Source organism: Meles meles, chromosome 20, assembly GCF_922984935.1.
Source record: "Meles meles chromosome 20, mMelMel3.1 paternal haplotype, whole genome shotgun sequence".
Classification (NCBI taxonomy): domain Eukaryota; kingdom Metazoa; phylum Chordata; class Mammalia; order Carnivora; family Mustelidae; genus Meles; species Meles meles.
The window spans coordinates 12,551,558-12,623,210 of record NC_060085.1 but is presented as its reverse complement, the minus strand read 5'-3'; the positions used below and the strand labels follow the sequence as shown (position 1 = coordinate 12,623,210).

The 71,653-nt window shown below is 43.3% G+C and overlaps 6 protein-coding genes and 2 pseudogenes across 6 annotated transcripts; 4 read left to right on the top strand and 4 right to left on the bottom strand.

Moving 5' to 3' along the window:
* Positions 1-2,046: 2,046 nt before the first annotated feature.
* On the top strand, positions 2,047-8,070 carry LOC123932199 (annotated as a pseudogene).
* Positions 8,071-21,761: 13,691 nt separating this feature from the next.
* LOC123932957 (olfactory receptor 10H4-like) lies at positions 21,762-22,706 on the top strand. Its single transcript, XM_045991746.1, has one exon. The coding sequence runs from the start codon at positions 21,777-21,779 to the stop codon at positions 22,704-22,706; it is 930 nt and encodes a 309-aa protein (XP_045847702.1). The 5' UTR covers positions 21,762-21,776.
* Positions 22,707-38,284: 15,578 nt separating this feature from the next.
* LOC123932963 (olfactory receptor 10H4-like) lies at positions 38,285-39,223 on the top strand. The gene has a single exon (XM_045991751.1). It carries the CDS (start codon positions 38,294-38,296, stop codon positions 39,221-39,223), a length of 930 nt encoding a protein of 309 aa, XP_045847707.1. The 5' UTR covers positions 38,285-38,293.
* A 2,952-nt stretch (positions 39,224-42,175) lies between these two features.
* LOC123932956 (olfactory receptor 10H4-like) lies at positions 42,176-43,129 on the bottom strand. Its single transcript, XM_045991744.1, has one exon. The coding sequence runs from the start codon at positions 43,103-43,105 to the stop codon at positions 42,176-42,178; it is 930 nt and encodes a 309-aa protein (XP_045847700.1). The 5' UTR covers positions 43,106-43,129.
* A 5,429-nt stretch (positions 43,130-48,558) lies between these two features.
* On the bottom strand, positions 48,559-49,590 carry LOC123932198 (annotated as a pseudogene).
* Positions 49,591-56,550: 6,960 nt separating this feature from the next.
* LOC123932962 (olfactory receptor 10H3-like) lies at positions 56,551-57,489 on the top strand. Its single transcript, XM_045991750.1, has one exon. It carries the CDS (start codon positions 56,560-56,562, stop codon positions 57,487-57,489), a length of 930 nt encoding a protein of 309 aa, XP_045847706.1. The 5' UTR covers positions 56,551-56,559.
* Positions 57,490-60,268: 2,779 nt separating this feature from the next.
* On the bottom strand, positions 60,269-61,207 carry LOC123932959 (olfactory receptor 10H4-like). Its single transcript, XM_045991748.1, has one exon. It carries the CDS (start codon positions 61,196-61,198, stop codon positions 60,269-60,271), a length of 930 nt encoding a protein of 309 aa, XP_045847704.1. The 5' UTR covers positions 61,199-61,207.
* Positions 61,208-70,254: 9,047 nt separating this feature from the next.
* Positions 70,255-71,193, bottom strand: LOC123932960 (olfactory receptor 10H4-like). Its single transcript, XM_045991749.1, has one exon. It carries the CDS (start codon positions 71,182-71,184, stop codon positions 70,255-70,257), a length of 930 nt encoding a protein of 309 aa, XP_045847705.1. The 5' UTR covers positions 71,185-71,193.
* Positions 71,194-71,653: the final 460 nt, after the last annotated feature.

Here is a 71,653-nt window from a genome sequence, read left to right as displayed (position 1 = left end):
TAAAGAAACAGCTCTCTCCTTAATTTCTCTTTCTTCAGTCTTGTTGTTGGTGTACAGAAATGCAACTGATTTCTGTGCATTGATTTTATATCCTGACACTTTACTGAATTCCTGTACAAGTTCTAGCAGTTTTGGAGTGGAGTCTTTTGGGTTTTCCACATATAGTATCATATCATCTGCGAAGAGTGATAGTTTGACTTCTTCTTTACCAATTTGGATGCCTTTAATTTCTTTTTGTTGTCTGATTGCTGAGGCTAGGACTTCTAATACTATGTTGAATAGCAGTGGTGATAATGGACATCCCTGCCGTGTTCCTGACCTTAATGGAAAAGCTTTCAGTTTTTCTCCATTGAGAATGATATTTGCAGTGGGTTTTTCATAGATGGCTTTGATAATATTGAGGTATGTGCCCTCTATCCCTACACTTTGAAGAGTTTTGATCAGGAAGGGATGCTGTACTTTGTCAAATGCTTTTTCAGCATCTATTGATACAAAAAAAAAAATAATAATTACTTAATGGGGCTCCTGGGTGGCTCAGTTGGTTAAGTATCTGCCTTCTGCTCAGGTCATTATCCCAGGGTCCTGGGATTGAGCCCCATGTCTGGCTCTCTGCTGCTCCCCCAACTTGTGCTCTCTCTTTACCCACCCCCATCAAATAAATAAATAAAATCTTTAAAAAAAAAAAAAAAAAAAAAAAAAAAAGAAACAGCTCTCTCGCATTTTGGTCTGGCGATTTCTTTACACTCAAGAAAAGTGGAGCCTCTAATGGGCTTTTGTTTGGGGGCATTATCACTTCCCTTGTTCAGCAGATTAGAAAGAAACACAGATTTTCTGACAATATTCAGTTATGGATACGTTCTAAAGAAGAATCAACCTGTTCAATGTCAATGTAATTAACAATTATTTAGGAAAGTAACTACTTTTACAAAATTAACATTTAGAGACAAGAGGGGTATCTCCTCCTCCTCCTCCTCCTCCTCCTCCTTATTCTTCTTTTTGCATTTTAGCAAATTTGTCCCATGCTGGCTGGGTGGGAGACAAGATGATGCTTGATCTACTTCTTCATTCAGGCTATGGCAATATGTGGTTGTAGTTGAAGCATATGATGAAAATACATCCTCACCTTCAATGGAAAACTGAGAACCTGATGGTCCCCCCAAAAGGGACTCTGGGACCCCAGGGTCCTCATATCACACTTGGGAAGCCTCTGTTGTAAAATATCTAGGAATCAATCAAGCACATGAATGCCTCCATATTCAGAAATTTTTACCATTGATAAAATGCAGGTGGTTTGAATACAAAGAGAAAGATCTACACTCTCAGATGAGGTCAGTGAGTATGGAAATGGTAACACTTCTTCCTCAAATCAGAGCACCAGAGCAACTGCATTTACACTTTCAGTGAAGCAGCTGTGCATCTCATAACAGTTTCCTCCAATCCCTTCTGAAAACTAAGGTCAGTGCAAAACCATACTGATCTTCTGAACGTGGAGTCAATAGGAAAGAAATGCTCTGGCAGGTGTGAAGACTCATCACGGACATTATACACATCATAGTCATTTTTAAGTGTGAACCAGGAACAGACACAGACACTGACCAAATTGATTGGATACCTCAAAAAATATCCCCACATGAGACACAGCTTAACATGTGCTAAAGGCGGGAGCAGAAATCAAAGGGAAAAGGTGGATTGTTTAGGAGTGTGGTGGGAAAACTGGTCCTTTTATGAAACAAACTCAATCTAAATTTCTGCCCAAGACCATATGCAAAGGTGGATTCCAGCATTCAAGACATAAATATGAAAAAAAAAAAAAAAAAAAAAGAAAAAAAAAAAAAAAAAAAAAAAAAAAAAAAAAAAAAAAAAAAAACAAAAAAAAGACATAAATATGAAATATGACCATGGAAGTTAAGAGGAGAAGGTATAGGAGAAGAATTTTGTTGATCTGGGGTTGGAGAAGGACTTCTTAAACAAACTTCAGAAACACAAACATTAAGTGTTTTTGAAAGAATGAAAACATCAAGAAGAAGAGTATTCGTTCAACAAATGATGTTCTGGATCCAGCTAAGAGTAGATGGAAAGGTGAGGAAAGATCACTGTCATTGTCCACAACTGACCAGGAAATACGATGTAGAATAAACAAAAAACCAGTTCCATCTACAAGAAATAGAAATCTCAACGCAGAAATGAGCAAAGGTGTGAGCAGAGAGCTCACATCGGGTATAGCACAAGCAAATGAAAACATGCGAAAAAGAAAGAGAGAGAGAGAGGAAGGTACAGAAAGGAAGAGAAATGCAGTGGAAATTCAGGGTCTACGTATTTAAGGTCCCAAATTAGAAAGTGCCCAGTGCTGATCAGGTATGGGGAGAAGGCAATATTAGTGCACTGCCTGTGAGAACTAGAGGGCTAAAATTAAGAGTTCCTGGGCTCTATGCTCCAGCGCATGTACTCCTGAATATCTATCTCCATTGCTGACAGGTATTTATAAGGGAACATGTCAGGGAATGTTTTGTAACATTGCTTGTAGTGCAGAATGTGAGAAGTGCTTGTCCATAATTGGAAAGAGGGCGGGTCATATGGGTTGGGTGCAACTACTGGAGCTCCAGGCAGCAGTTGGATGCACACTCAGCAGACTAAAGTACCCTTAGAGACTCTTAATCATAGGGAAAAACTGAAGATTGTTGGAGGGGAAGGGGGTGAAGGGATGGGGTAACTGGGTGGTGGACATTAAGGAGGGCAGGTGATGTAATGAGCACTGGGTATTATGTAAGACTGATGAATCACAGGCTTGTACCTATGAAACCATAGTGCATTACGGGTCAATTAATTCATTTTAAATAAAAATGCTTAAAAATAATATTGAGTGAATGACACAAAAATTAGATGAATTCTCCAGTATAATTCCATTTGGGCACATGAAATACGGAGCCCCTGAAACTCTTCTGAATGATGCATATCACTATACATTTGTCAAACCCACACAATGTGCAACACAGACAGTGAACTCTAATGTAACCCGTGGACTGAGTTAATAATAATGTATCCATATTGGTTCACCAACTGGAACAAATGTACTACACTAACACAAGAGGTAGAAGAGGAAATGGTATGCAGGAGAGAGGAGGTCTGCCTTTTTCTGTAAACTAAAAACTTCTCTATAATCTAAAAGTGACCAATTTTCTATGAAACTAAAAAAAGGAAAAAGATAATTTACAACATAGTTATGCACAGAGAATACCTATCTACAAGAGCATGCAGAAATCAAAAAGCATGACTTCAGTGTCTTAGAATGGTTGGTTGTCGAAACTGGAGGGAAACAGGGTGGCAGAAAGAGAATATGAATAAAAATAGAAAAGGACATTAAGGAAACCAAGATTATCAAAAGCAGTGAACCAGAAATATCATTGACTCATACCTCTGCACCTGTTGTCTGCCATAAAATAAAACAAAAATATATTTTTATGAATAATTTGAGCCTCATCTGCTGCCTAGAGCTCCCGAAATCCTGGGCTCTGGGACAGGACCCAGCCATAATTGCACCCCGTGGTCTCCCTGGGGTCTTGTTCCCAAGGATCCACCATAATAGGGGTCAGAATGGAGCCTAGAGGACACAGAAGCAGAAGGATGGGGAGGAACCTTTCTGGAGTGAGGAAGGCTGTGCTGATGACCAGGAAATTGTCTGGTGGCCACGCAGGTGTCCCTCTCAGAAACCCAGACACGGGTGTCTTCTCCCCTCTGTGCCTCATTCCCCTCCACTCAGCATCCTCACCGTCTACAAAATGCTGCCCCTGTGCTCTGCTCCTCTCCGTCTGTGTGGCTCCACTCCTCTCCCCTGCACTGCTCACTGCCCCGGGCTCCTTCTCTGCTTCTACTCCTTTTGGGATCCCAGAGAACATTGCCTGAAACACACACCCAGTGTAGTCATCAGAGCCAGTCTTCAAGTCCCAGCTTTTGCTGTGTGTTTCTGAGAAAGAAAGTTCCATCTCTGAGCCTCCTCTCCCCCAAATGAAAGGGGGGAGTAAGCAGAGAACCATCTGGAGAAGGTCCATGGGCTTTCACAGAAAGGGCCCCATGTTTACCTAAAGTGGGTAGTTATCACTGAATTTGACATCTTTTTTTGTCCTCTAAGCTGCTTTGCTGTCCTCAGTCTATACCACATGGAACCAGTTGGCCCCATTCTAAATTCATGGTCTCTGCCCTTATGACGACCCTTAGTCCCTCTGGTAACCTGACAACCCAGTTCTGTTGGGGGTTGGCTGGTCCAATCTCCACCTTTTCACGTAGCCCCTATCTTACCATTATAGTCTGCCTTCCCACATCCTGCTGGGTGGATTGGCAGCCATTCTCTGGGCTGGGTTCCCTAGTCTCCTCTGACAGGTGCAGGAGAGAATTCTGTCTACTCTGTTCTCACAAAGGATGGCTCACACACAGGTGTGGAGTCCATGTCACACACCACAGGAGTACATCCAGCTCAACCTTCTGCCTCCCCCACAAGGCTACCCTCCAGGATAGCAAAACTCCTGTCAGCCAAGTCAGGACACAACAGCACAGACAAGACACACACCTGGAGCAGGGTTTCTGATCCTCAATACTCCTCGCATTTGGGGCCATATCATTCTCTGGGATGGTGGCTGTCTTCTGCATTTTATTATGCTCAACATCCCTGGCCTCATCCCCCCAGTGGCAGTAACCTCTCCTGCCTTCCTGAGTCATGACAACTGTCTCCAGACATGGGCACATGTCCCCTGTGGGGTAGAATCACCCTAGATTGAGAACTACTGACCTAGAAGCTGCAAAGGGCACTAGGTTGGGTGAAGAACACTAGACCCAATATGGGCAACCTGAGAAGACCCCCAGGAGGTGCCCAAAGCTACGAGCCCGTCTTCTGACCTTTGTCCCAGACCCTGTCTAAATTTCAAGTCTGGGTCTCCCTCCCCACAGCTGCCTGAGTATTGCCACCTACCCTGTCCCTCCTGGTCGCCCTCAGCCTGGGTTGCCTCTTCCAGGAAGCAGCCAGCAGGGGAGGGGAGAAGAAGCTCTCCAGCCTGAGGCTGTCAGCAGCACACAAAGGCAGGTGTGGGGCCAGACCTCAGGACTCCTGGAACTGAGGCTATGTGCTTTATCCCTGTTACAACTTCCCAGGAGGCTGCTCTCCAGGGCCTCCCCAGGACACCAACATGCAAGGTCAGCCCTCAGAGTCTTGAGAGGCCAGGAGGATCATCAGAGAGCTTCTGGGGACCTGCAACCTCTACTCCTTCCTCCAACACTCCAACACAATCAAGACTCCTTATTGTCTAACTCTGCCCAGAGACCCAGCCCCAGCCCCTGCTCAGGCCTAGGAACTCCCAGTCTTGGGGGAGACAGGACAGGATTAGATGCCCTCAATGAGTTGGGATCAGGGCAAGGTCAGAGGGAAGGCGGGAGCTAGAGCAGCCCAGAGTGGGAATCCAGGGCTCTCCAGTGGGATCAAGGTAGCTGGAAGGCTTCCCTGAATAAGGGTAATTTAGAGCTAGGTCTTGGAGAATGCTTTCTTTTGATCAATAAAGTGTTCAGTGTCTTCTGGCCAAACTGGATAGCCCCGCTTCTCCCCTTGGTTGACTTAAGCTCTCTCTTGTTTTCATGGTGATACAGCCAGAAAAGTCAAATTAGTATGTGAATTCTTGGGCTATAATAACTCACTTGGTCTTGTCCAGTTCCTGAGACAGAGCCCCTATGCCCTTGTCTCAGGAGTGATAGTGGTTTCTGTATGCTACTGAGATGAGTGGTGGCTGAGCCCTCAGCCTGAATAGTTTTAGGAAGGGGGCTGCTCCCCAGAACAACCAAGGGGGTAATTAGAGAATTGGAACCTCCAGCGAGGGGACAGGGGTAAAGATTGATGCTCAATTAGGGATAAATGACTCAATCAATAATGTCTGTGTAATCAAACCCCCATAAAAATTCCCTAAAAATGGGATTCAGAAACCTTCCCAGCTGGTGAATACACAGCGGTGCTAGAGGGTAGCGTGTGCAGAGAGGGCGTGGAAGTTCCTCGCTCCTTCCTCCATATGTTTCAGGATACATCTCTTTCATTTGGCTGTTCCTGAGTTGTTTGTTCATAATAAACTGGGAAGAGTAAGTGTTTCATTTTCCTGATTTCTGTGAGTTATTCTAGCAAAGTATTCAAACTGAAAGGGGGAAATGTAGAAACCCTCATCTTTGTAGCCACATCAGGCAGAAGCACCGGTGCCCTGGGCACCCAGTACTTGTGACTGGCATCTCCAGGTAATTGGTGTTAGAACTGAACAGAATTATAGGACACTAACGTGTGTCTGGGTAGTTGGAGAATTGGTCACTGGTGTGGAAAGAACTCACACATTTGGTGTCTTGAGTGTTAGAAGTAGAAACAGTTCACTTCCTGTCTCCCTCTGTCCAATCAACAGCACTGTCCACTCTACATCTGAAATCAACCTCAGTTTGCCACTCCACCCCATCCAGGATGCCCTCATGCACCTCTCCCCATCTCTTCCTGAGTCTGCCCACCCTGCCTGCCCTCAGCATCCTGCTTCCCTCACACCAGCCAGAGAGGGTCTCTACAAACAGGAATCTGACCATGCCACTTGTGCTTAAAATGTACCTATTGGTATCATCAGTTTGCAAAACTGTTTGGCAGTATCTATTCTAGCTGAACCTAGGCATTCCCTATGAGTCGGCATTTACACACCTAACTGTAGACCCAACACAACACATAAGTGTTAATCCACCAAAGGACATGTACTAGATGTCATAAGAATACCTTCATAGGAAGCCCCAACTGGAAACATGCATGAGAATTTCACGTAGTGGAATACAGCTCTTTCCTCTTGCATATTGCATGCAACACTGGGTGTTATATGTAAACAATGAATCATGGAACACTGCATCTAATGATGTACTGTATGGTGACTAATAAAACATAATAAAAAAAAAACAAACTCCTCAATTGGACACCATTGCCTTTCATGCCCATGCCCTTCCCACCTGCATGCCTTCAATTCCAGAAATACACTAGCAACCTTCAGCTCTCCCCGGTGAACTGAACACACAATTGCCCCAAATGCACTATGCCTTTGTCACCCTGAGCCTTTGTATTTGCTGTCCCCTCTGTCTGGAAACCCCTCTTCCACCTCCTGGCTCAGCTGAATCCTACCTACTCACGCTGCAGGACTCCCACCATTTTCAAAGTCCCTAAATCCCAGTCTGGATGTGTGACTTAGCTTCTGCAGATCCCTAAGCTGTCCCCAACACCCCTCCAACCACTCTGTGCTGTCATCTTGGGTTATATGGCAGCTTCCCTCGGTAGACCATGAAAAGGACAGAGCAGAGCCCTAGCCCTTGGTCATTGCTGGATTCAACCAACTAGAATATTTCCATATAAAATAAGCCTTGGATAACACTTCTTGACTATATGAATGAATAAATGAGAGTAAAGAGCTCATGAGGACATATAGCACTCCTTTCTGTCCATGATCATGGGCAATGACTGCTATGTGTCCATCTGCCACCCACTGAGATACAATGTGCTCATGAGTCCACATGGCTGTGCTACCTCATGTCCAGGTGCTGGGCTGGTGCCTCAGTCATGGGGATGATGATGACTCTGATAGTTTTTCACCTCACCTTCTATGAGTCTTAAGTAATCCATGATTTTGTCTACCATGTTCTTTCCATCCTGAAGTTGGCCTGTGGGAAGGAGACATCCTCTGTCATCTTGAGTGTGATCCTGGTGTGTGTCATAGCGCTGATAGGCTATTTATTCCTCATCATCCTCTCCTATGTCTTCATTGTGGCTGTCATATCAAGGATCCCTTCAGCTGAGGGCAGGCACACGATCTTCTCCACATGTGTGTCCCACCTCACTGTGGTCATTGTGCACTATGTTTTGTCTCCATGATCTACCTCAAGTCCAAGGACCCCCGTTCTATGGACAGTAACACCCTGATGGCCACCGCCTATACAGTCTTCACTCCTTTTCTCAGCCTGGTCATTTTCAGCTTCAGGAATAAGGAGCTCAAGAACACCATAAAGAAAAGCTTGCGAGAAAATTCAGTCCCCTAAGCTCCTGATGGCCAGTTTGGTGGTAAGGAAATATGACAGGAGGGCTGGGAATAATAACATCTGTCTCCATAGGACCGTTGTAGGGTTTTGAGGATATGAAGATACACACATCCAGAGTTGATAGATGCATGCTCAGTATTTGTTTACCCCCCTTGCATGGGATCTAGGGATCAGGATCTCCTGTTCTTAACCCTGTGTGATGAAGTCTATCCCATTACCTCCATCAGAGAATGTGTTATCTGCCTAAGGGCCAGGAGGACGGCATCATGTAGGTGCGTCTGGGCACTGATGCACAGGGTTCTTGAATGGACAAGCATCGGATAAGCATCATAAGGATAAACAAAAACAAGCATTATAAAAATACCGAAAGTGTTGACCCTTTTCTTTTTCTAAAAAGGATTTTATTTAATGAGCGACTATGGGCTCCAAGAAACAAACTGAGGGTTTTAGAAGGGAGGGGGATGGGAGGATGGGGGATCCTGGTGGTGGGTCATAAGGAGGAAAGATATTGCATGGAGCACTGAGTGTTATACGTAAACAATGAATCTTGGAACACTATGTCAAAAACTAATGATGTATTGTATGGTGACTAACATAACACAGTAAAAATAAATAAGGACAGAGGGGCAAAAGGAGAAGCAGGCTCCATGCTAAATAAGGAGCCCAGCGTGGGGAGTCAATCCCAGGCCCCCGGGATCATGACCTGAGCCAAAGGCAGACACTTAACTGACTGAGTCACCCAGGCATCCTTCATTAATCCTTTTCTTACAAGCATTGTATCCAGTGTTTTATAGTATTGTGTTTTGTTTAGTTTTGTTTTGTTTTTCCATAGCCTGTTTTATTTTATTTTTTAACGTTTCTTTTATTTAAATTTAAATAGTTAACATATAAGGTATTATTGATTTCAGAGGTACAACCCTGTGATTCATCCGTTTTACACAACACACAGCACTCACCACAACACATACCCTTCCCAATTTCCGTCACCCAGTTACCACATCCCTCCACCCCATCCATTCTAGCAACCCTCAGTTTGTTTCCTATGATTAAAAACCTCTTATGGTTTGTCTCCTTCTCTGATTGTGTCTTGTTTTATTCTTTCCTCTCTTCCCCTATGATCTCTCCTCTGTTTTGTTTCTTAAATTCCACATATCAGTGAGATCATATGATAATTGTCTTTCCCTGATTGACTTGTTTCACTTAGCATAATACCCTCTAGTTCCATTCACATCATTGCAAATGGCAAGATTTCATTTTTTATTTTAATTAATTATTTTTATTAACATATAATGTATTATTTGCCCAGGGGTACAGGTATGTGAATCATCAGGCTTACACATTTCACAGCACTCACCATAGCACATACCCTCCCCAATGTCCATAACCCAACCACCCTCTCCCTACCTCCCACAATTTTGTTTTGTGATGACTGCATAGTATTTCTCTGTGTGTGTGTGTGTGTGTGTGTGTGTGTGTCACATCTTCTGGTCCATTCATTTGTTGATGGACATCTGGGCTCTTTCCATAGTTTGGCTGTTGTGGACATGACATTGTTGCTATAAAGATTGGGGTGCACATGACCCTTTGGATCACTATGTTGGTGTCTTTGCGCTAAATACCCAGTAGTGCAATTGCTGGGTCCTAGGGTAGCTCTATTTTCAACTTTTTTGAGGAAACTTCATACTGTTTTCTAGAGTGGCTCCACCAGCTTGCATTCCCACCAACAGTATAAGAGGGTTCCCTTTCTCTGCATCCCCACCAACATCTGTTGTTTCCTGATTTGTTAATTTTAGCTATTCTGACAGGTGTGAGGTGGTATCACATTGTGGTTTTGATTTGTATTTCCCTGATGCTGAGTGATGTTGAGCATTTTTTCATGTGTCTGTTGGCCATTTGTATGCCTTCTTTGAAGAAGTATCTTCTCATGTCTTCTGCCCATTTCCCGACTGGATTATTTGTTCTTGGGATATTGTTAATTCAGGTTCTTTTCTGACTCCATACAAATTTTAGGATTATTTGATCCAGCTCTGTGAAAAATGTTAATAGTATTTTTCCCTTTTTATTTATTTTTTCAGCGTAACAGTATTCATTCTTTTTGCACAACACCCAGTGCTCCATGCAAAACGTGCCCTCCCCATCACCCACCACCTGTTCCCCCAACCTCCCACCCCTGACCCTTCAAAACCCTCAGGTTGTTTTTCAGAGTCCATAGTAAATGTTAATAGTATTTTGATAGGGATCACAATGAATGTGTAGCTTGCTCTAGGTAGCATAGACATTTTAGCAATATTTTTTCTTCCAATCCATGAACATAGAATGTTTTTCCATTGTGTGTGTGTGTGTTCCTCAATATCTTCTATGAGTGTTCTATAGTTTTCAAAGTACGGATCCTTTATCTCTTTGGTTAGGTTTATTTCTTGGTATCTTGTGGGTTTTGGTGCAATTGTTTTTTTTTTTTTTTAAAGATTTTATTTATTTATTTGACAGAGAGAAATCACAAGAGAGGCAGGCAGAGAGAGAGGAAGGGAAGCAGGCTCTCCACCGAGCGGAGAGCCCGATGTGGGACTCGATCCCAGGACCCTGAGATCATGACCTGAGCCGAAGGCAGCGGCTTAACCCACTGAGCCACCCAGGCGCCCGTTTTGGTGCAATTGTAAATGGGATTGACTCCTTACTTTCTCTCTCTTCTGTCTCATTGTTAGTGTATAGGAATGCAACTGATTTCTGTGCATTGATTTTATGGTCTGCCACTATGCTGATTTACTGTATGAGTTCTAGTAATTTTAGGGTGGAGTCTTTTAGGTTTTCCACATAGAGCATTATGTCATCTGTAAAGAGTGAGAATCTGTCTTCTTCTCTGCCAATTCATATGCCTTTTATTTCTTTTTGTTGTCTGACTGCTGAAACTAGGACTTCTAGTACTATGTTGAATTGCAGTGATGATAGTGGACATCCCTGCAGTGTTCCTAACCTTAGGGAACAAGTTCTTAGTTTTTCCACATTGAATGATATTCACTGTGGGATTTTCATAGATGGCTTTTATGATATTGAGGTATGTTCTCCTCTATTCCTACACTGTGAAGAGTTTTAATCAAGAAAGGATGCTGTACTTTGTCAAATGTTTTTCTGCAGCAATTGAGAGGACCATATTGTTCTCGTCCTTTCTTTCGTCCTTCTTGTGCTCTTTCTTTTATTTATGTAGTGTATCACACTGATTGATTTGCAGATATTGAATCAACCTTGCCGCCCAGGAATAAATCCCACTTGGTCGTGGTGAATAATCCTTTTAACATTAATAATCCTTTTAAATCCTTAGTATTTTGGTAAGAATTTTTGCATCCATGTGCATCAGGGATATTAGTTTGTAATTCTCCTTTTTCGTGGTGTCTCTGTCTGGTTTTGAGATGAAGGTAATGCTGGCCTCATAGAAAGAGCTTGGAAGTTTTCCTTCCATTTCAACTTTTGAAACAGTTTCAGAAAAGTAGGTATTATTTCTTCAAATTTTTGGTAGAATTCCCCCTGGGAAACCATCTGGCCCTGAGTTCATGTTTCTTCAGAGATTTTTGATGACTGCTTCAATTTCCTTCATGGTAATGGAGATATATATATAACCTTACTGGTTATGGGTTTTCTATTTCTTCCTGGTTCAGTTTTGGTAGATTATAATGTCTCCAGGAATGCATCCACTTCTTCCATATTGCTTAATCTGTTGGTATATACTTGTTCATAATATAATCTTATAATTGTTTGTATTTCTATGGTGTTGGTTATGATTTCATGATTTTAAAAATTTGGATCCTTTCTGTTTCCTTTTTGATAAGTCTGACCAGGGGTTTGCCAGTCTTTTTTTTTTTTTTTTTTTTTTTTTTTACTTGACAGAGATCACAAGTAGGCAGAGAGGCAGGCAGAGACAGAGAGGAGGAAGCAGGCTCCCTGCTGAGCAGAGAGCCCGATGTGGGGCTCGATCCCAGGACCCTGAGATCATGACCTGAGCCAAAGGCAGAGGCTTAACCTACAGAGACACCCAGGCACCCCGGGGTTTACCAGTCTTATTAATTTGTTCAAATTAGTTTATTTGTTTTTTAATTTAATTTTATTTTTTTCAGTGTTCCAAGATTCGTTGTTTGTGCACCACATCCAATACTCCATGCAATACGTGCCCTCCTTAATACATGCCAAAAGGCTCATCCATCCCCCACCCCCACTCTCTTCCAAAACCCTCAGCTTGTTTCTGAGAATCCATAGTTTCTTATGCTTCATCTCCCCCTCTGATTTCCCCCAGTTCACTTTTCCTTTCCTTCTCCTGATGTCCTCCATGTTATTCCTTATGCTCCACAAGTAAGTGAAACCATATGATAATTGACTCTCTCTGCTTGACTTATTTCACTCAGCATAAGGTCTTCCAGTCCTGTCCATGTTGATACACCTCTGATGGAGGTGTAATATTTCATTGTATATATAGTCCACATCTTCTTTATCCATTCATCTGTTGAAGGGCATCTCAGCTCTTTCCACAGTTTGGCAGTTGTGGCCATTGCTGCTATGAACATTAGAGTACAGATGGCCCTTCTTTTCACTACATCTGTATCTTTGGGGTAAATACCCAATAGTGCAATTGCAGGTTCAAAGGATGGCTCCATTTTTAATTTCTTAAGGAATCTCCACAACTATTTTCCAAAGTGGCCACACCAACTTGCATTCCCAACAACAGTGTAAGAGGGTTCCTCTTTCTCCACATCCTCTCCAACACTAGTTGTTTACTGTCTTGTTAATATTGGCCATTCTACCTGGTGTAAGGTGGTATCTCAATGTGGTTTTGATTTGAATTTCCATGATGGCTAATGATGATGAACATATTTTCATGTGTCTGTTAGCCATTTGTATGTCTTCATTGGAGAAGTGTCTGTTCATGTCTTCTGCCCATTTTTTGACATGATTATCTGTGTTTTGGGTGTTGACTTTGAGGAGTTCTTTTTTTTTTTTCCATTTTATTTATTTTTTCAGCGTAACAGTATTCATTGTTTTTGCACAACACCCAGTGCTCCATGCAAAACGTGCCCTCCCCATTACCCACCACCTGTTCCCCCAACCTCCCACCCCTGACCCTTCAAAACCCTCAGGTTGTTTTTCAGAGTCCATAGTCTCTTATGGTTCGCCTCCCCTCCCCAATGTCCATAGCCCGCTCCCCCTCTCCCAATCCCACCTCCCCCCAGCAACCCCCAGTTTGTTTTGTGAGATTAAGAGTCATTTATGGTTTGTCTCCCTCCCAATCCCATCTTGTTTCATTTATTCTTCTCCTATCCCCCTAACCCCCCATGTTGCTTCTCCATGTCCTCATATCAGGGAGATCATATGATAGTTGTCTTTCTCCGATTGACTTATTTCACTAAGCATGATACGCTCTAGTTCCATCCACGTCGTCGCAAATGGCAAGATTTCATTTCTTTTGATGGGATATCACCTCACACCAGTCAGAATGGCTAAAATTAACAAGTCAGGAAATGACAGATGCTGGAGAGGATGTGGAGAAAGGGGAACCCTCCTCCACTGTTGGTGGGAATGCAAGCTGGTCCAACCACTCTGGAAAACAGCATGGAGGTTCCTCAAAATGTTGAAAATAGAACTACCCTATGACCCAGCAATTGCACTACTGGGTATTTACCCTAAAGATACAAACATAGTGATCCGAAGGGGCACGTGTACCCGAATGTTTATAGCAGCAATGTCTACAATAGCCAGACTATGGAAAGAACCTAGATGTCCATCAACAGATGAATGGATAAAGAAGACTTTGAGGAGTTCTTTATGGATCTTGAATACCTGCCCTTTGTCCATAGTGTCATTTGCGAATATTTTTTTCCCATTTAAGGGGGTTGCCTCTTTGTTTTGTTGACTGCTTCCTTTGCTGTGCAGAAGCTTTTTATTTTGATGAAGTCCCGAAAGTTCATTTTCGCTTTTGTTTCCTTTGCCTTTGGAGACGTGTTTTGAAAGAAGTTGCTGTGGCCGATGTTGAAGAGGTTACTGCCTAGGTTCACTAGGATTTTGATAGCCTCCTGCCTCACACTGAGGTCTTTTATCCATTTTGAGTTTATGGTGCTGGGAAAATTGGACAGCGATGTATAGAAGAATGAAACTCGACCATTCTTTTACAACTTCTAGTTTTGTTGATCTGTTCTACTGTTCTTTTGGTTTCTATTTCATCGTTTTCTGCTCTAATCTTTATTATTTCCCCCGTGCTGCCTGGTTTAGGTTTTATTTGTTGTTTGTTCTCCACCTCCTTTGAGTGTAAGTTTAGCTTGTGTATTTAAGACCTTTCTTGTTCCTTGAAAATCCGTGTATTGCTATATACTTCCCCCTTAGGACTGTCTTTGCTGCATCCCAAAAATTTTGAACAGTTGTGTTTTCATTTTCATTTGTTTCCATGAATTTTTAAATTCTTCTTTAATTTCCCAGTTGATCCATTCAGTCTTTTTTTTAAAATTTCATTTCTTTTCAGTGTAACAGAATTCATTGTTTAATGACTACACCCAGTGCTCCATGCAATATGTACCCTCCACAATACCCACCACCAGACTCCCCCAACCTCCCACCTCTTGCACCTTCAAAACCCTCAGCTTGTTTTTCAGAGTCCACATTCATTCTTTTTTAAAAAAGAGTGTATTTATTTTATTTGAGAGAGAGAGAGCACGAGAAGGGTGAGGGTGAGAGGGAGGAGCAGACTCCCTGCCAAGCAGGTAGCCTGATGCAGGACTTGATTCCAGGACTCTAGGATCATGAACTGAGCCAAAGGCAGTTGCTTAACCAACTGAGCCACCCAGGTGCCCCCTTTCATTCTTTTTCTTTTCTTTTCTTTTTTCTTTCTTTTCAGTGTAACAATATTGACTATTTTTGCACCACACCCAGTGTTCCATGCAATACATGCCCTCCCTAGTACCCAGCACCTGGCTCCCGCAACCTCCCACCTCCCGCCCCTTCAAAACCCTCAGGTTGTTTTTCAGAGTCCATAGTCTCTCATGGTTCACCTCCCTTTCCGATTTCCCTCAACTCCCTTCTCCTCTCCATCTCCCCATGCCCTCCATGTTATTTGTTATGCTCCACAAATAAGTGAGATCATATGATACTTGACTCTCTCTGCTTGACTATTTCACTCCCTTTCGTTCTTTAGTAGGATGCTCTTTAGCCTCCATGTATTTAAGTTCTTTACAAATTTCCTCTTGTGATTGAGTTCCAGTTTCAAAGCACTGTGGTCCAAAAAAATATGCAGGGAATTATCCCAGTCTTTTGGTACTGGTTGAGACCTGGTTTGTGACCCAGGATGTGATCTATTCTGGAGAATGTTTCTTTTTTTTTTAAATTGTGTTATGTTAGTCACCATAAAATACATCATTTGTTTTTGATGTAGTGTTCCGAGATTCACTGTTTATGTACCACACCCAGTGCTGCATACAATACATGCCCTCCTTAATACCCACCACCAGGCTCGCCCATCCCCCTACCCTCCTCCCTTCTAAAACCTTCCGTTTGTTTCATGTACACTAGAGAAGAATGTGTATTCCGTTTCTTTAGGATAGAATGTTCTGAATATAACTATGAAGTCCATCTAGTCCAGTGTGTTATTCAAAGCATTTACTTCCTTGTTGATCTTTTGCTTAGATGATCTGTCCACTGCAGTGAGGGGGTTTTAAAGTCCCCCACTATTATTATACGATTATCAATATATTTCATTGATTTTATTATTAATTGGCTTATATAATTGACTGCTCCCATGTTGGGGTATAAATATTTATTTTAAACAATATTTTATTAATTATTTGTCAGAGATAGAGAGAAAGAAAATAAGCAGCATGAGCAGCAGGCAGACGGAGAAACAGGCTCCCAGCTGAGCAGGGAATGTGATTCAGGACTCGATTTCAGGACCCCAGGATCATGACCTGAGCCGAATGCAGATGCTTAACTGACTGACCCCCCACCCAGGCATCCCGGGGATATAAATATTTATAATTGGTAGATCTTCTTATTGGATAGACTCTTTAATTATGATAGAGTGTCCTTCTTCATCTCTTATTATAGTCTTTGGTTTAAAATCTGATTTGTCTGATATTAGGATTGCCATCCAGTTTCTTTTGATGTCCATTAGCATGATAAATCATTTTCCACTCCTTCACGTTCACCCTGGAGGTGTCTTTGGGTCTAAAATGAGTCTCCTGTAGACAGCATATTGATGGGTCTTGCTTTTATATCCGTCTGATACCCTGTGTCTTTTGATTTGGGTCCTTTAGCCAATTTACATTCTGAATATATAGTACTATCTTTTAAATTATAACAAATGCACTAAGGAAAATAAACTATTTGTCTCCTGGAAGATGGATTACTATTTATAATTGCTCCCTTCTTTGGAAAGGATAGACCCTAAGGGAGTTTTTCTATCTTAAGAGTTTAGTATGTGAAGAAGGGAGGGGAGAGAAAGAGTGAGAGATAAAAAGAGAGAGAAAGAGCTAGTGGGATGGGAGTCCTTTAAATTGATCTGAACAGAAAGTTGCAAAAAATTGGATATGGTACAAAATCTTGGAAAGGAATGAAGAAGGAGGAAGTTTGTAACAGGTCAATGTTCATCTGCGAGGGGGAGGGAAGAGAGAATGATAGAGGAAGGGACCAGAAGTAGAAGGATGGAGACAGAGAGAAATGAGGGCTAGAAGGGGGAGAGCGTTCACGTTTGGGTTAGAACATAAAGGATGGTAATGTTATTAAAGGATGGTGACATGTTATGGAAATTCTTTTCCCTTTCCCCACATTACTTTAAAAAAAACACACATCAATTTCTCATTCCTGTGTTTCACTTGAATCTAGCTGGGGGATGTGTTGTAGTCATGATGATATCTCAAGATGGTGCCAAATGAGATCAAAGGCGTGTGTACCCCTTTTAAGTGGATGAGAAATGTTGGTGGAGGTCACACAACACACGAGTGAGGGGGTCCCATGGAAATTTAAGTCTGTCTGACTCCCATGCTGGGGTTTAGGAAAGCCTATGTCTGAAGATCAAGGAAAGGGGCCTTCTGTGAATCTAAACTATTACTCAAAGGTGAGGCCAGATATTAGAGTTGGAGGCAGAAGGTGTGTTGTAACATTAAACCCACAGCCACCAGTCATCTTGGGAGCATACAGAGACTCTCATCAGTGGGTCAGTGAACAAAGACACACAAGAGACCAAATATTAGTTTGAGTGTGTCACAGATGTTAATGTAGCCTCTTTGACTTGGGACACCTGGAAAACAAGGATAGGGAAGAACTTGACCCCAAGATGAAGTGGGGCTATCCAGTTTGGCCAGAAGATACTAAACATTTCTACTGACCAAGAGAAGTGACTTTCCAAGACCCAGCTCTAAATTACCCTTATTCTCAGAAGTCTTCCAGCTGCCTCAACCCCATGGCAAAGCCCTGGATTCCCACTCTGGGCTACTCCAGCTCCTGCCTTCCCTCTGACCCTGCCCTGACCCCAAATGGTTGAGGGCATCTAATCCCAAAACTTGGAGCTCCTAGTCCTCAGCAGGGGTTGGGGCTGACTGGACAGAGAGAGACAGCAGCGAGCCTTGGTTATGTCAGGCTGTTGGAGGAATAAGTAGAGGACACAAGCCCCTGGAGGCCTTCTGATGATCCTCCTGACCACTCCATACCCTGAGGGAAGCCTTACAGGTTGGTGTCCCAGGCAGGCCCTGGGGAGCAGCCTCCTGGGAAGCTGCAGCAGGGGTAAAGCACACAGAATCAGTTCCAGGAACCCCGAGGTCTGGCACCACACCTGCCCCTGTGTGCTGCTGACAGAAGGCAGGAGAGATTCTTCTATCCTGCCCTGCTGGATGCTTCCTGGAAGAGGCAGCCCAGGCTGAGGGGAATCAGGAAGGACAGGGTAGGTGACAATACTCATACAGTGGTGGGAAGCAAGGCCCAGACTCTGGATGGGGACAGGGTCTGGGAGAAGGGTCTTATATCACATAAGACAGACTCGTAGCCTTGGGTAGCTGCTAGGAGTCCTCTTGGGCTGCCCATTCTGGATCCTGTGTTCCTTACCCCACATAGTGACTTCCACAGCTTCTAGCTCCGCAGTCCTGTTTGGGGCAGATTCTGCGCACGTGCATGCACACACACACATGCATACACACAGGAAATGTTTGTACATGTCTGGAGGCCCCTTTAGTTGTCAGGGTTCATGGGGAAGGAAGGGATGCTACTGGCATTTGGTGAGTGGAGGCCAGGGTTTTTGTTAAACCTTGTACAATCTGGTATTCTTGTGGTCCCTTTGTTCCAGTTGGTGAACAAGTATGGTTACATTATTAACTCAGCCCGCAGATCATTAGCATTCACGGTCTGTGTTACACAATTCTTGTGTTTTGGCAAATGTATAGTGACTTGTCCACACCATTACAACATCATCCAGAATAGTTTCAGGTGCTCTAATTTTCATGTGCCTGATGGAATTATGCTTGAATGTTCATCTGCTTTAGCTTCATTTACTCAAGATCATTTCACAGGATCCTTTACACTGCTGTGTGTGCATTGAACTTCTCCCTGGGGCTCCCGTTGTTGCATATAGCCCAACTGACCTTCCCTCTTCCACTTTATGGTTCCCAAGCAGCCTGGTCCATTTCCCAACTTCAAGCAATGCTACTGAAACCTCTTCTGACGTGGCTCCTTCAGAACAGGTGTGAGCAATTGAGATAGATTCTCAGGGATACATGTGCTGGTACACAGAACAGGTGAAGTCTGTGCTTCTCAATTCTCAGTTCTCACCAGCAAGCCATGAAGACTGCTTTCTCCCCATAAATTTAAAAGAATCAAAATCACTTGACCTTGGGTACTTTCTAATCTGGGCAAATGAACAGATAAACAGTGAAGGCCCATGATCATTGTCCTCTGTCTTTTCTTTTCTTAAAACCATCCTTTCCCGTGTCTGTGAAACTCCTTCTGTGAGTTCTCTGTTCATATCCTTGACTCATTTCTGCATTGAGTTCTCTCCTTCTGAATGTCACTGGTTTCTTATTTATTCTAGATAGCACTTCCTGGTCAATTTTCAATAATGCAAAGATTCTTTTCCCAATTTCCACCTGCCTGTTCGTGGATCCTGGATATCTTTTGTTGAACAAATTCCTTGGGGAAGCTTTCATGTCTGTTTCTTTTTCTAAGCAGTTAACATTTATTCCTGAGAATGGCATCAACACTTTACAGAAGATATGCTTATAAAATTCAAATACTCCCTTACATAGAAAACATGGATCTCAACTTTTCTTGTCTTTCGAAAATCACTTTAACATTCGTGCTTTTGAGGTTTGTTTAATAACTCCTTCTTCACTCTTAGATCACAAAGTTATTCTCCTGCACCTTCTCTTGCTGACTTCGTATTTCCTTCGATGGGCGAAATCCATCTGGATTCTTTTTTTTTTTTTTTCCCATTTTATTTATTTTTTCAGCATCCATCTGGATTCTACCTTTGCCTGCAGTGTTGGGCCGGAATTCACATGTGCACCTCTTCATAAAACCACAGGTTTTCCCACCACAAACCAGCAAGCAACCCATTTTTCCCATTTGATTTTGTGCTCCCACCTTAAACACCTGTTGGGTTTTGAATCGAGCAGGGATATTTCTGAGGTATCCAACCAGTGTGATCTGTGTACCATACCTGTGATATAGATCTGTTCCAGGCTGACAGTTTTGCAAATGATTACAAGTCTAATGTGAGTCCAATACCAGGAGAGATATCTCTCTATCTCTCTCGTGTATTCCATTTTCATTTACTTTATATTTAAAAAAAAATTGTATATTTATTTACTTATTTGAGAGAGAGAGAGAGAGAGCACCCCCCAATGATCATGGAGCAGGGAGATGGACTGGGGCTTGATCCCAGCACCCCGGCATCATGACTGAGCTGAAATCAAGAGTCTGATGCTCAACCAACTGAGTCATCCAGGCGTCCCACATACACTCCATTTTTAGAATACCTGTATAGCTTTTCAGTGACTTTATTTTTCAGAAGGAGGTTTAAGATAGTACTTAAATTTAACTTTAAATTGTAAATGCAGTTGCACTGAGTATAATTTGGGAAAGAACTGACATAACTGTTATATTAACTGATCTCATCCAAGAGCGCACATTGGCTTCTACGTCTTCCCTGTATCCAGATCGTCTTCTTCATATCTATCAGTGGTTAAAAAGTCTTCCCTTGGAGATATCGCTTCTGTTTACTTAATGCCTAGTTGTTTTCTTTTTTCTTTTTTATGTTATGTTAGTCACCATACAGTACAGTACATCATTAGTTTTTGATGTAGTGTTTCAAGATTCATTGTTTATGTATATCACCCAGCGCTCCATGCAATATATGCTCTCTTTAATACCCATCACAGGGCCAACCCACCCCCCTCACCCGCCTCCTCTCTAAAACCCTCAGTTTGTTTCTCAGAGTCCACAATCTCTCATGGTTCATCTCCCTCTCCAGTTCCCCCCCTCATTTTTTCCCTTCCTTCTCCTAACGTCTTCCATGATATTCCTTATGTTCCACAGGTAAAAGAAACCATATGATAATTGGCTTTCTCTGCTTGACGTATTTCACTCAGCATAATCTGCTCCAGTCCCATCCATGGTGATGCAAAAGTTGGGTATTCACCCTTTCTGATGGCTGAGTTCCTCTGTATATATAGACCACCTCTTCTTTATCCATTTGTCTGTTGAAGAGGATCTCAGCTCTTTCCACAGTTTAGCTATTGTGGATATTGCTATGAACACTGGGGTACATATGGCCCTTCATCTGTAGCTTTGGGGTAAATACCCAGTAGTGAAATCTTAAGAGAAAAAAAAAGAAATGCTGAAACCAAAATGTTTGAGAGCTGTCTCATTATAGTTTCTGTCGCTAATGGTAATGTTATCTTCCTTTTTTCTTATAGTCTATGTTTTGCATGATTATTATGGGAGTAATTCTATGGGAAATGCTATGAATTTGGAAAGTTTATCTAATCCTCTACAGCATGTGTTCTTTCTTTGCTCTAATATATTCTGTCCTCTTTCTTTTATATTTCTAGGTAGATGATCACATCTCCTCCCTTCCAATCTTGATATTCCTTCTTTTTGTATCTTTCCTCAAAGTACCATTCCAGACTTTCAGTGCCCAGCTAATGACCAGCAGAAACAGTGAGTAACCTTGGCTTTTTTCTGATTCTAAAATAATGCATTAGTAGTTTCCCGCTTCATGTACTATTTGCTAGTTTTGCAGTATATATCCTGGTTACTTAAAAAAGACTCCGTTGGTTTCAGGAAATAACTTTTCAGGAGAAATAACTTTTAAAAAATCTTTACGATATGTGTAAATGTTAATCATTATGCTGTATATCTAAAATAATACAATTATATGTCAATTACATATCAATTTTTAAAATCATAAATAGGCACCTAAATTTAGTAAGCCAGTATTGCTGCCCATTGATATAATTATATGACATTTCCTTTTCGTATATTCATGTGACTAATCACATGGTAGGTTTTCCTTTTTTTTTTCTTTTTATGTTCAGTTAGCCAACATATTATCACTAGATTTTGATGTAGTGTTCAACAATTCCTTAGGGTTTTCTGATGCTGACTCCTCCTTGTCCTTCATGGGATAAGCCATACAACTTCATATCTTTTTGGTCTCACCAGATGCAGCATCTGTGGCTGGTCAGAACTATAGCATGGTGTATGAATTCATCCTCGTGGGCTTCTCCACCTTCCCACCGCATCTCCTGCCTGCCTTCTTCCTGCTGTACCTGCTGATGTACCTGTTCACCTTGCTGGGGAACCTGATCATCATGGCCACTGTCTGGAGTGAGCACAGCCTGCACACACCCATGTACCTCTTTCTGTGTGCCCTGTCCACCTCAGAGATTCTGTTCACTGTTACTCTCACCCCTCGCATGCTGATTGACATGCTCTCCACCCGCCACACCATCACCTTTGTGGCCTGTGCCAGCCAGATGTTCTTCTCCTTTACATTCGGCTTCACCCACTCCTTCCTGCTCATGATCATGGGGTATGACCGCTACGTGGCCATCTGCCACCCCCTGCGCTACAATGTGCTCATGAGTACCCGCACCTGTGCCCGTCTGGTGTCCTGGACCTGGGCTGGTGGCTCAGTCATGGGGATGATGGTGACCCTGATAGTTTTTCACCTCACCTTCTGTGGGTCTAATGTGATACACCATTTTGCCTGCCATGTGCTTTCCCTCCTAAAGCTGGCCTGTGGGAAGGAGACATCTTCTGTCACCTTGGGTGTGATCCTGGTGTGTGTCACAGCTCTGATGGGATGTTTATTCCTCATCGTTCTCTCCTATATCTTCATTGTGGCCGCCATATTGAGGATCCCCTCAGCTGAAGGAAGGCACAAGACCTTCTCCACATGTGTGTCCCACCTCACTGTGGTCATTGTGCACTACGGTTTTGCCTCTACTATCTACCTCAAGCCCAAGGGCTCCCATTCTTTGGACAGTAACACTCTGATGGCCACCACATATATAGTCTTCACTCCCTTTCTCAGCCCAATCATATTCAGCCTCAGGAATAAGGAGCTCAAGAATGCCATAAAAAAAAGTTTCCAGAGAAAATTCAGTTCCCTAAATTCCTGATGGCTAGAGGAAATATGGTGGTAATGAAATAGGACAGAAGGGCTGGGAATAATAAGGACTCTTTCCATTGAACTTTTGTAAGTATTCAGTATATGAAAATACTGAATAGCTATTGCTGGATGCATCAATAGGTGTTGGATGCATGCTATGTGTTTGTTTCTCTCCAACTTTACATAAGCTCTAGCAATCATCATCTCTTGTTCTTGACCCCATGTGATAAACTCCAACCCACTAAGAATGTGTTATCTACCTATGGGCTGGTGGGGGCATCACGTGGGTGTGTCTGGGCACTGATGCCAACAATGCTTCTTGAATGAAGAAGCAAAGGAGGACCTTCCCTCCCCCACCATAAAGATAAACAAAAAGAAGCATAATAATAAAGACCACCAGCATTGGGGCTTTTCTTATCAGGTACTGTGTCCAGTGTTGTATAATTATTATCTTTTAATTATAACAAATGCACGAAAGACCATAAACTGTTTGTCTTCAAGGAAATAGTTGACTGTTCATAGTTCCTCACTGTCTATGAAGAGGATCGATCCTAAGGAGGTTTCAATGTGGATAAGAGTTGAGTGGCTGATGTCAAAGGCAAAGTAGAGAGAGAGAGACAGAGAGACAGGGAGAGGTGAGGGGGAGAAGGTTCAGTGCTTAGGTAAAAGCATACACAAGGTTAAAAAGGTGTTGCATTCTGATATCTCATGGAAACCCTTGTCCCTATTTGCTCACATTACTTTCAGTAAAACATTAATTTCTCCTTCCTGTGTTTTACTTGAATCTCTATGGTTGGATATGTTGGAGGGCACAGTGCTGGGTCAAAATGGCACAGAGAGAGGTCCTACCCTGAGTGCAGATGAGAAATGTAGGTGGAGGTTATACCAAAACCTGAATGAAGGAGTCACATGAAAGTTTATCAGACTCCCATGTTGGGGTTTGGGAAACCATATATCTCAGCATCCAGCAAGGGGGCCTTCTGTTTGTTTAAATTCTTATTCAAAGCTCTGTCCAGATATATGAGTTGCCAGCAGCAGATGTTTTAGAAAAATAAAGCTAAGAATGGCTAGCAGAGATGAGTGTCTGCTGCTTGCCAAATGTTGTAGGAAGGATATCTGTGCACTCACTCCTTCAGTCTCAAAATAAATCATTATTTCTGGACATTTAGACATGACCCACATTTGTGTCATTATTTCCTCATTTATTTCTTTTTTAAAGTAACATATCATGTATTAATTGCTTCAGGAGTACAAGTCTGTGACTCATCAGGCTTACACATTTTACAGCACTCACCATATCACATCCCCTCCCCAATGTCCATAATCCAACCACCCTATCCCTATCTCCCCACCCCCAGCAATCCTCAGTTTGTTTTGTGAGATTAAGAGTCTCTTATGGTTTGGAGACCTGTCTTTTTTTTTTTTTAAACAGAATTTTTTTTTAAATATTTTATTTATTTGACAGAGAGAAATCACAACTAGGCAGAGAGGCAGGCAGAGAGAGAGGAGGAAGCAGGCTCTCCGCGGAGCAGAGAGCCCGATGCGGGGCTCAATCCCAGGACCCTGGGATCATGACCTGAGCTGAAGGCAGAGGCTTTAACCCACTGAGCCACCCAGGCACCCCTGGAGACCTGTCTTGAAAGGAGTTGCTGTGGCCGATGTCAAAGAGGTTTCTGCCTATGTTCTCCTCTAGGATTTTGGTAGATTCCTGCCTCGTGTTGAGATCTTTTATCCATTTTGAGTCTATCTTTGTGTAAAACAAAAAAATTAAAAAAACAATAATGTTAAACTTTTCCAAAGCCAAAAAAGACAGAGAGAGAGACAGAGACAGAGACAGAGACTCTTATGGTTTGTATGACCCACATTCATTATTATTCACATATTCGAAATGCACAAAATACATTGCATGGAGCACTGGGTGTTGTACATAAACAATGAACTTGGAACACTGCATCAAAAACTAATAATGTGGGGCGTCTGGGAGGCTCAGTGGATTAAGCCGCTGCCTTCGGCTCGGGTCATGATCTCAGGGTCCTGGGATGGAGTCCCGCATCGGGCTCTCTGCTCAGCAGCGAGTCTGCTTCCCTCTCTCTCTCTGCCTGCCTCTCTGTCTACTTGTGATCTCTGTCTGTCAAATAAATAAATAAAATCTTTAAAAAAAACTAATAATGTATTTTATGGTGACTAACATAACACAAAAAAAATTTAAGAGGAGGGCCGACTGGGTGGCTTGGGTTAAGCCTCTTCCTTCGGATCAGGTCATGATCTCAGGGTCCTGGGATCAAAGCAGGCTCCCCCTCTTGCTCTGCCTGCCTGTCTACTTGTGATCTCGTTGTCTGTCAAATAAATAAATAAAATCTTTAAACAAAATAAAAATAAATTTAAAAAGAAATGCAGAAAATGCAAATCTGAGAGATGATTTCTCCCTAGCCACACTGCCCTGAAGTGGTGAGGCAGGAATCCATTACAATCTGCATGTGTGTGCCATTGGTGATCAGGAATGCATCTCTCTCAGGTGCCTGCAGAAAGAAGGCCATGACTGTGAGGGCAAAGCTGTCTTTAGAAGGAATAGATACCTTTCAGGGAAGAGGGCAGGTGCAGCCCTAGACACACATCCCCTTCACATAGCCAGAGAGAAAACATAGTGCACAATAACCAAAATACAATACCAAGCATCCATCACCTATGGATGTGTGTATTTTCATATCCTTGAAACCCTACAACAGTCATATAGAGACAGATGTTATTATTCCCAGCCCTCTGGGTGATCCAAGCCAAAGAATCCACATTAACATCTGCCTCTCTGTGATTTAATCAAACTAATATTTGGTCTCTTGTGTGTCTTTGTTTACTGACCATCTGATAAGAGTCTCTCCTTACTATCAAACTGGCCATCAAGAGCTTAGGGGAATGAATTTACTCTGGAAGTTTTTCTTTATGGCATTCTTTATGATGATGAGGAGGATGATGATGATGACGACGACGATGACAATGATGATGCTTTGCTAGTCACCATACAGTATATCCTTAGGTTTTGATGTAGTGTTCCATGATTCATTGTTTGCATATAACATTCAGTACTCCATGCAATCCGTGTCCTCCTTAATACCCATTACTGGGCTCAACTATCCCGCCACACGCCTCTACTCTAAAACCCTCAGTTTGATTTCCAGAGTCCATAGTCTCTCATGATTCATCTGCCCCTCTAATTCCCCCCACTTTGTTCTTCCCTTCCTTCTCCTAATGTCCTCAGCTATTCCTTATTTTCCATAAATAAATGAAACCATATAATTGTCTTTCTCTGCTTGACTTATTTCACTTAGCATAATCTCTCCAGTTACAATTTTATGGCATTCTTGAGCATCTTATGAGGCTGAAAATGATCAGCTGAGAAAGGGGGTGAAGACTGTAAGTGATAGCCTTCAACATGTTATGGTCCATAGAAGGTGGGTCCTTGGGCTTGAGGTAGATAATGGAGGCAAAACCATAGTGCACAATGACCAGAGTGAGGTGGGACACACATGAGGAGAAGGTCTTGTGCTGCCCTCAGCTGAGGGGATCCTCAATATGGCAGCAACAATGAAGACATAGAAGAGGATGATTAAGAATAAACAGCACGAAGATGGCGGAGAAGTAGCAGCCTGAGACTACATCAGGTAGCAGGAGATCAGCTCGATAGTTTATCTAAACATTGCAAACACCTACAAATCCAACGGGAGAGCGAAGAGAAGAAGAACAGCAACTCTAGAAACAGAAAATCAACCACTTTCTGAAAGGTAGGACTGGCGGAGAAGTGAATCTAAAACGACGGGAAGATAGACCGCGGGGGGAGGGGCCGGCTCCCGGCAAGCGGCGGAGGAACGGAGCACAAAATCAGGACTTTTAAAAGTCTGTTCCACTGAGGGACATTGCTCCAGGGGCTAAACCGGGGTGAAGCCCACGCGGGGCCAGCGTGGCCCCAGGCCCCGCAGGGTCACAGAAGGATCGGGGGTGTCAGAGTGTCGGAGAGCTCGCAGCTATTAGAACGGAGAAGCCGGCTGCCAAGACAGAGCCGAGGACTGAACTCTCAGCTCGGGGTTACCTTGAACTGGTCGCGGGCTGGGTGAGCTCCGAGCGCGGCTAGAGGCTGGGGATACGGGAGTGATTGGGTGCTGTCCTCTGGGGGCGCACTGAGGAGTGGGGCCCCAGGCTCTCGGCTCCTCCGGGCCGGAGACTGGGAGGCCGCCATTTTCATTCCCGTCCTCCGGAACTCTACGGAAAGCGTTCAGGGAACAGAAGCTCCCAAAAGCGAACCCGAGCCGATTACTTAGTCCGGCCGCCGGTAAGGGCGGTGCAATCCCGCCTCGGGCAAAGACACTTGAGAGTCACTACAACAGGCCCCTCCCCCAGAAGATCAACAAAATATCCAGCCAGAACGAATTTCATCTATCAAGGAGAAAGCAGATTCAATTCCTAAGACAGCAGAGCAATTCCAGAGGAGGAGAAAGCAAAGCACGGAACTCATGGCTTTCTCCCCATGATTCGTTAGTCTTGCGGCTACTTCAATTTTTTTTTCTTTTTTCAATTTTTTTTTCTTTTTTCAATTTTTTTTTCTTTTTTCAATTTTTTTTTCTTTTTTCTTTTTTCTTCTTCTGCTAAATTTTTTAAAACTTTTACCCTTTTCTTTTTTAACATTTTTTGACTAGGTCATCTAAATATATATATTTTTTCTTTCTTTTTTGTATTTTTTTATTTGTTTTATTTTTTAAATTTTTTTCTTTCTTTTTTTTTTTTTTCTTTTTTCTTTTCTTTTTTTTTCAGAAGCTGTTTTATCCCCTTTCTCCCCCCCACAATTTGGGGTCTCTTCTCATTTGGTTACAGCGCATTTTTCCGGGGTCTTTGCCACCCTTTTAGTAGTTTATTTGCTCCTTCATATCCTCTTATCTGGACAAAATGACAAGGCGGAAAAAATCACCACAAACAAAAGAACAAGAGACAGTACCGAAGGCTAGGGACCTAATCAACACAGACATGGGTAATATGTCAGATCAAGAGTTCAGAATGACGATTCTGAACATTCTAGCCGGGCTCGAAAAAGGCATGGAAGATATTAGAGAAACCCTCTCTGGAGATATTAAAGCCCTTTCTGGAGAAATTAAAGAACTAAAATCTAACCAAGTTGAAATCAAAAAAGCTATTAATGAGGTGCAATCAAAAATGGAGGCTCTCACTGCTAGGATCAATGAGGCAGAAGAAAGAATTAGTGATATAGAAGACCAAATGACAGAGAATAAGGAAGCCGAGCAAAAGAGGGACAAACAGCTACTGGACCATGAGGGGAGAATTCGAGAGATAAGTGACACCATAAGACGAAACAACATTAGAATAATTGGGATTCCAGAAGAAGAAGAAACAGAGAGGGGAGCAGAAGGTCTATTGGAGAGAATCATTGGAGAGAATTTCCCTAATATGGCAAAGGGAACAAGCATCAAAATCCAGGAGATGCAGAGAACCCCCCTCAAAGTCAACAAGAATAGGTCCACACCCCGTCACCTAATAGTAAAATTTACAAGTCTTAGTGACAAAGAGAAAATCCTGAAAGCAGCCCGAGAAAAGAAGTCTGTAACATACAATGGTAAAAATATTAGATTGGCAGCAGACTTATCCACAGAGACCTGGCAGGCCAGAAAGAGCTGGCATGATATATTCAGAGCACTCAACGAGAAAAACATGCAGCCAAGAATACTCTATCCAGCTAGGCTATCATTGAAAATAGAAGGAGAGATCAAAAGCTTCCAGGACAAACAAAAACTGAAAGAAATTGCAAACACCAAACCAGCTCTACAGGAAATATTGAAAGGGGTCCTCTAAGCAAAGAGAGAGCCTAAAAGTAGTAGATCAGAAAGGTACAGAGACAATATACAGTAACAGTCACCTTACAGGCTAATAATGGCACTAAATTCATATCTCTCAATAGTTACCCTGAATGTTAATGGGCTAAATGCCCCAATCAAAAGACACAGGGTATCAGAATGGATAAAAAAACAAAACCCATCAGTATGTTGCCTACAAGAAACTCATTTTAGACGCGAAGACACCTCCAGATTTAAAGTGAGGGGGTGGAAAACAATTTACCATGCTAATGGGCATCAGAAGAAAGCTGGAGTGGCAATCCTTATATCAGATCAATTAGATTTTAAGCCAAAGACTATAATAAGAGATGAGGAAGGACACTATATCCTACTCAAAGGGTCTGTCCAACAAGAAGATCTAACAATTTTCAATATCTATGCCCCTAACGTGGGAGCAGCCAACTATATCAACCAATTAATAACAAAATCAAAGAAACACATCAATAATAATACAATAATAGTAGGGGACTTGAACACTCCCCTCACTGAAATGGACAGATCATCCAAGCAAAAGATCAACAAGGAAATAAAGGCCTTAAATGACACACTGGACCAGATGGACATCACAGATATATTCAGAACATTTCATCCCAAAGCAACAGAATACACATTCTTCTCTAGTGCACATGGAACCTTCTCCAGAATAGATCACATCCTGGGTCACAAATCAGGTCTCAACCGGTATCAAAAGATTAGGATCATTCCCTGCATATTTTCAGACCACAATGCTCTGAAGCTAGAACTCAATCACAAGAGGAAAGCTGGAAAGAACCCAAATACATGGAGACTAAACAGCATCCTTCTAAGGAATGAATGGGTTAACCAGGAAATTAAAGAAGAATTGAAAAAATTCATGGAAACAAATGATAATGAAAACACAACAGTTCAAAATCTGTGGGACACAGCAAAGGCAGTCCTGAGAGGAAAATATATAGCGGTACAAGCCTTTCTCAAGAAACAAGAAAGGTCTCAAGTACACAACCTAACCCTACACGTAAAGGAGCTGGAGAAAGAACAAGAAAGAAACCCTAAACCCAGCAGGAGAAGAGAAATCATAAAGATCAGAGCAGAAATCAATGAAATAGAAACCAAAAAAACAATAGAAAAAATCAATGAAACTAGGAGCTGGTTCTTTGAAAGAATCAATAAGATTGATAAACCCCTGGCCAGACTCATCAAAAAGAAAAGAGAAAGGACCCAAATCAATAAAATCATGAATGAAAGAGGAGAGATCACAACTAACACCAAAGAAATACAGACAATTATAAGAACATACTATGAGCAACTTTACGCCAACAAATTGGACAATCTGGAAGAAATGGATGCATTCCTAGAGACATATAAACTACCACAACTGAACCAGGAAGAAATAGAAAACCTGAACAGGCCCATAACCAGTAAGGAGATTGAAACAGTCATCAAAAATCTCCAAACAAACAAAAGCCCAGGGCCAGACGGCTTCCCAGGGGAATTCTACCAAACATTTAAAGAAGAACTCATTCCTATTCTCCTGAAACTGTTCCAAAAAATAGAAATGGAAGGAAAACTTCCAAACTCATTTTATGAGGCCAGCATCACCTTCATCCCAAAACCAGACAAGGACCCCACCAAAAAAGAGAACTACAGACCAATATCCTTGATGAACACAGACGCAAAAATTCTCGCCAAAATACTAGCCAATAGGATTCAACAGTACATTAAAAGGATTATTCACCATGATCAAGTGGGATTTATTCCAGGGCTGCAGGGTTGGTTCAACATCCGCAAATCAATCAATGTGATAGAACACATTAATAAAAGAAAGAACAAGAACCATATGATACTCTCAATAGATGCTGAAAAAGCATTTGACAAAGTACAGCATCCCTTCCTGATCAAAACTCTTCAAAGTGTAGGGATAGAGGGCACATACCTCAATATTATCAAAGCCATCTATGAAAAACCCACCGCAAATATCATTCTCAATGGAGAAAAACTGAAAGCTTTTCCGTTAAGGTCAGGAACACGGCAGGGATGTCCATTATCACCACTGCTATTCAACATAGTACTAGAAGTCCTAGCCTCAGCAATCAGACAACAAAAAGAAATTAAAGGCATCCAAATTGGTAAAGAAGAAGTCAAACTATCACTCTTCGCAGATGATATGATACTATATGTGGAAAACCCAAAAGACTCCACTCCAAAACTGCTAGAACTTGTTCAGGAATTCAGTAAAGTGTCAGGATATAAAATCAATGCACAGAAATCAGTTGCATTTCTGTACACCAACAACAAGACTGAAGAAAGAGAAATTAAGGAGTCAATCCCATTTACAATTGTACCCAAAACTATAAGATACCTAGGAATAAACCTAACCAAAGAGACTAAGAATCTATACACAGAAAATTATAAAGTACTCATGAAAGAAATTGAGGAAGACACAAAAAAATGGAAAAATGTTCCATGCTCCTGGATTGGAAGAATAAATATTGTGAAAATGTCTATGCTACCTAAAGCAATCTACACATTTAATGCAATCCCTATCAAAATACCATCCATTTTTTTCAAAGAAATGGAACAAATAATCCTAAAATTTATATGGAACCAGAAAAGACCTCGAATAGCCAAAGGAATATTGAAGAACAAAGCCAAAGTTGGTGGCATTACAATTCCGGACTTCAAGCTCTATTACAAAGCTGTCATCATCAAGACAGCATGGTACTGGCACAAAAACAGACACATAGATCAGTGGAACAGAATAGAGAGCCCAGAAATCGACCCTCAACTCTATGGTCAACTAATCTTCGACAAAGCAGGAAAGAATGTCCAATGGAAAAAAGACAGCCTCTTCAATAAATGGTGCTGGGAAAATTGGACAGCCACATGCAGAAAAATGAAATTGGACCACTTCCTTACACCACACACAAAAATAGACTCCAAATGGTTGAAGGACCTCAATGTGAGAAAGGAATCCATCCAAATCCTTGAGGAGAATGCAGGCAGCAACCTCTTCGACCTCAGCCGTAGCAACATCTTCCTAGGAACAACGGCAAAGGCAAGGGAAGCAAGGGCAAAAATGAACTGTTGGGATTTCATCAAGATCAAAAGCTTTTGCACAGCAAAGGAAACAGTTAACAAAACCAAAAGACAACTGACAGAATGGGAGAAGATATTTGCAAACGACATATCAGATAAAGGGCTAGTATCCAAAATCTATAAGGAACTTAGCAAACTCAACACCCAAAGAACAAACAATCCAATCAAGAAATGGGCAGAGGACATGAACAGACATTTCTGCAAAGAAGACATCCAGATGGCCAACAGACACATGAAAAAGTGCTCCACGTCACTTGCCATCAGGGAAATACAAATCAAAACCACAATGAGATATCACCTCACACCAGTCAGAATGGCTAAAATGAACAAGTCAGGAAATGACAGATGCTGGAGAGGATGTGGAGAAAGGGGAACCCTCCTCCACTGTTGGTGGGAATGCAAGCTGGTGCAACCACTCTGGAAAACAGCATGGAGGTTCCTCAAAATGTTGAAAATAGAACTACCCTATGACCCAGCAATTGCACTACTGGGTATTTACCCTAAAGATACAAACATAGTGATCCGAAGGGGCACGTGTACCCGAATGTTTATAGCAGCAATGTCTACAATAGCCAGACTATGGAAAGAACCTAGATGTCCATCAACAGATGAATGGATCAAGAAGATGTGGTATATATACACAATGGAATACTATGCAGCCATCAAAAGAAATGAAATCTTGCCATTTGCGACGATGTGGATGGAACTAGAGCGTATCATGCTTAGTGAAATAAGTCAATCGGAGAAAGACAACTATCATATGATCTCCCTGATATGAGGACATGGAGAAGCAACATGGGGGGGTAGGAGATAGGAGAAGAATAAATGAAACAAGATGGGATTGGGAGGGAGACAAACCATAAATGACTCTTAATCTCACAAAACAAACTGGGGGTTGCTGCGGGGAGGTGGGATTGGGGGAGGGGGAGCGGGCTATGGACATTGGGGAGGGGAAGCGAACCATAAGAGACTATGGACTCTGAAAAACAACCTGAGGGTTTTGAAGGGTCAGGGGTGGGAGGTTGGGGCAACCTGAGGGTTTTGAAGGGTCAGGGGTGGGAGGTTGGGGGAACAGGTGGTGGGTAATGGAGAGGGCACGTTTTGCATGGAGCACTGGGTGTTGTGCAAAAAGAATGAATACTGTTACGCTGAAAAAATAAATAAAATGAGAAAAAAAAAAAAGAATAAACAGCACATCAGAGCTATGACACATACTAGGACCACAACCAAGGTAACTGAGGAAGTCTTATTCCCACAGCCAACGTTAGGAGGGAAAGCATGTTATAGAAAAAATCATGGATTACTTTAGACCCACAGAAGGTGAGGTGGAAAACTATCAGGTCACCATCATCCCTATGACCAAGAGACCAGCCCAGGACCAGGACATGACATGGCACAGCCATGTGGACTCATGAACACATTGTACTTCAGGGAGTGGCAGATGGCCACATAGCAGTTATTGCCCATGTTCATGAACAGAAAAGAATGCTATATGTTCTCACAGCTCTTTGCCCTCATTTATTCATTCATATAGTCAAGAAATATTATTGAACCCTTATTCTATATGGAAATATTCTAGGTGCTCAAATCCAGCAATGAGCAAGGACTAGGGCTCTGCTCTGTCCTTTTCATGGTCCACCGAGGGAATCTGTCATATAACCAAAGAAGACAGGACAGAGTAGTCAGAGGAGTGTTCGGGACAGCCTAGGGATCTGCAGAAGCTAAGTGTGGGTCTCAGACCCAACTTGGGATTTAGAGGCTTTGAAATTGGTGATGTCTACAGGGAGACCTGCAGGGTGAGTTGGTATGATTCAGCTGACCAGGCAGGTGGAAGAGGGGTTTCCAGACAGAGGGGACAGTGAGTACAAAGTCTCAGGGTGAAAAAGGCATAGTGCATTTGGGACAGTGGTATGTTCAGTGTACCAGGGAGAGCTGGAGGTCGGTACTGTGTTTCTGGAATTGAAAGCAGGCAGGTGGGAAGGGCATGGGCATGCAAGAAAATGGTGTCCAATTGAGGAGTTTGTTTTAAGGGGAATGGGGACCAATAAATTTTTTTAATGCTTTAAACATTGGACTTTCTTTTTTTTTTGTAGTTACAAAATTTGCTAAATTTATAAAGGGAAGGGCTGTATTCCATTATATGAACATTCTCCTGGATATATCCAGATGGGGCTTCCTATGAGGGTGTTCTTATGACATCTAGTACATGTCATTTGGCAGATTAATACTTATATGCCATTAATGCCATATACTTACATGGGTCTATAGTTAGGTGTGTAAATACTGACTCATAGGGAATACCTATGTTCAGCTTGAACAGATGCTGCGAAACAGTTTGCCAAAGTGGTCAGATTCCTGTTTGTAGGGACCTCCTCTGGCTGGTGTGAGGGAAGCAGCCTGCCGAGAGCAGGCTAGTGTGGGCAGATGCAGGAAAAGATGGTGAGAGGTACATGGGTGTATCTTGGATGGGGTGGGGTGGCAAATTGAGGTTGATTTCAGATGCAGAAGGGACAATGTTTCTGATAGGACAAAGGGAGAGAAAGTGAACTATTTCTGCCTCTAGTACTCTAGACACCGAATGTGTAAATACTTTCCACACCAATGACCAATTCTCCAACTACCCAGACACCACTTTGGTGTCTGATAATTGCGTTCAGTTCTGACACTAACAACATGGAGATGCCAGTCACAAATATTTACTGCCCAGGGCACCTGCACTTCTTTCTGATGAGGCTACAAAGGTAGGGGTTTCCACACTCCTCAGTTTCAATACTTTGCTAGAATAACTCACAGAAATCAGGAAAATGCAACACTTACTCTTCCCAGTTTATTATGAATAAACAACTCAAGAACAGAAAAATAAAAGAGATGTATACTACAAGGTATGGAGGAGAGAGCGAGGAACTTCCGTGCCCTCTCTGCACATTCCACCCTCTCGCACTGCCATGTATTCACGAGCTGGGAAGGTTTCTGAATCCCAGGGTTTAGCGAGTTTTATGGGGGTTTGATGACACAGACATGATTGATTAAATCATTCACAATCAGTATTGAATATCAATCTGTATCCCCTCCCCTCCCTGGAGATTCCAATTCTCTAATCACCCCCTTGGTTGTTCTGGTGAGCAGCCCCCTTCCTAAAACTATCCAGGTGCCCTCAGCTACCACTCATCTCAGTAGCATACAGAAGCCACTAATTACCCTTATTCTGGAAAGCCTTGACTCTGGGGCAGAGCCCTGGATTCCCACTCTGGGCTGCTCCAGCTCCTGCCTTCCCTCTGTCCCTGTCCCGACCCCAAGTGGTTGAAGGCATCTAATCTTGTCCTGTCTCCCTCAACAATGGGAGCTCCTAGTTCTCAGCAGGGACTGGGTCTCTCTGGGCAGAGAGAGACAGAAGGGAGCCTTGATTGTCTTGGAGTGTTGGAGGAAGGAATAGTGGCTTCTAGTCCCTGGAGGTCCCCTGATGATCCTCCTAGCCTCTCAAGAACCTGGGGGCAGACCTTGGAGGTTGGTATCCTGGGGAAGTCCTGGGGAGCAGCCAGCTGGGAAGCTACAGCAGGGGTAAAGCACACAGCATCATTTCCAGGAGCCCTGAGGTCTGGCCCCACACCTGCCCCTGTGTGCTGCTGATAGCCTCAGGCAGAAGAGTTTCTTCTGCCCTCCCCTGCTGGCTGCTTCCTGGAAGAGGCAGCCCAGGCTGAGAAAGACCAGGAGGGACAGGAGGTAGGTGGCAATACTCATATAGTTGTGGGAAGCAAGGCCCAGACTGGTGATGGGAACAGGGTCTGGGAGAAGGGTCATAAGACAGGCTCTTAGACTTGGGCAACTGCTGGGGGTCTTCCTAGGTTGCCCATTCTTGGTCTTAAATTCTTTCTCAGCCTAGTGCCCATTGCAGCTTCTAAGTCTGCGTTCTAGTTTGGGGCTCCTACTCCCCCTCCTCAAATGTTTGTACATGCATGGACGACCTTTTGGTTGCCCCTGCTCCTGAGGAGGTAAGGGATGCTACTGGCATCTGGTGAGTGGAGGCCAGCGTTGCTGCTAAAGATTGTACAATCTGGTATTCTTGTGGTGCAATTGTTCCAGTTGGTGAACCAATATGGATAAATTATTATTAACTCAACCCACAGATTACATTAGGGTTCATTGCCTATATTTCACATTTTTGGGTTTGGGCAAAAGTACAGTGACTTGTACACACCATTATGGCATCACCCAGAATATTGCAGATGCTTTAATTTTCATGTACCCAAATGGAATTATGCTAGAGTGTTCATGTGCTCATGCTTCATTCACTCAAGATCGTTTTACAGGTTCATTTATGCTGCTGTGTGTGCATCAAACTCTGTCTGGAGCTCCAGTGGTTGCATCCAGCCCATGTGACCAGCCCTCTTTCCACTTACGGACAAGCACTTTCCACATTCCTCACTACAAGCAATGCTACCAAACATTCCCTGACATATTCCCTTATAAATACCTGTCAGCAATGGAGATGGATACTCAGGAGTACGTGTGCTAGCGCATAGAGCCCAGGAACTCTTAATTTTAACCCTCTAGTTCTCACAGGCAGTGCACTAATATTGCTTTCTCCCCATACCTGATCAGCAGTGGGCACTTTCTAATTTGGGACCTTAAATACGTAGACACTGAATTTCCACTGCATTTCTCTTCCTTTCTCTCCCTTCCTCTCCCTCTCTCTCTCTCTCTCTCTAGCATGTTTTCATTTGCTTGTGCTATACCCAATGTGAGCTCTCTGCTCACACCTTTGCTCATTTCTGCGTTGAGATTTCTACTTCTTGTAGATGGAACTGGTTTTTTGTTTATTCTACATCATATTCCCTGGTCAGTTGTGGACAATGACAGTGATCTTTCCTCACCTTTCCATCTACTCTTAGCTGGATCCAGAACATCATTTGTTGAACGAATACTCTTCTTCTTGATGTTTTCATTCTTTCAAAAACACCTAATGTTTGTGTTTCTGAAGTTTATTTAAGAAGTCCTTCTCCAACCCCAGATCAACAAAATTCTTCTCCTATACCTTCTCCTCTTAACTTCCCATGGTCATATTTCGTATTTATGTCTTGAATCCTGGAATCCACCTTTGCAAATGGTCTTGGGCAGAAACTCAGACTGAGTTTGCTTCATAAAAGGACCAGCTTTTCCACCACAAAGTCCTAAACAATCCACCTTTTCCCTTTGACTTGTGCTCCCACCTTTAGCACATGTTAAGCTGTGACTCATGTGGGGATATTTTCTGAGGTATCCAATCAATTCGGTCAGTGTCTGTGTCTGTTCCTGGTTCACACTTAAAAATGACTATGATGTGTATAATGTCCATGATGAGTCTTCACACCTGCCAGAGCATTTCTTTCCTATTGACTCCACGTTCAGAAGATCAGTATGGTTTTGCACTGACCTTAGTTTTCAGAAGGGATTGGAGGAAACTGTTATGAGATGCACAGCTGCTTCACTGAAAGTGTAAATGCAGTTGCTCTGGTGCTCTGATTTGAGGAAGAAGTGTTACCATTTCCATACTCACTGACCTCATCTGAGAGTGTAGATCTTTCTCTTTGTATTCAAACCACCTGCATTTTATCAATGGTAAAAATTTCTGAATATGGAGGCATTCATGTGCTTGTTTGATTCCTAGATATTGTACAACAGAGGCTTCCAAAGTGTGATATGAGGACCCTGGGGTCCCAGAGACCTTTTTGGGGGACCATCAGGTTCTCAGTTTTCCAATGAAGGTGAGGATGTATTTTCATCATATGCTTCAACTACAACCACATATTGCCCCAGCCTGAATGAAGAAGTAGATACAAGCATCATCTTGTCTCCCACCCAGCCAGCATGGGACAAATTTGCTAAAATGCAAAAAGAAGAATAAGGAGGAGGAGGAGGAGGAGGAGGAGAAACCCCTCTTGTCTCTAAATGTTAATTTTGTAAAAATAGTTACTTTCCTAAATAATTGTTAATTACATTGACATTGAACAGGTTGATTCTTCTTTAGAACGTATCCATAACTGAATATTGTCAGAAAATCTGTGTTTCTTTCTAATCTAGTGAACACGGGAAGTGATAATGCCCCCAAACAAAAGCCCATTAGAGGCTCAACTTTTCTTGAGCGTAAAGAAATCGCCAGACCAAAATGCGAGAGAGCTGTTTCTTTATACTTTGTGTCACTTGTGGGAATGGTATCCGACTTTTTACTTCAAATTCATACTTTGAATGACGACTACTCTGCACTTCTATGAGAAATACTGGTTTTTAGAAGCAAATCTTGTCTTCTACAGCTCAGTGCTCTCTCACACTGTGGTATGTTCTCATTTCATTCTTTTGCTTTTTCTGTCAGATGAGCAGGTCTCTTCCTTTCCAATTCTTACATATCTTCTTTCTTTTCTTTCCTTAGAGCACCACTCACAGCTTTCAGTTCCATGCTAAAGAACAGCAGAAACAGTGAGTATCCTTGTCATTTTCCCAATCCTAACACACTGCATCTAATGTTCTTCCATTTTGTAGATTTTTTTTAAGGTTATTGTTATATAGATCCACGATCTTTATGATTTTTATTCTGGTCGCCTTCATTTCCTCCATGATCTGAGCAGATGCAGCATCCGAGGCTGGTCAGAACTATAGCATGGTGTCTGAATTCATCCTTCTGGGTTTCTCCAACTTCCCACAGCATCTCCTGCCCATCCTCTTCTTGCTGTACCTGATGATGTACCTGTTCACCCTTCTGGGGAACCTGATCATCATGGCCACTGTCTGGAATGAGCAGAGCCTGCACACACCCATGTACCTCTTCTTATGTGCCCTGTCTACCTCTGAGATTCTGTTCACTGTTGCTGCCACACCTCGCATGCTGGTGGACATGCTCTCCAGCCACCATTCGATCAGCTTTGTGGCCTGTGCCAGTCAGATGTTCTTCTCTTTCACATTCGGCTTCACCCACTCCTTCCTGCTCATGATCATGGGGTATGACCGCTACTTGGCCATCTGCCACCCCCTGCGCTACAATGTGCTCATGACTACCTGCACCTGTGCCCGTCTGGTGTCCTGGACCTGGGCTGGTGGCTCAGTCATGGGGATGATGGTGACCCTGATAGTTTTTCATCTCACCTTCTGTGGGTCTAATGTGATTCATCATTTTGGCTGCCACGTGTTTTCCCTCCTAAAGCTGGCCTGTGGGAAGGAGACATCTTCTGTCACCTTGAGTGTGATCCTGGTGTGTGTCACAGCTCTGATGGGATGTTTATTCCTCATCGTTCTCTCCTATGTCTTCATCGTGGCCGCCATATTGAGGATCCCCTCAGCTGAAGGCAGGCACAAGACCTTCTCCACATGTGTGTCCCACCTCACTGTGGTCATTGTGCACTACGGTTTTGCCTCCATTATCTACCTCAAGCCCAAAGGCTCCCATTCTTTGGACAGTAACACTCTGATGGCCACCACCTATACAGTCTTCACCCCCTTTCTCAGCCCGATCATTTTCAGCCTCAGGAATAAGGAGCTCAAGAATGCCATAAAGAAAAGCTTCCAGAGAAAATTCAATCCCCTAAGCTCTTGATGGCCAATTTGGTCATAAGAAAATATGATAGCAGGGTTGGGAATAATAATGACTCTCCATAAGACTGTTGTAGAGATTCAATATGTGAGCATACTAAACAGGTACTGTGGAATAGATCCATAGGTGTTGGATACATGGTAGGTGTTTGTTTAGTGAAAAAAATAAAATAAAATAAAATTAGATGTTTAAAAAAATGTCATCTTTTCACACTAACGAGATGAGTTCCAGATCTCTAGATCCCTGGTGCTTTTTCCTTTGTGTAAGTATTTCCACCAGGTCAAGCCCCCTGCAACTCGGCGTTCTCTCTGATGATATGCATATTTGTGTATCCTTATTATAATGCAGAGGGCTCATCTCACAGGAGTTTTAGCACACCTTCCAAGCTCACACAATCCACACTGAGCACGGAGAAGTTTCCTGCTGTCCTCCAGTTCCTACTCCCCTGAGTTCTTTGGTGTAGACCAGAGTCCCTGGGCTGGGTATCCTACAGCTTCACAGCATGTGTGTCCCCACAACACACCTCAAGGGCCTTGCTGCCAAATAGCAAATCCTACAGCTGGACTATCAGGACTCCTTCATCTTTGCTGATGGACTTCCAAGGATACTCAGCCCTTCTCATGAGTGATCGCAATGCCCTAAGTCTTCTCCATAGAGAAGAATGGCCTAAGAATCTGGCTTGAAACTAATTCTGTAATGAAACAAATACATAGAATGACAGGATGTCACTTCACGAATCCATTTTCTAGGGCTACTGTAACAAAGCACATACACCTAGTGACTTAAAACCACACACATCTATCCTCCTCTATGCTGGAGGCCAGAAGCCAAAAGCAGGGTCACCAGGTATGAGTCAAGGTGGAAGCAGGGCTGAGTCCTTCTGGGGATCTAGGGGAGGTTCTGTCTCCTGCTGTCCCAGCTGCCAGAGGCAGCAGGCATTCCTGGGCTCAAGGTTCCTGGCTCAGCTACTCCAGTCCCTCCTTCCAGTGTAACATCACCTACTTCTCTGTGTCTGACCCCTCCTGCCCCCTTTCAGAAGGACACTTGCAGTTATTGCAAGCCCATCGGGATGATCCAGGGCAATCCCTCTGTCTCAGACCCTTAACTGCATCTCATCAGCATGCAGTCCCTTTTGCTGGGGGAAGGGAACACAGTCACAGCTCTGGAAAAGAACCTCTTAGGTGTGATGGGTTGGCAGGAGTCATTAACATCAATAATTGTAAAATAATGAAATGGAAGCCCAGGGTCTCATTGTCAGTGTCGGTGTGACAAAGTGTCTCCGTAACTCCTCTGGAGCCAGTGTTTCTCTCTGGCTGTGTGAAGGGGTGTGTGTCTAGGGCTGCACCTGCCCTCCCACCCTGAAGGGTGTCTATTCCTTCTAATGACAGCCTTCCTCTTCCAGTCAGGACCACACTTCACTGCGCAGGCACCTGAGAGAGGTGCATTCCTGATCACCAACGGCACACATATGCAGATTGTAATGAATTCCTGCTTCAGCATCTCAGGGCACTGTGTCTGGGCATGAATCATTTCTCAGATTTGCATTTTCTGCTTTACAAAAAAGTGAATAGTTGGAGCGCTTGGGTGGCTTCACTGGTTAAGCCTTCCACTCTTCATTTAGGCTCAGCTCATCATCTCAGTGTCCCAAATGGAGTCCAAGGTCAAGCTTTGTGCTAGTGGGGACTGCTTGAGATTCTCTCCCTCTCCCTCCCACCACCCAGCTCTCTCTTTCTCTCTCTCTCTCAAGAGAAAAACAAGAGTAGTAATAGATGTGGGTCATATCTAAATAGGGAGAAATAATAATTTATTTTGAGTCTTAGAAGAGTGAATGCATAAGTAACCCTTCCCACATTTGGCAAGCAGCAGGCACTCATATGTGATGCCCATTCTTAGGTTTATTATTATAAAACATCTTCTTCCTGAAATTCAATTATCTACCCGCAGCTCTGAGTATGAACTTACTCAGTGGAAGTCCCCCTTCCTGGATCCTGAGACACATGGTTTCCTGAACCTCAACATGAGAGTTAGACAGACCAAATGTTGCATGTAATTCCTTCCTTAACATGTTGTGTGGCCTCCACACAACATGTTAAAATGGGGACCCATACCCTTGATGTCTCTTTTTGCTATCTTCAGTTACCACTGTGCCCTCCAACAAATCCTCCAGATCATTCCACATAAGACAAAGGAATTAGAAATTGATGTTTTATTGAAAGAATGTGGGGGAAAAGGGAAAAGGATTTCCATAAAATGTCAGATAACAACCAACACTTAATATTTTGTATGTCCTTACCTAAGCACTGAACCGTCTCCCCTTTCTCTCTTGGTCTCTCTGCCTCTCTCTTTCTCCACTTCATATCCTGACATCTGTCACTCTACTAAATTCAACATAGAAACTTCCTTAAGGTCTATCCACCCCAAAGACAGAAGGAACTAAAAACATTCAACCATCTCCTTAGAGAAAAGTAGTTATGTTCTTTTCTGCATTTGTTGTAATTAAAAGATAACCCTGATACAGCACTGGGCACAGTGCCTAATAAGTATATCCCTAGTGCTGGTGGTATTTATCATTATGCTACTTTTGTTTATGTCATGGTGAGGGAAGGTGAAACTCCTCCCTCGCTTGTCTATTGGAGAAGAACCCTGTTCATTACTGGCCACACATCCTTGTGATGCTTTCCTCTGACCATAGAAAGATAACACATTCTTAAACATAGGTAACTAGATTGGGGTTCATCACACAGGGTCAAGAACAGAGAGGATGATCACTAGAGCTTATGCAAGAGGGAAAGAGGAAACAAATGCAAAAGCTAATAACCTAGCCAGCTCCAAAACCTATAGATGTATCCAACAATACATCTTCAGTATTCTCATATATTGAATATAGACAATGGTCCCGTGGAGATGATCATTATGACCAGTCTTGCATCATACTCTTCATGACCAAACTGACCATCAGGAACTTAGGGGACTGAATTTTCTCTGGAAGCTTTTCTTAATGGCATTCTTGAGCTCCTTATTCCTGAGGCTGAATATGATTGGGCTGATAAAGGGAGTGAAGACTATATAGGTTGTGGCCATCAGAGTGTGACTATCCATAGAATGAGGGCCCTTGGGCTTGAGGTAGATCATGGATGCAAAACCGTAGTGCACAATGACCACAGTGAGGTGGGACACACATGTGGAGAAGGTCTTGTGCCTGCCTTCAGCTGAGGGGATCCTCAATATGGCGGCCACGATGAAGACATAGGAGAGGATGATGAGGAATAAACATCCCATCAGAGCTGTGACACACACCAGGATCACACCCAAAGTGACAGAGGATGTCTCCTCCCCACAGGCTAACTTTAGGAGGGAAAGCGCATGGCAGAAAAAATGGTGTATCACATTAGACCCGCAGAAGGTGAGATGAAAAACTATCAGGATCACCATCATCCCCATGACTGAGCCACCAGCCCAGGACCAGGACACCAGACGAGCACAGGTGCGGGTGCTCATGAGCACATTGTAGCGCAGGGGGTGGCAGATGGCCACGTAGCGGTCATACCCCATGATCATGAGCAGGAAGGAGTGGGTGAAACCGAATGTGAAGGAAAAGAACATCTGGCTGGCACAGGCCACAAAGGTGATCGAGCTCTGGCTGGAGAGCATGTCAACCAGCATGCGAGGTGTAACCACAATGGTGAACAGAATCTCAGAGATGGACAGGGCACACAGGAAGAGGTACATGGGTGTGTGCAGGCTGCGCTCATTCCAGATAGTGGCCATGATGATCAGGTTCCCCAGCAGGGTGAACAGGTACATCAGCAGGTACAGCAAGAAGAAGGCAGGCAGAAGATGCTGAGGGAAGGTGGAAAAGCCCACGAGGATGAATTCAGACATCATGCTATAGTTCTGACCAGTCAGGGATGCTGCATCTGCTGAGACAAGAAAGGGAATGAAGGTACATGGTTTATGTACCTCTATGTACCTTGTCCATGAAGGACAAGGATGAGTCAGCATCAGATAACCTACCATGTGGTTAGTCACATGAAAAGGAAATGTCATATATCAATCTGGGTAGCAGTTCTATGTTACTAAATTTGAGCTTCTATTTATGATTAAAAATTAATATTTGGTGACATAAAACATCATATTATTTTAGATATATAGCATAATGATTGACGTATGTACATCTCTTAAAAATTTTTTAAGTTTTTTTTTAAACCTGACACCAACTGAGATTTTCTTAGCTAACTAAGAACATATACTACAAAACTAGCAAATGCTATATGAAGTAGGGAACGATCAATGCATTATTTTAGAATCAGGAACATGACAAGTTACTCACTCTCTCTGCCAGTCATTAGCTGAGAACTGAAAGTCTGGAGGGGTACTTGAGGATGACAAAGAAGGAATATTGGGATTGAAGGGGAAGAGATGTGATTATTTACCTAGAAAAGTATGAAAAAGAATGAAAAAAAAAAGAATGAAAGTGAAATATTTTTGAGCAAAGACAGAACACTGCAGTAGAAGACTAGATCGACTTTCCAAACTCATAGCATTTCCCATAGAATTAAACACAGAATACTCATGCAAAACATAGATTTTTAAGGAAAAAGTAAGATAACATTGCAATTAGTGACACAAATGATAATGAGACAGCTCTTAACATTTTGACCCCAGGACTTCACATGCTAAAACACTATTGAGTTCTCTAGGGCTTTAGCTTGAGTGAGTTATAACTCTCCATTCTTGCCATATTAGTAATTAAAACTGAAGTCTTTGAAAATATGCAGTTAATGAGCTTTTGCACGGCTGAAAATTGACCAGGGAATACTATCTAGAAGAAATAAGAAAGCAGTGACATTCAGAAGGAGAAACCTAAAGCAGCAATGGCTACGGTAGCCAAACTGTGGAAAGAACCAAGATGCCCTTCAATGGATGAATGGATAAGGAAGATGTGGTCCATATACACAATGGAGTATTATGCCTCCATCAGAAAGGATGAATACCCAACTTTTGTAGCAACATGGATGGGACTGGAAGAAATTATGCTGAGCGAAATAAGTCAAGCAGAGAGAGTCAAGTATCATATGGTCTCACTTATTTGTGGAGCATAACAAATAACATGGAGGACATGGGGAGATGGAGAGGAGAGGGAGTTGAGGAAAACTGGAAGGGGAGATGAACCATGAGAGACTATGGACTCTGAAAAACAACCAGAGGGTTTTGAAGGGGCGGGGGGGGGGGGCGGGGGGAGGTTGAGGAACCAGGTGGTGGGTGATAGGGAGGGCACGTACTGCATGGAGCACTGGGTGTGATGCCAAAACAATGAACACTGTTATGCTGTAAATAAACAAATAAACGAATATAAAAAAAAAAAAGAAATGAGTCAAGGACATGAGCAGAGAATTCACAGAAGAAGTTACACAGACACAGGAAAGGGTGGTTTTAAGACAAGAAAAGGACAGAGGAAAATGATCATGGACTTTCACTGTACACCTATTCATTTCCCCAGACTAGAAAGTGCCAGGTACTAATCAAAACATGGTCAGAAAGCAATCCTCGTGGCCTGCTGGCGAGAACCAAGAATGCAGCAGAACAGACTTCACCTGCTCTGTGCAACAGCACATGTTCTCCTGAGCATCTACCTTGATTGTTCACACCTGTCTGAAGGGAGCGTGTCAGAGGATGTTTCAGTAGCATTGCCTGAAGTGGGGAAATGGACAAGCCTGCTTGGGAACTGTAACTGGGAAGAAGCCAGGTCCATGGACTAGATGCAACCGTTGGAGCCCCCAGCAGGAGTTTGATGCACACACAGCGGGTGAAGGAACCTGTAAAATGATCTTGAGTGAATGAAGCAAAAGCAGATGAACACTCAAGCATAATTCCATTTGGGCACATGAAAATTAGAGCACCTGAACCTATTCTAGACCATGCTGTAAGGGTGTATACATGTCACTATACATTTCTCAATACCCACAGAATGGGTAACACAGTCAACCCTAATATAACCTATGAGGTGAATTAGTAATTATGTATCTATCCATCTTGGCTCACCAACTGGAACAAATGCACCACAAGGATTACTAAATTGTACGGCCTTTAGCAACAAACCTGGCCTCAACCCAACAGATGTCAGTAGCATCCCCTCCCTCCCCATGAGCTGACAACCAAGAGTTCCTCCAGGCAGGTTCAAATATTTCAGGTTAGGGATACAGAATCATTCCCAAGTAAGATACAGACTTAGAAGCTGCAAAGGGCACTAGGTTGGGTGAAGAACCCAAGATCCAGAATGAGCAACCTGAGAAGACCCCCAGCAACTGCCCAAGGCTAAGAGCCTGTCTAATGACCTTTCTCCCAGACTCTGTCCTCAGTCTGGGTCTCGCTCCCCATAACTATCCAAGTATTGTCACCTACCCTGTCCCTCCTGTCCCCCTCAGCCTGGGCTGCCTCTTCCAGAAAGCACCCAGCAGGAGAAGGAGAAGAAGTTCTCCTGCCTGAGGCTGTCAGTGGCACACAAGGACAGTTGTGGAGCCAGACCTTGGAGCTTCTGGAACTGATGCTTTACCCCTGATGCAGCTTCCCAGGAGGCTGCTACCCAGGATCTTCCCAGGACACCAACCTGCAAGGTCTGCCCTCTGGTTCTCAAGAGGCCAGGAGGATCATCAGAGGGCCTCCAGGGACCTGAAGCCTCTACTCCTTCCTCCAACACTCCAACACAACCAAGGTTCCCTACTGTCTAACTCTAACTGCCCTAGTCCCTGCTCAAGCCTAGGAACTCCCAGTCTTGGGGGAGACAAGACAGGATTAGATGCCCTCAACAAGTTGGGATCAGGGCAGGGTCAGGGGAAGGCAGAAGCTGAAGCAGCCCAGAGTGGGAATTCAGGGCTCTGCCCAGGAGTCAAGGCAGCTGGAAGCCTTCCCAGAATAAGGGTAATTTAGGAGGGGGGTGGCGGTTGGGCGAGCCTGGTGGTGGGTATTATGGAGGGCATGTATTGCATGGAGCACTGGGTGCGGTGCATATACAATGAATTCTGGAACACTGAAAAGAAATTTTTAAAAAGATTAAAAAATAAAAATAAACAAATAAATAAGCAATGTAAAAAAACAAAACAAAAAGGGTAATTTAGAGCTAGGATTTGGAGACTGGTTTCTCCTGGTCAATGAAAGTGTTCAGTGTCTTTTGACCAAACTGGATAGTCCCACTTCTCCCTCCTTGGTAGATTTACCCTATCTGTTGTCATGGTGATTAAAGCCAGAGAATCATTAGTTTGTGCCTCCTTTGGCTCTAATTCTTGACACACAGCCCCCAAGCCCCTGCCTCAGGAGTGATAATAGTGTCTTCTCTATGCTAATGGGATAAGTGGTGGCTAGAGGCTCCACCTCTCTTATGGTCAAGTTTTTCCCTATCCCTGTTGTCCTGGTGGTCCAAGTCAAAGAGTCTACATTAACATCTCCCTCTCTGTAATATAATCAAACTTATATTTGGTCTTTTATGTGTTTTTGTTTACTGACCTTCTGATGAAAGTCTTTGTATGCTCATAAGATGACTGGTGGCTGTGGGTTTAGGGTTACAACACATCTTCTGCCTCCAACTCTAATATCTGGCCTCACCTTTGAGTAATAGTTTAGATCCACAGAAGGGCCCCTTCCTTGACCTTCAGACATGCTTTCCCAAACGCCAGCATGGGAGTCAGACAGACCTAAATTTCCATGGGACTCCTTCACTCATGTCGTGTGACCTCCACCAACATTTCTTGTTTGCATAGTAAGGATTCCCATACACTTGACCTCAATTTGTGCCATCTTGAGATATCATTGTGCCTACAACACATCCCCCAGATAGATTCAAGTAAAACACAATAATGAGAAATTGATGTTTTCCTGAAAGTAATATGGGGAAAAGGATTTCCATAAGATGTCAGATAGCCTCACACTTTTACCATCCTTTATGTTCTAACCCAAGCATGAACCCTCTCCCCGTTCCAGCCCTCATTTCTCTGTCTGCATTCTTCTACTTCTCGTTCCCTCCTCTCTCATTCTCCCTTCCCTTTCTCTTCTTGGGTGAAAATTGCCCTGTTACCAGCCTTCTTCTTTATTCCTTTACAGATTTTGCCCCATATCCAACATATGCAACTTTCTGTTCAGATCAATTTAAAGGACTCCCATCCCACTAGTTCACTCTCTCTCTCTTATCTCTCTCACTCTCTCTATCTCCCTCTTCTTCTCTTTCCAAACTCTTAAGATAGAAAACCTCCTTTAGGGTAAACTATTCCAAAGCAGGGAGAAATTATAAACAGTAACCATCTTCCTAGAGACAAACAGTTTATTTCCTTTTGTATATTTATTATAATTTAAAAGACCCTACCTTATGACCCTGCAATTGCATTACTGGGTATTTACCCCAAAGATACAGATGCAGTGAAAAGAAGGGCCATCTGTACCCCAATGTTTATAGCAGCCATGTCCATAATAGCCAAACTGTGTAAAGAGCCAAGAGACCCTTCAATAGATGAATGGATAAAGAAGATATGGTCCATATATACAATGGAATATTGTGCCTCCATCAGAAAGGGTGAATACCCAAATTTTGTATCAACATGGATGGGACTGGAAGAGATTATGCTGAGTGAAATAAGTCAAGCAGAGAAAGTCAATTATCATATGGTTTCACTTACTTGTGGAGCATAAGGAATAACATGGAGGACATTGGGTGAAAGAGAGAAGTAAGTTGGGGGAAATCAGAGGGGGAGAGAACCACTCAGACTGTGAACTCTGAGAAACAAACTGAGGGTTTTGCAAGAGAGTGGGGTGGGAGACTGGGTGAGCCTGGTGGTGGGTATTAAGGGGGCCATGTATTGCATGGAGCACTGGGTGTGGTACATAAACAATGAATCAGAGCATTGAAAAAATGAAATGAAATTTTAAAAAAGACAATACTATAAAACACTGGATACCATGCTTGATAAGAAAAGGGTAAATTCTTTGGACATTTATTATTATGCTAATTTTTATTTATCCTTATGGTGGAGAAGGGGACAGTCTTCTGTTGCATATCCATTCAAGAAGAACCCTATGCATCAGAACCCAAACACACCTACAATGCTGCTGTCCAGCACTTAAGTAAGTAACATGTTCTATGATGGAGGTAATTGGATGGACTTCATCACTTGGGGTCAAGAAGAAGAAATAGTGATCACTAGATCCCATATAAGGGGGCAAACAAATTGGAGAAAAACAAATATCAAGCATTCATCCATCACCTATGGATGTGTTTATTTTCATATAATGAAACCCTACAACAGTCTTATAGAGACAGATGTTATTATTTCCAGCCCTCCTGTCGTATTTCCTTACCACCAAACTGGCCAATAGGAGCTCAGGAGACTAAATTTTCTCTGGAAGCTTTTCTTTATGGCATTCTTGAGCTATTTATTCCTGAGGCTGAAAATGATTGGGCTTATAAAGGGAGTGAAGACTGTATAGGTGGTGGCCATCAGAGTGTTACTGTCCATAGAACAGGGGCCTTTGGGCTTGAGGTAGATAATAGAGGCAAAACCAAAGTGCACAATGACCACAGTGAGGTGGGACACACATGTGGAGAAGGTCTTGTGCCTGGCCTCAGCCAAGGGGATCTTCAATAAAGTGACCATGATGAAGACATAGGAGAGGATTATGAGGAATAAACATCCCATCAGAGCTGTGACACACACCAGGATCACACTCAAGGTGACAGAGGATGTCTCCTTCCCACAGGCCAACTTTAGGATGCAAAGAAAATGGTAGACAAAATCATGGATTATTTAAGAATCACAGAAGTTGAGATGAAAAACTATCAGAGTCACCATCATCCCCATGACTGAACCACCAGTCCAGCACCTGGACACAAGCTGGCCCAGCTATGTGGACTCATGAGCACATTGTATCCCAGGGAGTGGCAGATGGCCACATAGCAGTCATTGCCCATGATCATGAACAGAAAAGAATGCTACATGTCCTCAGAGCACTTTGCCCCAATTATTCATTCATATAGTCAAGAAATATTATTAAAGGTTTATTTTATATGGAAATATTCTAGGTGCTCAAATCCAGCAGTGACCAAGGGCTAGGGCTCTGCTCTGTCCTTTTCATGGTCCACTGAGGGAAGCTGTTATATAACCAAAGATGACAGCACAGAGTGGTCAGAGGAGTGTTCAAGACAGCCTAGGGATCTGCAGAAGCTAAGTGTGGGTCTCAGACCCAACTTGGGATTTAGAGGCTTTGAAATTGGTGATATCTACAGGGAGACCTGAAGGGTGAGTAGGTATGATTCAGCTGACCAGGCAGGTGGAAGAGGGGTTTCCAGACAGGGGACAGCGAGTACAAAGTCTCAGGGTGACAAACATAGTGCATTTGGGACAATGGTATCTTCAGTGCACAGGGGAATTTGAAGTTGCTACTGCAGTTCTGGAATGAAAAGCAGACAGGTGAATGCAAGAGCATGCAAGAGCATGCAAGACCAACAGTGTCCACTTGAGAAATTTGTTCTAAGGGCAATGGGGACCCCTAAATGGTTTTTAGGTCTATAGAGGAAAGAGCTGTATTCCATTATGTGAACATTCTCATGGATGTTTCCAGTTGAGGCTTCCTATGAGGGTGTTCTTATGACATCTAGTACATGTCCTTTGGTGGATTAATACTTATGTGTTGTGTTGGGTCTATAGTTAGGTGTGTAAATACCGAGTCATAGGGAATACCAATGTTCACCTAGAAGATACTGCCAGTTTTCCAAAGTAATTGTACCAATAGGTACATTTTAAGCACAAGTAGCACGGTCAGATTCCTGTTTGTCGAGACCCCCTCCGGCTGGAGTGAGGGAAGCAGGCTGCTGAGGGCAGGCAGGGTGGGCAGACTCAGGAGGAGATGGGGAAAGGTGCATGAGGGCATCCTGGATGGGGTGGAGTGGCAAACTGAAGTTGATTTCAGAGGTAGAATGGACAGTGCTGTTGATTGGACAGAGGGAGACAGGAAGTGAATGGTTTCTACATCTAACACTCAAGGCACCAAATGTGTGAGTTCTTTCCTCACCAATACCAATCCTACAACTACCTGACACCACCTTGGTGTCCTATAATTGTGTTCAGTTCTATGTGGAGATGACATTCACACCTACTGGTGCTCAGGGTATCTGTACTTCTTTCTGACATGGCTACAAAGTTGAGGGTTTCTACATTTCCCCCTTTCAGTTTAGATACTTTGCTAAAATGACTCACAGAAATCAGGAAAATGCAACACTTACTCTTCCCAGTTTATTATGAAAGACACAACTCAGGAACGGCCCAATAAAAGATGCCTCATGCAAGATATGGAGGAAAGAGCAAGGAACTTCCATGCCCTCTCTGCACATGCCGCCCTCTAGCTCCGCCATGTATTCACCAGCTGGGAAGGTTTCTGAATCCCATTCTTAGGGAGTTTTTATGGGGGTTTGATTACACAGACATGCTTGATTAAATCATTCATCATCATTATTGAATATCAATCTGTATCTCCTCCCCTCCCTGGAGATTCCAATTCACTAATCATCCCTTCGTTGTTCTGGTGAGCAACCCCCTTCCTAAAACTATCCAGGTGCCCTCAGCCACCACTCATCTCGGTAGCATACAGGAGCCACTGTATCACTCCTGAGACAAGGGTTAATGGAACTGGACAAAGTCCAAATATGTTATTATAGCCCAAGGATGCACACACTAAGATGAAGTCACTGGCTTGCATCACCATGAAAGCAGAGATAGGGTAAGTCAACCAAGCGGGGAGAAGTGGGGTTATCCAGTTTGGTCAGAAGACACTGAATACTTCCTTTAACCTAGAGAAACAATCCTCCAAGACCCACCTCTAAATTACCTTTATTCGGCAAAGCCTTCCAGCTGCCTTGACTCCAGGGCAGAGCCCTGGATTCCCACTCGGGGCTGCTCCAGCTCCCACCTTCCCTCTAATGCTGCCTTGACCCCAACTCATTGAGGGCATCTAATCCTGTCCTGGCTCCCCCAAGACTGGGAGTTCCTAGGCTTGAGCAGGGACTGGGGCTCTGGGCAGAGTTAGACAGTAGGGAGTCTTGATTTAGTTAGAGTGTTGGAGGAAGGAGTTGCAGGTCCCCAGAGGCCCTCTGAAGATCCTCCTGGCCTCTCAAGACTCTGAGGGCTGACCTTGCAGGTTGGTGTCCTGGGGAGGCCCTGGAGAGCAGCCTCCTGGGAAGTTGTAACAGGGATAAATCACATAGCCTCAGTTCCAGGAGTCCTGAGGTCTGGCCCCACACCTGCCGTTGTGTGCTGCTGACAGCCTCAGGCTGGAGAGCTTCTTCTCCCCTCCCCTGCTGGCTGCTTCCTGGAAGAGGAAACCCAGGCTGAGGGCGACCAGAAGGGACAGGGTAGGTGGCAATACTCAGGCAGCTGTGGGGAGGGAGACCCAGACTCGGAATTTGGACAGGGTCTGGGACAAAGTTCAGAAGACGGGCTCTTAGCTTTGGGCAGCTGCTGGGGGTCTTCTCAGGTTGCCCATATTGGGTTTAGTGTTCTTCACCCAACCTAGTGCCCTTTGCAGCTTCTAGGTCAGTAGTTCTCAATCTAGGGTGATTCTACCCCACAGGGCACATGTGCCCATGTCTGGAGACAGTTGTCATGACTCAGGAAGGCAGGAGAGGTTACAGCCACTAGGGGGATGAGGCCAGGGATGTTGAGCATAATAAAATGCAGAAGACAGCCACCATCCCAGAGAATGATATGGCCCCAAATGCGAGGAGTATTGAGGATCAGAAACCCTGCTCCAGGTGTGTGTCTTGTCTATGCTGTTGTGTCCTAACTTAGCAGGAGTTTTGCTATCCTGGAGGGTAGCCTTGTGGGGGAGGCAGAAGGTTGAGCTGGATGTACTCCTGTGGTGTGTGACATGGACTCCACACCTGTGTGTGAGACATCCTTTGTGAGAACAGAGTAGACAGAATTCTCTCCTGCACCTGTCAGAGGAGACTGGGGAACCCAGTCCAGAGAATGGCTGCCACCCCACCCAGCAGGATGTGGGAAGGCAGACTATAATGGTAAAATAGGGGCTACATGAGAGGGTGGAGGTTGGACCAGCCAACCCCCAACAGAACTGGGGTGTCAGGTTACCAGAGGGACTAAGGGTCATCATAAGGGCAGAGACCATGAATTTAGAATGGGGCCAACTGGTTCCATGTGGTATAGACTGAGGACAGCAAAGCAGCTTAGAGGACAAAAAAAAGATGTCAAATTCAGTGATAACTACCCACTTTAGGTGAACATGGGGCCCTTTCTGGGAAAGCCCATGGACCTTCTCCAGATGGTTCTCTGCTTACTCCCCCCTTTCATTTGGGGGAGAGGAGGCTCAGAGATGGAACTTTCTTTCTCAGAAACACACAGCAAAAGCTGAGACTTGAAGACTGGCTCTGATGACTACACTGGGTGTGTGTTTCAGGCAATGTTCTCTGGGATCCCAAAAGGAGTAGAAGCAGAGAAGGAGCCCGGGGCAGTGAGCAGTGCAGGGGAGAGGAGTGGAGCCACACAGACGGAGAGGAGCAGAGCACAGGGGCAGCATTTTGTAGACGGTGAGGATGCTGAGTGGAGGGGAATGAGGCACAGAAGGGAGATGACACCGGTGTCTGGGTTTCTGAAAGGGACACCTGAGTGGCCACCAGACTATTTCCTGGTCATCAGCACAGCCTTCCTCACTCCAGAAAGGTTCCTCCCCATCCTGCTGCTTCTGTGTCCTCTAGGCTCCATTCTGACCCCTATTGTGGGAGATCCTTGAGAACAAGACCCCAGGGAGACCATGGGGTGCAATTATTGCTGGGTCCTGTCCCAGAGCCCAGGATTTCGGGAGCTCTAGGCAGCAGATGAGGCTCAAATTATTCATAAAAATATATTTTTGTTTTATTTTATGGCAGACAACAGGTGCAGAGGTATGAGTCAATGATATTTCTGGTTCACTGCTTTTGATAATCTTGGTTTCCTTAATGTCCTTTCCTATTTTTGTCCATATTCTCTTTCTGCCACCCTGTTTCCCTCCAGTTTCGACAACCAACCATTCTAAGACACTGAAGTCATGCTTTTTGATTTCTGCATGCTCTTGTAGATAGGTATTCTCTGTGCATAACTATGTTGTAAATTATCTTTTTCCTTTTTTTAGTTTCATAGAAAATTGGTCACTTTTAGATTTATAGAGAAGTTTTTAGTTTACAGAAAAAGGAAGACCTCCTCTCTCCTGCATATTATTTCCTCTTCTACCTCTTGTGTTAGTGTAGTACATTTGTTCCAGTTGGTGAACCAATATGGATACATTATTATTAACTCAGCCCACGGGTTACATTAGAGTTCACTGTCTGTGTTGCACATTGTGTGGGTTTGACAAATGTATAGTGATATGCATCATTCAGAAGAGTTTCAGGGGCTCCGTATTTCATGTGCCCAAATGGAATTATACTGGAGAATTCATCTAATTTTTGTGTCATTCACTCAATATTATTTTTAAGCATTTTTATTTAAAATGAATTAATTAACCCGTAACGCACTATGGTTTCATAGGTACAAGCCTGTGATTCATCAGTCTTACATAATACCCAGTGCTCATTACATCACCTGCCCTCCTTAATGTGCACCACCCAGTTACCCCATCCCTTCACCCCCTTCCCCTCCAGCAATCTTCAGTATTTTCCCTATGATTAAGAGTCTCTAAGGGTCCTATAGTCTATTGAGTGTGCATCCAACTGCTGCCTGGGACTCCAGTGTTTGCATCCAGCCCATGTGACCGGCCCTCTTTCCACTTTTGGACAAGCACTTTTCACATTCCCCACTACAAGCAATGTTACAAAACATTCCCTGACATGTTCCCTTATAAATACCTGTCAGCAATGGAGATAGATATTCAGGAGTACATGTGCTAACGCATAGAGCCCAGGAACTCTTAATTTTTTTTTTAACGGGATAACATTATCTTTTTTTTCCCATTTTATTTATTTTTTCAGCGTAACAGTATTCATTGTTTTTGCACAACACCCAGTGCTCCATGCAAAACGTGCCCTCCCTATTACCCACCACCTGTTCCCCCAACCTCCCACCCCTGACCCTTTAATTTTAACCCTCTAGTTCTCACAGGCAGTGCACTAATAGTGTTTTCTCCCCATACCTGATCAGCAGTGGGCACTTTCTAATTTGGGACCTTAAATACGTAGACACTGAATTTCCACTGCATTTCTCTTCCTTTCTCTCCCTTCCCCTCTCTCTCTCTTTCTTTTTAGCATGTTTTCATTTGCTTGTGCTATACCCGATGTGAGCTCTCTGCTCACACCTTTGCTCATTCCTGCGTTGAGATTTCTATTTCTTGTAGATGGAACTGGTTTTTTGTCATTCTACATCATATTCCCTGGTCAGTTGTGGACAATGACAGTGATCTTTCCTCACCTTTCCATCAGCTCTTAGCTGGATCCAGAACATCATTTGTTGAACGAATACTCTTCTTCTTGATGTTTTCATTCTTTCAAAAACACCTAATGTTTGTGTTTCTGAAGTTTATTTAAGAAGTCCTTCTCCAACCCCAGATCAACAAAATTCTTCTCCTATACCTTCTCCTCTTAACTTCCCATGGTCATATTTCGTATTTATGTCTTGAATCCTGGAATCCACCTTTGCAAATGGTCTTGGGCAGAAACTCAGACTGAGTTTGCTTCATAAAAGGACCAGCTTTTCCACCACAAAGTCCTAAACAATCCACCTTTTCCCTTTGACTTGTGCTCCCACCTTTAGCACATGTTAAGCTGTGACTCATGTGGGGATATTTTCTGAGGTATCCAATCAATTCGGTCAGTGTCTGTGTCTGTTCCTGGTTCACACTTAAAAATGACTATGATGTGTATAATGTCCATGATGAGTCTTCACACCTGCCAGAGCATTTCTTTCCTATTGACTCCACGTTCAGAAGATCAGTATGGTTTTGCACTGACCTTAGTTTTCAGAAGGGATTGGAGGAAACTGTTATGAGATGCACAGCTGCTTCACTGAAAGTGTAAATGCAGTTGCTCTGGTGCTCTGATTTGAGGAAGAAGTGTTACCATTTCCATACTCACTGACCTCATCTGAGAGTGTAGATCTTTCTCTTTGTATTCAAACCACCTGCATTTTATCAATGGTAAAAATTTCTGAATATGGAGGCATTCATGTGCTTGTTTGATTCCTAGATATTGTACAACAGAGGCTTCCAAAGTGTGATATGAGGACCCTGGGGTCCCAGAGACCTTTTTGGGGGACCATCAGGTTCTCAGTTTTCCAATGAAGGTGAGGATGTATTTTTATCATATGCTTCAACTACAACCACATATTGCCCCAGCCTGAATGAAGAAGTAGATACAAGCATCATCTTGTCTCCCACCCAGCATGGGACAAATTTGCTAAAATGTAAGAAGAAGAAGGAGGCAGAGGAGGAGGAGGAGGAGGAGGAGGAGGACGACGACGACGACGAGAAAGAAGAAGAAAAGAAGAAGAAGAGGAAGAAGAAGAAGGAGGAGGAGGAGGAGGAAGAGGAGGGGGAGAGGAGAGGGAGAAGAAGAAAGAAGAAAGAAGAAGTAGGAGGAGGAGAAGGAGGAGGAGGGTGGGAAAGAAACCACTCTTGTGACTAAATGTTAATTTTGTAAAAGTAGTTACTTTCCTAAATAATTGTTAATTACACTGACATTGAACAGGTTGATTCTTCTTTAGAACGTATCCAGAACTGAATATTGTCAGAAAATCTGTGTTTCTTTCTAATCTGGTCAACACGGGGAGTGATAATGCCCCTAAACAAAAGCCCATTAGCGGCTCAACTTTTCTTGAGTGTAAAGAAATCGCCAGACCAAAATGCGAGAGAGCTGTTTCTTTATACTTTGTGTCACTCGTGGGAATGGTATCTTACTTTTTACTTCAAATTCATACTTTGAATGACAACTACTCTGCACTTCTATGAGAAATACTGGTTTTTGGCAGCAGGTCTTGTCTTCTACAGCTCAGTGCTCTCTCACACTGTGGTATGTTCTGACTTCATTCGTTCGCTTTTTCTGGGTGGACAAGCCAGTCTCCTCCTTTCTAGTCCTTACATACCTTCTTTCCTTTTCTTTTCTCAGAGCACCACTCACGGCTTTCAGTTCCATGTTAAAGAACAGCAGAAACAGTGAGTATCCTTGTCATTTTCCCAATCCTAAGACACTGCATCTGTGTTCCTCCATTTTGTATATTTTCTAGGGTATATTGTTATATAGATTCATGATCTTTATTCTGGTCGCCTTCATTCCCTCTGTGATCTGAGCAGATGCAGCATCCGGGGCTGGTCAGAACTATAGCATGGTGTCTGAATTCATCCTCGTGGGCTTCTCCAACTTCCCACAGCATCTCCTACCTATCTTCTTCCTGCTGTACCTGCTGATGTACCTGTTCACGCTGCTGGGGAACCTGCTCATCATGGCCACTGTCTGGAGTGAGCGCGGCTTGCACACACCCATGTACCTCTTCCTGTGTGCTCTGTCGACCTCCGAGATTCTGTTCACTGTTGCCGTCACACCTCGCATGCTGGTTGACATGCTCTCCAGCCACCGTTCCATCAGCTTCATGGCCTGTGCCAGTCAGATGTTCTTCTCTTTCACATTCGGCTTCACTCACTCCTTCCTGCTCATGATCATGGGGTATGACCGCTACGTGGCCATCTGCCACCCCCTGCGCTACAACGTGCTCATGAGTACCCGCACCTGTGCCCATCTGGTGTCCTGGACCTGGGCTGGTGGCTCAGTCATGGGGATGATGGTGACCCTGATAGTTTTTCATCTCACCTTCTGTGGGTCTAATGTGATACACCATTTTGTCTGCCACGTGTTTTCTCTCTTGAAGTTGGCCTGTGGGAATGAGAATTCCTCTGTCACCTTGGGTGTGATCCTGGTGTGTGTCACAGCTCTGATGGGATGTTTATTCCTCATCATGCTCTCCTATGTCTTCATTGTGGCTGCCATACTGAGGATCCCCTCAGCTGAAGGCAGGCACAAGACCTTTTCCACATGTGTGTCCCACCTCACTGTGGTCATTGTGCACTACAGTTTTGCGTCCATTATCTACCTCAAGCCCAAGGGCCCCCGTTCTATGGACAGTAACACTCTGATGGCCACCACCTATACAGTCTTCACTCCCTTTCTCAGCCCGATCATTTTCAGCCTCAGGAATAAGGAGCTCAAGAATGCCATAAGGAGAAGTTTTCAGAGAAAATTCAATCCCCTAAGCTCTTGATGGCCAGTTTGTTGGTGAGGAAATAGGATAGCTAGGCTGGGCATAATGATGAATCTCTCCACAAGACTTTTGTAGAGATTTAATATATGAAAATACTGAAAGGTATGGTTGGACGCATGCATAGGTATTGGAGCACGCTACATATTTGTTTTTCTTCAATTTTTTGCTCCCTTTTGCCTAGGAACTAGCGATCGTCATCTCTTGTTCTTTCCTCTGTGAGATGAAGTCCATCCCATTGTCTATGTCTAAGAATATGTTTTCTGCCTATGAGCCAGAGCGGGGCATCATATGGATGTGTTTGGGCACTGAGGCCAATGGTTCTTCTTGAATGGAGAAACCAGGAAAGACTTTGTTTCCTCCAACCTAAGTATAAACAGAAATTAGCATAATAATGAATGCCACAACATTGCAGCATTTAGGGGGTGGGGCATTGTGTCCAGTGTTTTATAGTCACCCTTTAGTATGAAAATGTACGAAAAATAAACAAACTATTTGTCTCCATGAAGGTACTTCACCCGGTCTATTCCCTTCTGTCTGTAGGTGACAGATCCTAGGCGAATTTTTCTATACTGATCTGAATTGAGAGAAGGATGTCAGAATATGAAGTGAAGAGTACAAGGTAGAAAGGGAGGGACTAGAGAGGAGGTCGGAGTGGAGGAGTAGAGGGCTCAGTATATGAAAACACACAGAATGCTAAAAGTGTGTTGCTATCTGACATCTTATAGAAATCCTTTTCCCTTCTTCCCCACCTTACATTCAGTGAAACATCAATTTCTCATTCTTGTGTTTTACTTGAATCTATCTGGGGGATGTGTTGGAGGGCACAGTAGTATCTCAGGATGGCACAAAGAGAGATCAGGGTATGGGTACCTTCTTTACAGATTAGAAATTTTGCGGGAGGTCACCCATGAATGAAGGAGTCACATGAAATTTTACATCGGTCTGAGTTCCATGCTGCAGTTTGGGAATACCATATATCTGAACATCCAAGAAGAGGACCTTTTGTTGGTTGGTGTAAGTTCATACTCAAAGCTGTGGCCAGATATTTAGGCTGCGGATAGAAGGCGTTTTATAATATAAATGTAAGAATGGCTATCACATATGAGCACTTGCCGTTTGCCAAATGTTGTGGGAAGGGTTTCCTGTGCATTCACTCTTCTACGTCTCAAAATAAGTTATTATTTCTAAACATATAGACATGACCCAAATCTATTCCTATTCACGTTTTTGTAAAGCAGAAAATGCAAATCTGAGAGATGATTTGACACAGAGACAGTGCCTTGGAGTGGTGAAGCAGGAATTCATTACAATCTGCATATGTGTGCCGTTGGTGATCAGGAATGCACCTCTCTCAGGTGCCTGCGCAGTGAAGTGTGGTCCTGACTGGAAGAGGAAGACTGTCATTAGAAGGAATAGACACCCTTCAGGGTGGGAGGGCAGGTGCAGCCCTAGACACACACCCCTTCACACAGCCAGAGAGAAACACTGGCTCCAGAGGAGTTACGGAGACACTTTGTCACACCGACACTGACAATGAGACCCTGGGCTTCCATTTCATTATTTTACAATTATTGATGTTAATGACTCCTGCCAACCCATCACACCTAAGAGGTTCTTTTCCAGAGCTGTGACTGTGTTCCCTTCCCCCAGCAAAAGGGACTGCATGCTGATGAGATGCAGTTAAGGGTCTGAGACAGAGGGATTGCCCTGGATCATCCCGATGGGCTTGCAATAACTGCAAGTGTCCTTCTGAAAGGGGGCAGGAGGGGTCAGACACAGAGAAGTAGGTGATGTTACACTGGAAGGAGGGACTGGAGTAGCTGAGCCAGGAACCTTGAGCCCAGGAATGCCTGCTGCCTCTGGCAGCTGGGACAGCAGGAGACAGAACCTCCCCTAGATCCCCAGAAGGACTCAGCCCTGCTTCCACCTTGACTCATACCTGGTGACCCTGCTTTTGGCTTCTGGCCTCCAGCATAGAGGAGGATAGATGTGTGTGGTTTTAAGTCACTAGGTGTATGTGCTTTGTTACAGTAGCCCTAGAAAATGGATTCGTGAAGTGACATCCTGTCATTCTATGTGATTTGTTTCATTACAGAATTAGTTTCAAGCCAGATTCTTAGGCCATTCTTCTCTATGGAGAAGACTTAGGGCATTGTGATCACTCATGAGAAGGGCTGAGTATCCTTGGAAGTCCATCAGCAAAGATGAAGGATCCTGATAGTCCAGCTGCAGGATTTGCTATTTGGCAGCAAGGCCCTAGAGGTGTGTTGTGGGGACACACATGCTGTGAAGCTGTAGGATACCCAGCCCAGGGACTCTGGTCTACACCCAAAGAACTCAGGGGAGTAGGAACTGGAGGACAGCAGGAAACTTCTCCGTGCTCAGTGTGGATTGTGTGAGCTTGGAAGGTGTGCTAAAACTCCTGTGAGATGAGCCCTCTGCATTATAATAAGGATACACAAATATGCACATCATCAGAGAGAACGCCGAGTTGCAGGGGGCTTGACCTGGTGGAAATACTTACACAAAGGAAAAAGCACCAGGGATCTAGAGATCTGGAACTCATCTCTTTAGTGTGAAAAGATGACATTTTTTTTAAACATCTAATTTTATTTTATTTTTTTCATTAAACAAACATCTACCATGTATCCAACACCTATGGATCTATTCCACAGTACCTGTTTAGTATGCTCACATATTGAATCTCTACAACAGTCTTATGGAGAGTCATTATTATTCCCAACCCTGCTATCATATTTTCTTATGACCAAACTGGCCATCAGGAGCTTAGGGGATTGAATTTTCTCTGGAAGCTTTTCTTTATGGCATTCTTGAGCTCCTTATTCCTGAGGCTGAAAATGATTGGGCTGAGAAAGGGAGTGAAGACTGTATAGGTGGTGGCCATCAGAGTGTTACTGTCCAAAGAATGGGAGCCTTTGGGCTTGAGGTAGATAATGGAGGCAAAACCGTAGTGCACAATGACCACAGTGAGGTGGGACACACATGTGGAGAAGGTCTTGTGCCTGCCTTCAGCTGAGGGGATCCTCAATATGGTGGTCACAATGAAGACATAGGAGAGGATGATGAGGAATAAACATCCCATCAGAGCTGTGACACAAACCAGGATCACAGCCAAGGTGACAGAAGATGTCTCCTTCCCACAGGCCAACTTTAGGAGGGAAAGCACGTGGCAGCCAAAATGATGGATCACATTAGACCCACAGAAGGTGAGACGAAAAACTATCAGGGTTACCATCATCCCTATGATTGAGCCACCAGCCCAGCTCCAGGAAACTAGACGGGCACAGGTGTGGGTGCTCATGAGCACGTTATACCACAGGGGGTGACTGATGGCCACGTAACGATCATAGCCCATGACTGTGAGCAGGAAGGAGTGGGTGAAGCCAAATGTAAAGGAGAAGAACATTTGGCTGGCACAGGCCACAAAGGCGATGGTGTGGCGGGTTGAGAGCATGTCAACCAGCATGCGAGGGGTGAGGGTAACAGTGAACAGAATCTCAGAGGTAGACAAGGCGCACAAGAAAAGGTACATGGGTGTGTGCAGGCTGTGCTCATTCCAGACAGTGGCCATGATGATCAGGTTCCCCATCAGGGTGAACAGGTGCATCAGCAGGTACAGCAGGAAGAAGGCAGGCAGGAGATGTGGTGGGAAGGTGGAGAAGCCTAGGAGGATGAATTCAGAAACCATGCTATAGTTCTGACCCGCCTCAGATGCTGCATCTGCTGAGACCAGAAAGGATATGAAGGCCCATGGTTTATCCTATGAAGGACAAGCATGGTTCAGCATCAGAAAACCTATCATGTGGTTGTTCACATGAATAAACTAAAAAGGAAATATCATAATTATTTCAATCTAGGCAGCAATCCTGGATTACTAAGGTTCAATTCCTATTTGTGACTTTAAAATTTGATTTTTTAAAATTTTATTTTATTTTTTCAGTGTTCCAAGATTCATTGTTTATGTACCACACCCAGTAGCCCATGCAATACATACCCTCCTTATTACCCACCACCAGGCTCACCCACCTCCTCCTCCCCTCCCGTCCAAAACCCTCAGTTTGTTTCTGAGTCCACATTCTCTCATGCTTCTTCTCCACCTCTTATATGCCCAATTCACTTTTCCTTTTGTTCTCCTAATGTCCTCCATGTTATTCCTTATGTTCCACAAGTAAGTGAAACCATATGATAATTGACTTTCTCTGCTTGACTTATTTCACTCAGCACAATCTCCTCCAGTCCCATCCATGTTGATGCAAAAGTTGGGTAATCATCCTTTCTGATGGCTGCGTGATATTCCATTGTATATATGGATGATATCTTCTTTATCTATTTGTCTGTTGAAGGGCATCTTGGCTCTTTCCACATTTTGGCTATTGTGGACATTGCTGCTATGAACATTGGGGTACATATGGCCCTTCTTCTTACTGGGTATTTACCCCAAAGATACAGATGTAATTTTAGCTATTCTGACTGATGTACGGTGGTATCTCATGGTGGTTTTGATTTGTACTTCCTTGATGGTAAGAGATGTGGAACATTTTTTTCATGTGTCTGTTGGCCATTTGGGTGTCGTCTTTGGAGAATTATCTGTTCATGTCTTCTGCCCATTTCTTGACTGGATTATTTGTTTTCTGAGTGTTGAGTACGAGAAGTTCCTTAAGAGATCTTGGATATAGCCTTTTATGTATACTGTCATTTGCAAGTATCTTCTCCCACTCCGTGGCTTGTTTCTTAGTTTTGTTGACTGTTTCCTTTGCTGTGCAGAAGCTTTGTATCTTGATGAAGTCCCCAAAGTTCATTTTTGCTTTTCTTTCTCTTGCCTTTAGAGACGTGTCTTGAAAGAAGTCGCAGTGACCAATGTTGAAGAGGTTACTGCCTATGTTCTCTTCTAGGATTTTGATGGATTCCTGTGTCACATTTAGATCTTTCATCCATTTTGAGTTTATCTTGGGTATGGTATAAGAGCAAGGTCCAGTTTCATCTTTCTGCATGTGACTGTCTAATTTTCCCAGCACCATTTATTGAAGAGAGTGCCTTTTTCCCATTGTATATTCTTTTTTCCCCATTGTATATTCTTGCCTGATTTGTCAAAGATTAGTTGACCATAGAGTTGAGGGTCCATTTCTGGGTTATTTATTCTGTTCCATTATTCTATGTGTCTGTTTTTGTGCTAGTACTATTCTGTCTTGATGATCACAGCTTTGCAATATACCTTGAAGTCAGGCATTGTGGTGTCCCCAGCTTTGGCTTTCTTTTTCAACATTCCCCTGGCAACTCAGGGTCTTTACTGTTTCCATACAAATTTTAGAATTATTTGTTCCAGCTCTGTAAAAAATGTTGATGGTATTTCCCCCAATTCACTTTTCCTTTCCTTCTCCTAATGTCCTCCATGTTATTCCTTGTGTTCCACAGGTAAGTGAAACTATACATCCACAATAGCCAAACTGCGGGAAGAGCTGAGATGCCCTTAAACAGATGAATGGATAAAGAAGATGTGGTCCTCAAACTCAACACACACAAAACAGATAATCATGTCAAAAACTGGACAGAAGACATGAACAGACACTTCTCCAATGAAGACACACAAATGGGTAATAAACACATGAAAAAGTGTTCATCATGACTAGCCATCAGGGAGATTCAAATCAAAACCACATTGAGATACCACCTTACACCAGTTAGAATGCCCAAAATTAACAAGATAGTAAACAACAAGTGTTGGAGAGGATGTGGAGAAAGGGGAACCTTCTTGCACTGTTGGTGGGAATGCAAGTTGATGCAGCCACTTTGGAAAACAGTGTGGAGATTCCTTAAGAAATTAAAAATAGAGCTTCCCTATGACCTTGCAATTGCACTACTGGGTATTTACCCCAGTGATACAGAGGTAGTGAAAAGAAGGGCCTTCTGTACCCCAATGTTCATAGCAGCAATGGCCACAATGGCCAAACTGTGGAAAGAACCAAGATGCCCTTCAATGGGTGAATGGATAAGGAAGATGTGGTCCATATACACTATGGAGTATTATGCCTCCATCAGAAAGGATGAATACCCAACTTTTGTAGCAACGTGGACAGGACTGGAAGGGATTATGCTGAGTAAAACAAGTCAAGCAGAGAGAATCAATTATCATATGGTCTGGCTTATTTGTGGAGCATATGGAATAACCCGGAGGACCTGGGGAGATGGAGAGGAGAAGGGAGTTGGGGGAAATTGGAGGGGGACGTGAACCATGAGATACTGTGAACTCTGAAAAACAACCTGAGGGTTTTGGAGGGGTGGGGAGTGGGAGGTTGGGTGATCCTGGTGGTGGGTATTATGGAGGGCATGTATTGCATGCAGCCCTGGGTGTGGTGCATAAATAATGAATTCTGGAACACTGAAAAGAAATTAAAAAAATAAATAAAAATTTTAAAAAATTTTTAAAAAAGAAGATGTGGTCCATATATACAATGGAATATTATTCAGTCATCCGAAAGGATAAATACCCAACTTTTGCATCAACATGGATGGGACTGGAGGAGATTATGCTGAATGAAATAAGTCAAGCAGATATAAGCACACATCTCAAAGATTTTTTTCAACTCTCAAACATCTTAGCAATATTTATTGAACATTATTCTGTACTAGGCCATGAGATACAAAGAGGAATTCAAAGGTGCTCCCACTGCAATGAATACAAATTAATAATAGTTAATAAAAATGTGATATGTGCCTTAATACCAACAGTGAGTATACAATGTATACATAGTATGTAGAAAGAAGCAGCCCAGAAGAGTCAGGGAACCCTGGGACAAGTGGTCATTCTTAGATGAGGACCTAGGTGTATATCAGATAGAAAGTGATGGGAAGAAGAGGAGTGCAAGTAAGTGAGGACAATGCAGGCAGGGTACATGGGGGAAGCTAGGCAATGTGAAGTGATTGCATTCTGTGAATATTATGGTTAATATTAATAGTGCTCAAGCTAGGGAGTGGGACTAAAAATCCTGGCTTTCCTACTGGTTCTCCCACTTACAGCTCCAGAGCTACAAGTAAAATGTTTAGTTTCTTTTTCTTTATCGAAAATTAAGGTTTTATGTACTTCATGGGGTTGTTGGGAAGATCCAGTGAGTTAAATCACATAAGGATTTTAATAGGTGCCTAACAAATTTCAAGTATTCACTAAGGGTTAAATATTACTATAAGGTGGTCATAGAGACAGACAGTGAGAAGACCTTCTCAGAATCTTAAAGATTCTTAAAAAGCTTCTTTTCAACATGAAATCAACTAAGACTTTCTTAGTTAACTAAGAATATACATTGCAAAATTAACAAATAGTACATGAAGTGGTAAGCTAAGAGTGCCTTATTTTAGGATCAAGAACAAGCCAAGTTACTCACTGTCTCTGCTGCTCATTAGCAGGGAAGAGAAAGCCAGGAGAGGTGCTTCAGGAAAGATATCAAAAGAACGAATATCAGGATCAGAAGGGAAGAGATCATCTACCTAGAAAGGTAAAACAATGAAGGTGGAACATATTTGAGCAAAGACAGAAAGAACACAAGTTGCAGAAGACTAGATCAACTTCCCAAACTCACAGTATTCCCCATAGAATTATACTTGTAATAGTCAACACTAAAGATAGAATTTAAGGGAAACATAAAGTAACATTACCGATAGTGAGACAAACTGTAATGAGAGAGTGCTCATACATTTTGGTCTCATGATTTCTTTCCACTAGAAACCTATTGAGTCCCCTAAAGGGCTTTTGTTCAAGGGAGTTATAACTCTCCATTCATACCATATTAGTAATGAAAATTGAGATTCTTTGAGAATATTTAGTTATTAACACATTAAAAAGAACAATAATCAGCCATTGATTCAACCTAAAGGAACATCAACTCATGCTAATATAAGAAACACTTTAGGAAAGTAACCACATTTTTAAAAACTCGCTTAGTGAGACATGTGGCTTTGTTCTGCATTTTAGCAAATTTGTCCAATGCTGGCTGGATGGAAGACAAGATGATGCTCATATCTGTTTCTGCATTCAGCCTGTGGCACTATGTGGTTTTAATTGAAACATATGACAAAAATACATCCTCCCCTTTATTGGAAAATTGAGGACCTGATGACCTCCCAAAAGGGTCTCCAGGGCCCCAGGGATCCCCATATCACACTTTGAAAACCTCTGGTTTAAAATATCTAGGAATTAACCAAGCATATGCAGTATCTCCAAGGACAGAATTTAAAAAATTTTTATTTTATTTTTCCAGTGTTCCAAGATTCATTGTTTATGCACCATACCCAGTGCTCCATGCAATATATGCTCTTCTTAATACCCACTACCAGGCTCACCCAACTCCCTACCTCCTCCCCTCCAAAACCCTCAGTTTGTTTCTTAGAGTCCACAGACTCTCATGGCTCATCTCCCCCTCCAATTTCCCCCAACTCACTTCTCCTCTCCTTCTTTCAATGTCCTCTGTGTTATTCCTTATGCTCCACAAGTGAAACCATATAATTGACTCTCTCTCTGCTTGACTTGTTTTGCATCGTGTCCTCCAGTCCCATCCATGTTGATACAAAAGTTGGGTTTTCATCCTTTCTGATGGAGGCACAATACTCCATTGTATATACAGACCGCATCTTTATCCATTTGTCTGTTGAAAGGCATCTTGGCTTTTTTCACAGTTTGGCGATTGTGGCCATTGCTGCTATGAACATTGGGGTACAGATGGCCCTTCTTTTCACTACCTCAGTATCTTTGGGGTAAATACCCAATAGTGCAATTGCAGGGTCATGGGGAAGCTCTATTTTTAATTTCTTAAGAACCTCCACACTGTTTTCCAAAGTGGCTGCACCAACTTGCATTCCCACCAACAGTGCAAGAAGGTTCCCCTTTCTCCACATCCTCTCCAACACAAGTTGTTTACTGTCTTATTAATTTTGGGCCATTCTAACTGGTGTCAGGTGGTATCTCAATGTGGTTTTGATTTGAATCTCCCTGATGGCTAGTCATGATGAACATTTTTTCATGTGTTTGTTAGCCACTTGTATGTCTTCTTTGGAGAAGTGAAGGACAGAAATTTTAATCACAGATAGATATGTAGAAGATAGTATGGGTACATGGAAAATATGGAAACCACTGTGCTCTCTTGGATGGGGTAAGCTAATATAGCAATTACGTCAGTTCTTCCTCAAATTATATTCAGTGCAACAGCATTTATAGTGGGTATTAAGGAGGGCACATAATGCATGGAGCACTGGATGTGGTGCATAAACAATAAATTTGGGAACACTGAAAAAATAAAGAAAAATTTTAAAAATAATAAAAGCAGTACATGCTGTAACACATTAAAAAAGAAGTTAAATTTAAGAACTATCTTAAACTTCTTTCTGAAAGATAGTCAGTGAAAAGCTATACTGGTCTTCTAAAAAGGGAGTACACAAGAGAGAGAGAGATATCCCTCCCCACATTGAGACTCACTATAGACTAGGAATCATTTTAAAAAGTGTAACAGTGGAACAGACGTGTATGATCATGCTGGTTGGACATCTCAGAAAATATCCCTACTTGATTCTAAACGCAATATGTGATAAAGGTGGGAGCACAATTCAAATGGAAAAAATGGATTGTTGACTGGTTTGTGGTGGAAAACTCGTGGGTTTATGAAGTGGTGCAAATCTGGATTCCTGCCCAGGACAACAACCAAAATAGATGGATTTTATGCATAAAGTGAAATATAAATTTAATAGAAAAGGGTGTAGGAGAATAACCTTGCGATTTCAGAGTGAAACCAGAGTTTCTTAACCAAAACTCAAAACCACAAATATTAAGGTGATATGGAGAAAGGAGAACACTTTTACACTGTTGGTGGGAATGCAAACTGGTGCAGTCACTCTGGAAAACAGCATGGAGATTCCTCAAAAAGTTAAAAATAGAACTACCCTGTATCTAGCAATTGCACTACTACATATTTACCAAAAGAACAAAAAATACAAATTCAAAGGTATACATGCACCCTGATGTTTATAGCAGCATTATCTGCAATAGCTAAATTATGGGAACAGCTCAAGTGTTGGATAAAGAAGATGTGGTTTCTATATACAATAGAATATTACTCAGCCATCAAAAGAATGAAATCTTGCTGTTTGCAACAGCATGGATGGAACTAGAGAGTATTATGCTAAATGAAATAAGCCAGTTAGGGAAAGAACAGAGCACCAGAAATTACTTTGTATGATGCTGTAATAGGGTATACATGTTTCTATACGTTTCTCAAAACCCAAGGATGGGTAACACAGTCAACCCTAGTATAATATAATACAACCCTAATATAATACAATATAAGTTAAGTTAAGTTAATAATTATGTATCTATCCATATTGGATCACCAACTGGAACAAATGCACCACAAGAATACCAGATTGTACAGCCTTCAGCAATGCTGACCTCAACTCACCAGATGCCAGTAGCATCCCCTCCCTCCCCATGAGCTCTGATAACCAGGAGGTCCTCCAGGAAAGTATAAACATTTTACATTGGATGTGCAGAATCAGCCCCAAACAAGAATGCAGACTTAGAAGCTCCAAAGGGCACTAGGCTGTGTGAGAACCCAGAACCCAGAGTGGGCAACCTGAGAATAACCCCAGCAGTTCCCCAAGGCTAAAAGTCTGTCTTATGATCCTTCTCCTAGACTCTGTCCCCATCCCAAGTTTCGTTCTTGCTTCCCACAACTGTACGAATATCACCACCTACCCCATCCCTCCTGGTCCTCCTCAGCCTGGGCTGTCTCTTCCAGGAAGCAGCCAGCAGGGGAGGGCAGAAGAAGCTCTCCTGCCTGAGTCTGTCACTGGCACACAGCGGCAGGTGTGGGCCAGACCTTGAAGCTCCTGGATGCTCCACGCTTTACCCCTGCTGCAGCTTCCCAACAGGCTGCTCCCCAGGGCCTTCCTGGGACACCAACCTGCAAGGTCTGACCTCAGAGTCTGGAGAGGCCAGGAAGATCATCAGAGGGCCTCTGGGGACCCACAGCCTCTATTCCTTCCTCCAGTAGCCCAACACAACCAAGGCTCCCTATTGTTCTGTCTGCCTTGAGCATCCCAGCCTTGGATGAGGCCTAGAAACTCCCAGTCTTGGGAGAGACAGGACTGGATTAGATGCCCTCCGTCAGTTGGGGTCAGAGTAGGGTCAGAGGGAAGAAAGGAGCTGGAGCGGCCCAGAGTGGGAATTCAGGGTTCTGCCCTGGGGTCAAGGCAGCTGGAAGGCTCCTCAGAATAAAGGTAATTTAGAGCTGGGTCTTGGAGAGTCTGTTCTCTTGGTGAATGGAAGTGTTCAGTGTCTTCTGGCCAAAGTGGAAAGCCCCGCTTCTCCTCTTGGTGGATTTACCCTGTGTTGTCATGGTGATCCAGCCAGAGAATTCACATTAGTATGTGCATCCTTGGGATGTAATAACACATTTAGTCTTTGTCCAGTTCCTAAGACACAGCTCCTAAGCCCCTGTCTCAGGAGTGATAATAGTAGCTTCTGTATGCTAATAAGATGAATGGTGACTGGAGGCCCCATCTCTCCTTGTGGTCAAGTTCTTCCCTACCCCTGTTTTCCTGGTAGTCCAGGCCAAAGAATCTACATTAACATCTGCCTCTCTGTGATATTGTCAAACTAATATTTTGTTTCTTGTGTGTCCTTGTTTACTGACCATCTGAAGAGAGTCTTTGTATGCTCATGAGATGAATGGAGGCTGTGGGTTTAACACTACAAAGTATCTGCTGCCTCGAGCTCTAATACCTGGCCTCATCGTTGAGTAATAGTTTTCCAGGAAGATCCAGGAAGTTCTCCTTCCCAAATGCTCAGACATATGCTTTACCAAACCCCCAGCATGGGAATCAGATAGGCCTAACATTCCATGTGACCCCCTTCATTCATGTGTTGTGTGACCTCCACTGGCATTTCTCCTCTGCATAATAATAGTATCCATACCATTGGCCTCTCTTCTGTCATTTGAGATAGCACTGTGCTCTCCAGCAAATCCTCTAGATTCAAGTGAAACAGGAGTGAGAACTTGATGTTTTACTGAAGGTAATGTGGGGAAAAGGGAAAGGGATTTCCGTAAGATGTCAGTTAGCAACACAGTTTTAATATTCTGCATGTTCTTATCCAAACACTGAACATCTCCTCGCTTAGCTCTTTCCCTCTCCCTCCCTTCCTCTTTCTCTTTACTTCATACTCAGACATCCTTCAGTCAACTAAGATCAACATAGAAACTTATTTAGGGTCAATCCCCTCCAAAGACAGGGAGAACTATAAAGAGTCAGCCATCTTCTTGGAGACAAATAGTTTATTTTCTCTTGTGCATATGCTATAATTAAAAGATAATACTTACACAACACTGGACACAGTGCCCAATAAGAAAAGCCCCAATGCTGGTGGCATTTATTATTTTCCTTGCTCTTGTTGTCCTTATGGTGGAGGAGGGGAAGGACTGCCCTACTTCTCCATGCAAGAAGAACCATTGCCATCAGTGGACTGACACATCATTGTGATGGCCCCCACTGGCCCATAGGTAAATAACACATTCTTAGACATAGGTACTGGGACGGACTTCATCACATGGTGTCAAGAATGAGAGATGGTGATCACTAGAGGCTATGCAAGAGGGAACAAATTGAAAACAAATTGAAGGAAAAAAAAACCGCCTACCATGCATCGAACACCTATGGATGCATCCCACAATACCTATTTAGTATTCTTCTTCGAGACCAAACAGGCCATCAGGAGCTTAGGGGATTGAATTTTCTCTGGAAGCTTTTCTTTATGGCATTCTTGAGCTCCTTATTCCTGAGGCTGAAAATGATCGGGCTGAGAAAGGGGGTGAAGACTGTATAGGTGGTGGCCATCAGAGTGTTACTGTCCATAGAATGGGGGCCCTTGGGCTTGAGGTAGATAATGGAGGCAAAACCATAGTGCACAATGACCACAGTGAGGTGGGACACACATGTGGAGAAGGTCTTGTGCCTTCCTTCAGCTGAGGGGATCCTCAATATGGCGGCCACGATGAAGACATAGGAGAGAACGATGAGGAATAAACATCCCATCAGAGCTGTGACACACACCAGGATCACACTCAAGGTGACAGAAGATGTCTCCTTCCCACAGGCCAGCTTTAGGAGGGAAAACACGTGGCAGCCAAAATGATGAATCACATTAGACCCACAGAAGGTGAGATGAAAAACTATCAGGGTCACCATCATCCCCATGACTGAGCCACCAGCCCAGGTCCAGGACACCAGACGGGCACAGGTGCAGGTAGTCATGAGCACATTGTAGCGCAGGGGGTGGCAGATGGCCAAGTAGCGGTCATACCCCATGATCATGAGCAGGAAGGAGTGGGTGAAGCCGAATGTGAAAGAGAAGAACATCTGACTGGCACAGGCCACAAAGCTGATCGAATGGTGGCTGGAGAGCATGTCCACCAGCATGCGAGGTGTGACGGCAACAGTGAACAGAATCTCAGAGGTAGACAGGGCACATAAGAAGAGGTACATGGGTGTGTGCAGGCTCTGCTCATTCCAGACAGTGGCCATGATGATCAGGTTCCCCAGAAGGGTGAACAGGTACATCATCAGGTACAGCAAGAAGAGGATGGGCAGGAGATGCTGTGGGAAGTTGGAGAAACCCAGAAGGATGAATTCAGACACCATGCTATAGTTCTGACCAGCCTCGGATGCTGCATCTGCTCAGATCATGGAGGAAATGAAGGCGACCAGAATAAAAATCATAAAGATCGTGGATCTATATAACAATAACCTTAAAAAAAATCTACAAAATGGAAGAACATTAGATGCAGTGTGTTAGGATTGGGAAAATGACAAGGATACTCACTGTTTCTGCTGTTCTTTAGCATGGAACTGAAAGCTGTGAGTGGTGCTCTAAGGAAAGAAAAGAAAGAAGATATGTAAGAATTGGAAAGGAAGAGACCTGCTCATCTGACAGAAAAAGCAAAAGAATGAAATGAGAACATACCACAGTGTGAGAGAGCACTGAGCTGTAGAAGACAAGATTTGCTTCTAAAAACCAGTATTTCTCATAGAAGTGCAGAGTAGTCGTCATTCAAAGTATGAATTTGAAGTAAAAAGTCGGATACCATTCCCACAAGTGACACAAAGTATA

Bases quoted from the DNA above. Each gene is read 5' to 3' on its own strand.
- LOC123932963 (XM_045991751.1), top strand. From the start codon at position 38,294: ATGGTGTCTGAATTCATCCTTCTGGGTTTCTCCAACTTCCCACAGCAT.
- LOC123932957 (XM_045991746.1), top strand. From the start codon at position 21,777: ATGGTGTATGAATTCATCCTCGTGGGCTTCTCCACCTTCCCACCGCAT.
- LOC123932959 (XM_045991748.1), bottom strand. From the start codon at position 61,198: ATGGTTTCTGAATTCATCCTCCTAGGCTTCTCCACCTTCCCACCACAT.
- LOC123932956 (XM_045991744.1), bottom strand. From the start codon at position 43,105: ATGATGTCTGAATTCATCCTCGTGGGCTTTTCCACCTTCCCTCAGCAT.
- LOC123932960 (XM_045991749.1), bottom strand. From the start codon at position 71,184: ATGGTGTCTGAATTCATCCTTCTGGGTTTCTCCAACTTCCCACAGCAT.
- LOC123932962 (XM_045991750.1), top strand. From the start codon at position 56,560: ATGGTGTCTGAATTCATCCTCGTGGGCTTCTCCAACTTCCCACAGCAT.